The following is a 72,089-nucleotide window of genomic DNA, read 5'->3' on the forward strand; positions in this document are numbered from 1 at the left end:
ATCCCCAGTGCTAGTTTCTAGAACAGCATAAGTTATTTAATAAATGTTGAATGAATAAAAGAATATCAGTATTCCAACATGAAGAGGTTGTGATCTGGCTGCCTGGCCCTACACTGTTAAAAATCTTGTGTTATAGTGATGGCAAACAGATAACATCTGGCTGATTTTTAAATCTTATTTTCAGATCAATTTTCCTCCTAATATAACAATTTTACAAATAATGTATCTTTGGGAGTAATATTGCATGTGAAAGCTCACCTTCTGAGCTACTTCACAGCAGTTTTCATTTTCCCCTTGGCTTACATAAGCCAATATTTGAGGGAATTGTTTCAGTTCATCATATTTTCGCTTTTAGGATCTGAGAATTTTGTTTTTAAAGTCACTGTGGTTTTTTTGTTGTTTTTTTTTTAATGTGCCTTTGTAATTTTGCCAAGGCCAGGGAACTGTTTTTAATATCTTGGTAACAAGGCACATACGGTGCATTAAGACCCCTAGAAGTGAGCCCAGATTGCACCGGGTGTGCTGTGTTCTCCATTTTTTTTTAAACAGTTCCATAATTCTGGCAAAAATACAAAAGCACATTTTAAAACAAACAAAACCAATTTTTATTTCTTGTGTTTGGAGAATTTGGGAATGAAACCAGGGATATTTATTTTGTCATCAGATTCTTGGTTGGAAACACCTTTATATTCTTATAACTTCAAATTTACTAATTTGACTCAACCATAAAAAAGCACAAAAACATTAGTTTGCTTTAAAAATAGTTGCTTTTTTTTTAAATTAGGAATGTAAATAGACATGATAAGGGAAGGATTGCTGGGTTTGGAATCAGCAGACCTAAATTCAAAATCTGCTCTGATATCTGCTGCCCTTGCTATTTATTAAATAGTTCTTTCTATGAGTGTGCTAGGCTAGTGTGCTAAGTACATTACAAACATCTCAGTTCTTCCAACCCTCTGAGGTATGTATTCTTCATCATTCACATTTTAGATTTGAGGAACCTGAGGCAAACATATTCAGTGACTTGTCCAGAATCACACATCTAGTGAGTATCGGAGGCCAAATTTGAACTCTGGTCTTCCTGATTCCAGACCCAGGGCTCTATCCACTGAGCCACACAGCTGCCTGCCTATATGAATAAGTCATGTCATAACCTCTCAGGATCTGTTTCTTCATCAAAATGGCAGAATAATTTAATAGAGTTTTAGACAGAATCAGGAATATGTGTTTTCCAATTCCATCTCAGACATTTACTAGCTGTGTGACTACACTTGCCTTTGGTTTCTTCATCTATAAAATAGGAAGAAGAATTACTACAGCACTCATCTCATGGGTTGTTGTGAAGGGCTAATGAGATATCATGAATAAAGTGCTTTGCAAACCCTACAAGGGCTATATAAACGTCAGGAAAATGAGGAAGCTGGACTAGATAACCTCCAAGCTAACCTTCCACTTCTCAACTTGAGATCTTAATTAGATCTCTATTATTTTACATGCACAAAACAATCAACTGTTTATTAAAGGCTATAATGCTGAAGAGAAACCTAGCAATTTATTTACAGATGAAGAAATAGGAGGCTAGAAAAGAGAAGGTACTAGGTCCAAGGTACCAACACTTAAATCCAGGTTTTCTGATCTCAAGTTCAACACTCACTCTTACTACGTGGAAATTATATATCATTAGACATATTGCTATTGAATCTTAAAATTAAAAGTCATCTTTCTGTCATATGATCCATTCTGAACTATCTCAATGGCCACCCTCATCAACTAATCAACATATGGAAAAGTAGTGGATTTATTCTATGAACTTCTTAGTCATTGTCCACTTTTTTGCTTGGTGGAAATGGAGAGAAATGAGGGAACAGTTTAAAAATTCTTGCATTACAGGATGATGTCCAAATTCTTTGGCTTGGAATTCAAGACCATCTACAATATGGTGTATGTACCCCCTGGCCTAATAGGGGCTGCTGAATAAAAAAGAGGCTTGGTAGACCCTTACCCAAAGTCAGAGCAATGCATCAATGCAAACTAGGGTATTGGTGGGAAGGGGACTTCAACTTACCACAATTAAATGTAAAAGAGAGAGGATGTGATTTTTCCCAATTAGTGTAGTCACACATGATGAGGTTTTGATGGGTTAAAAGTGTTTAGCACCCTATGATCTCTTTATGAGGTATGACCACTGACTGAATGAAGATGAGGACAACTTGATTATCTGATTAAATTAGCCACACCCCAGGGGACTTTAAATAACCAAGCCCTAGACAAATATTAGTGTTTTAAGAATGAAAGAGATTGCAAACCAGAAATTGTCTGTAGTATAGAAGGAAATTTCTTTCTTTATAATATCCTATAACAGCCAGATAGTTTTAAAGGGGATCTATTGAATCAGTCAGTGACACTACACCCAATAGGAAGAAAAGACAAACCAAATAGATATAGTTACAGAGAAACCATGGGGAAAGAGGAAGAAGCTTCAAAGGGGTGTGACCATTAGAACCAAAGAAGAAAACCAGACTACAAAGAGCCCTCTAGATGAATGTCCTGCCCAGCAGAGGCAAGTACAAGTACATCCAAGTGCTCAGTGAGAAAGGACTTCTAGAACCTACAGTACCATGAGTTCTGAGTTGCCTTTGCCCCATTTGTATTCTCTATATAAGCCTTACTACCCCTGTACTCTGAGTTTGAAGACATACTTCCCTATATTTTCATAAGGGAGTGCACCCAGGTTCATGGAGAAATGTTTGCAATTACTTTCTTGCTATTTGAGTAAAAAGTCTTTAATAAGAGTTCCCATTGCTTGACTGATAAGTGGAAACACAGTAGCATAGGCTCATATGCAATGGTCTTAGAATGGGAAAGTCACAGGGTTATCCTTAAAATCTGAAGTAGTAGCAGCCCTCTGAGGACTGAACTCATGAATATGACTTCAAATTAAGGAAATAACCCAGAGGAGGTACAAAATAAAAAACTAAACTTTTGGAAACTTACATCAGATAATATGTTAGGAGCCTGCCTCTTTCTCAACCATTCTTGGCAATAACATAATTATCAACAGATACCTAGCTCCTTTATAGTTTTATCCAACTTTCATAGGTGATGTAAGTTAGGAACTATATGGTATAATGGAAATAATAATGAATTTGGAGTCAAATATCTCCGGACATTTATCCAGATATCTAAATTCTGGAGTCAAATACTAGTATTTCTGATATTAGATATTTTTATGACCTTAGACAAGTTTCTTCCCATCTCGAGAGCTCAGTTTTTCCATCTGCCAAATGTGAGAACTGGGCTCAATTAACTCATTCATTTAATTAACATTTATAAAGTTTCTACTATTTTTCAGGCACTGTCCTACTTATGGGGATACAGAAACAAAATAGTCTTTGCTGTCAAGGAGTTTACATCATATTGTAGAATATATTAGAAAGATTCAGTAGTCAAGCCAAAGTTGGAATATACTAACAGATTGTAATAAAATGGTTCATCCAGGGCAGAGCTGGTGAAGTGACAGTGGACTTTAAAGCATGAATCTGAAATTTGGGGGCTCTGAAGAATAATAACTCCTTCCACATGAATGTAGCATAGATTACCATTCTTGCAGATTCCCTTTTCTCTATTCTGTCTCTCTACTAGGAGTATTCCATTTGTCCTTTTACAGAATATCTCAGAAAGCAGTCATGGATCATTTAAATAAGTCCAACAAGTTTTCCAAGGAGAAACATAAGGAAAAGAGAGACAATTGGAGAGTAGGGATAGTACCCCCTGAGTTTCTAGACCTAACAGGAAATGATAATATATATAAGCAGCGCTGAGACAAACACAAACATCTATCTGTACCCATTTACAGATTTGGTGAAGACTAATTTGTAAGATATAAGTGAAGACAGTTTTTGAATCCTGAAAATTCTCTTGTGTTTGAAGGCTATGACAATTGGAGAACAGTAAATGCTTCAGAAAAATGTAATCACCTTGGTTCAGAGTACATTCTTGAATTATACCCATTCCTCTTCAGATCAGTTTGTAGAGAGCTGCTACTCTAGTTGAAGGGAACTATTGTCATTGGTTTGAGCGTATCAGATAATGAAGTTCACCAATCATTTAGATGGAGGCAATAAGCCAGAGAAATATGAAAAACTTCCAAAATATACTCAGGTCTTTTATATCCTGATGGAACACCACTAACACAAAGGTCTAAAGTTGCAGTCATGGGTACGGATCATGAATACTCATTAAACATCCCTTACACCTATCTAGTGGGAAATAGGCTTTCAAGTGTTCCATTGTTCACTATTTAAAGTTCCTGAGAGTTAACTGTCTGAAAAGAAAAATGGGCAATGAGACCCCTTAAATTCTTTTTTTTTAATTTTATTTATTTAATGCAATGGGATTAAGTGACTTGCCCAAGGTCACTCAGCTAGTCAATTATTAAGTGTCTGAGCCTGGTTTTGAATTCAGTCCTCCTGATTTCAGGGCCAGTGCCCTATCCACTGTGCCGCCTAGCTACCCCCTACCACCTAGTTGGCCCCCCAAATTCTTTTTCAGCATAATACCTTTAACAATTCTGGTAGAGAAGGAAGATAGTAGTTTAAAGTGAATGGTGCTTTTATCAAAATTATTTACTCTGCTACTCCTTGTGTTTTGAGTTTCTGAATCTAATATGGATTCTTCATTCTTTGAATCTCTGTCTAATAATTAAACTTACTGCCTATCTCAGTCTTTAGGTACTCTAAAGAAATGCTGCTATTAACAACTTAACTTTTAAGTTTTTCTCTCTATCCAACCACCTCCTCAGGTCCACGTGGGGATTTCCCTTAGTCCCAGAGGATTGCTTAATCACTGGTACACATCTTTGCCCCTCATAGGTTATGACAGCTGGCACCAAAAGCACCTGAGCAGTCTTATCTCCCATTTCTTCCTCTACCCACATTCTCTGAACTCCAGCCAAATTGAACAATTCACTATCCTCTGAACATGTTCTGCCCTTGCCTCTAGCTCTCCCCTCTGCTTCCAGAGACTTCCCATTCCCACCTGAAATCCAACCTGTTCTCCAGTTCAATTGCTATCTCCTCTGTGTGAAGCCTATACTCAGCCTTCTAGGTGGAAATACTCTTTCTGTCCTTGACATTCTCTTAGAATTTTGAATATAGCTCTCAATGTTCTTAGCATGCTATTTTAGTTTCCATTTTAAGTATTTGTCTATGCCTCTCCTCTCCTTACATTCATGTGATACTTTCATTTTTCCAAATGTTTTTATCACAACAGCTCCATGAGGTAAGTAGTATAGAAGTAGTCTGCTGATCGCACTTAGCAAGTCAGGAACTGGAGGTCCAGAGAATGTAGAGCCTGGTCATTGTCACATAGTGAGGGTCAGAGTCAGGATGGCAAATCGCTTTCACTACAAGTCCAGAATTCTTTACACTGTATTACAAACTTTTATGGAATAACACAATGGAAAGTGAACCCAATGTGGAGTTGAGACCTGGATTTTAACCAAGATATTAACCAATTGTGTAACTTGGACAAGTTTCTGGTCCCCCTAGAGTTCTATGTCCTCATCTGTAGGAATATGGTATTGGCTTAGATGACCTCTAAGGTCCTTTCTTGAATCTAGGATGAATTGTCTTTTTTTTAATCTATTTTCCTTTTTGTATAATACATTATACCAAGTAGGTGCTTAACATTTGTAAAATTGAAATGGATTCTGACACTAAGAAGGTCCAACAGTGTCCTGTTGACTAGGAAATATGAGTAAATCCCAAATGTGTGGAAAAGAATCTAGCTGTAGAGATAAGTAACCATTCACAGAATGCTCAAAAGAAAAAGCATAAATGAGATACTGAGTGAAATAAAGAGAAAATGTAAATAAAAACAATATTAAAGAGAACTGAGTTCTAAGTAATTGTAGTAACTGATTTGAGTCCAAGAGAATAGATAAGGAAACATCAATCCCCTCTTCTTGGAAGATAGGTGGGGAAATACAGGGACAAAAATGTTGAATATATTATCAGATGTGGTATATATATACACATATCTAAAGATAAATACATTATATACCTGGGTTACATAAATAGATATGTGTATATATACTGCATCTGATGATATGTAACATATACATAAATTGCAATACATAGTTATGTGTTCACATTTACATGTTTATATATGTATATATATATATATATATACACACATATACGCTCATACAAATATTCCCATATATGCATATACATACATACATACACATCTAGGCTGGTCCGGGCATACCCAGTTATCCTAACATGTAGGCACCTTGAGTAACTTTTGGACCACGTCCAAATTGGCTAACATGGAGTTCTTTATATCTCCTACAATATGGTGGGGGTAACCTCCTTTGATTGGCTGCCTACATTAAGAATTGCAAGTCAATACTTTCCCTGCAACTCTTTTCCTCTACCCATTTTCTTGTATGCAATTTTTCCTTTTCCTTTATGCAGCTTTTACTGCTGTGTCCAAAGGGCAAGGATCCCAGTACAACTGGAGCATGGGTGCCAAGATCTGAACCTAGGAGAGGGAAAGGAGTTTCCCTCTTTTATCTCAGCTCAGTGATTGGGCCTACGGGTATTTGTTTTTGTTCTGTGTTGTTTGTCCTGTTTCAGGTTCCTGTGGTGATTCTCTAAGGTCTTCCTGAAACCCCAGGGGACTAAGAATTGGAGCCACCGAGACCTTAGAGCTAGGATTTTGAGCAAAGTTAGCCAGCCCACAGGAAAAATCTGTGAAGCCAGAATGTCTGGGAGTCAAGCCCAAGGAAAGTTTTAGCCTTGGATCTCCGATTTTGCTCTCTGGGAACCAAACTAAACTATGAACCTAATCCTTTCCTCTCCCCAGGGACTGACATAGTACAGTTTCAAAAACATGCCTTCTGGGGGATGGGGGATTAAGTTTGTCTATTTGTAGTTTTAGCTTTTGAAGTAAATATTTCTGTGTAAAAACTAATCTATTAGTGGCTAAGTGGAACTTGGATGTAAGGGACCAGTCCCCCTACACTTGAGGTAACAGGGTTTGTGGGGGCTGGAGCCATTCAAAGAACCTAACTCCCCTAAATCCCCAGAAAATCCAAAGGGAAGGGTAGAGTGTTAAAATCTAACCAGCTGACCTTTAGACCATGGGAAACCAAGGTGATTAGTTTTGTCAACTTGTATATTCTTTATGTTTAATTGTTCTTTGTTATAAGGGGTAATGCTTAATTCTAGAGAGTCAGGGAGGGGGTCAGAAATGACTATGATGTTTTAAAAAAAAAGGGGTTTCAATGAATTTTAGTTTTTAAAGAGTGCATCAGAAAATTCTCAAATTATACATATATATATACATATATATATATATATATTTAATATATATTTAAATAACTGGAAAGTAACACTACTGCAAAGACATTTGCTGGTCAAAAATTCCCCACACCTGGAAGGGCCCCACCCCTAGTTTCTTGATTTTGAAATCCTACAAGGCCCACTCAACTGGCACTTGATCTGATTCCCACCGTCAGAAACAGAAATGAGAATTGGAAGAGATCTCAGAAACACCCTCATTTTACAGATAAGGAAGTAGGCCCTGAGAGAGGAAGGGATTTGTCTAAACTTGCACAGGTTGTAATAAATAGAAAAGAAGGAACTTGAACCCAAATTTTCTGTCTCCAGATTCAGCCCTCGTTTTATTGCAATTTGTTGTTTTCTTAATCACAACTCATAATACTTTGCAGCTCTCTCATGCACTTGTTCTATTTTTAGATTAATCTATTTATAGCTCATATTTATGGTTTACAAAGTACCTCACTTCCATTTTTCATTTGGTCTCCACAAGGACACTATTAGGAAGGTGGTGCATCTGTTATTATCCTACCACAAGACACTCCATCTCTTAGCTCCAGGCATTTTCACTGGGTATTTGAAATAATCTCCCTTCTTGCCTCCTCCTCCTAGCTTCCTCTGCTTTCAAGTCTCACCTTAAGTTTCCAGATCCTTCTTTATGCCTTCCCTCTGAGAGTATGCCTATTTAATCATGTGTATCTAATTTGTACATAGTTATTTTCGTGTTTTCTCCCCACCTTAAGATTATGAGCTTCTTGAGAACAGGAAATATCTTCTGCCATTTCATTTTATTCTCAGTGTTTAGTAACTGCATATGGTAGGTGCTTAATAAGACTAGTTAACTGAAGAGGAAACTGAGGTTTACAGGTAAAATGACTCTCCTAGAGTCACATTGTTGAAGGAGAAATGTTACAGAAATATTTGTCTAGCATTTTCTGTAATATTAAGGAACTATTTTTGGAGGTATTTGGGGTTAAGTGACTTGCCCAGGGTCACACAGCTTTGAGTGTCTGAGGCTGGAATCAGTATGTTGAGTGACATGAGGCTCCTCATGACTCCAGGGTGGGAGCTCTATCCACTATGCCATTCAACTCCCACCATGGCTAGAGCACTGACGCTGGAGGATAGGAGTTTGACTCTGGCCTCAGGTACTTGAATCTTACTGGATGTGTGACACTGTGCAAGCCACTTAATAACCCTGACTATCTTGCATCCAGGGCCATCTCCAGTCATCCTGATCTGTATCTGGCCACTGGACCCAAATGGCTTTGGAGGAGAAAGTGAGGCTGGTGACTCAGCATAGACCCCTCACTCAAATCCAATTCATGTGCTTGTCATGGCATTACCTCCCTGATGTGGTCTTCTTCAAGAATGAAGGACAAAAACATTAAGGAACTATTATCTGTGCTTGTCTGGCATTTTCTGTGGGCCTTTGATTTCCTCCCCATTGTTCAGTTTAATCCTGTTCTCAAATGTAAATTAAGCAAACTTTCCCCCAACCCCTCCTTCAGGGAACCTTCCAGGGTATGTGGCTGATTCTAGTCATGTCCACTCCTTGACTACCCCCCACCCCATCTCTTCCCTGCACAGGAGATAGGCTAGGCTCCCTACAAAGAGTTCTGCCCAGCCTCTTCTCCATGCTGCATCTATGATGATCTAATCCCAGCTACCATTTTGTAATTATTTCCCTCCCCCCCCCTTCTTGACCATCTTGCTGTTCTTCTCAGCAGCTTGTAGCTTTTTTAAACTTACTAGCTTCTTAAAAACCCATTTTTCTTTACAATGTTAAAGAACTTACTGGTGAGCAATTTTAATAACTTGTGAACTTTTTTTTGTGGAAACCTCTGAACTTTTGCAGCATTGTGTGAATTAAAATTTAAGCCCTTTCTTACCCTCCCAAGTCAGAAAGGCTGATGATTTTGTCACCCATAAGGAACCCACATTGATCCTTAAGCCCCCTCTCCCAAAGCCAATTTCCCTGTCTTCATAATTGACCACTCAATGTGGGGCTGAAGGAGGCTTCACCTAGGCATCTGGCATCAACATAATAATACACAAGAGAGAATATATCCAAAAGCTTGATACACATATGTGGGAACACAGGCTATTCTAACGGACTGCCACCTGGACAGTCTCAGGAACTGGCATGCTGCCCTGAGAGATAAGGTGCGACAGAGTCCTTGGGAGCTGGTCATTTCACCCCACAGCCCAAGGGCACAAGACACAGCTTTGTTTTACCATCTCCCCCCTTAATGTACCCCCTTATCCTGTAATGTAAGACCCTGCATGTACACCCCTCTTGTTCACCCCCCATTACCTCATTCTCTTTGTTCTACCCTGGAAGACCTAACAGTATATATGTAGAAGCTAAGCAGTAATAAAATTGAGCTGGAGGCATAAGGCAGTGTTGGCTTGACTCCTTATTCTCAGCTCCCCTCCCAGAGGGAGGTCGTCACTGTGGTCCCCAAGGTGAAGCAAGCCACAACACACATACATATACTTACACACATAACTTTAGCTCACAAGTCCCTTTGGGATCACCAGCACTGTTTCTAATGATATCTAGAATTTGATGAACCTAGTCTCCTTGAGCATCCTCAGGTTCTGGGGCAGTGTAAGACAGGAGGAAAGAATTGTGGCAGTTCATATCACCCCTTGACTGGTGGTGATTATCCTTCAAAGACTTTTCAAAAGGTTCAAAAACCATTTAGTCACTAAAATCTGCCCCTTAACAACTCCTACCCTTTGCTCCTACTTCTACCTTCTGGGTCTAATCAAAACAAGTCTTATCTTTCTTGCATCCATTGAGCTTTCTCTGTTCAATTATCTTTTTCTGTAGGCTGCTCATTCCAATTATTTCTTCCTACCTATAGTTGGTTCCAATCAGCTTCTTATTTGGGGATTGATTGTTGGCAACTTTTAAAATGTATAGCATTTTTTTTCTAAATGAACTTCTTTAACAATTATAAAGTATTTAGTTACCTCCTCTTGTCTCCTGCTCTTCTTGACCAGGAAATGTTTAGTCCTGTCTAATATACAGATCCTGTCCTCTCTATAGCAAATATTGCCCAAAGGAGCTGTATTCTCCTCCTTTTCCTTTTTTGTTGATTCTTTCTTTCTCTGCCCTTTGACCTGTGAAATGCTTTACTTATCTATCCTAAGTTGCCATAGAATGCTGTTGGTTGTACACTCTAAGAAGGAGAGAAAAGTACACCAAAAAACATATCTGTACCCTAGGAAGTTACAGTTCTTAACAGTCATCAGTCTCAAATAACTAAATTCATTGCTTTTAGTTTGGCTTCATATCTTTGACCCACAGCCATCAGACCAAAATCGATAGGTGCATTTCCCCCCTCAGGGTTCTACTATTTCTGGCAAAGAAATTCTGGGGCAGCTAGGTGGCAGAGTGGATAGAGCACCAGCCCTGGAATCAGGAGGACCTGAGTTCAAATCTAGCCTCAGACACTATATTTCTCCATGTATAAAAACTGGGAAAGTCTTATACAATGGTTATAGATCTTTTTACTTGCATTTCCCACTTTTTCATGCTTGTTTTTGTGCTCACTGTTTTGAATTTGTTACTGGTATTTTAGATTACTGGTATATTAGGTTACAGATGAGGATGAGTTAATGAATGGGAGTTTTGACAGTGATGAGTTGTATGAATTTTATGATGAATAAAACTCTGGTTCAATAACTTTATGTAATATGTTTTTTTCCCCAAATTTTGGGTCCCAAAATTAAGGCAAATGGGGTTACGTGGCTTGCCCAAGGCCACACAGCTAGGTAATTTTTAAGTGTCTGAGGCTGGATTTGAACTCAGGTCCTCCCGACTTCAGGGCCGGTGCTTTATCCACTGTGCCACCTAGCTGCCCTGAACTAGCATTTTTTTGTAGATAAAAGTACATAATTTTGCATACTTCTATTTAAAAAGAAGAGAGAAATTCAACAATGTTTCAGGAGACTTGGACAGGCCCCCACATAATCCTGACAACCACTCCAGTAGAAATGCATTAAGGCAAAGACTCTCTTCTGATAGATAAATTTCCCTGTTATAGCTACAAACTGTAGCTTGGCAGACTTGTGTCAGTGAGATAACTACTTCCTGCCTGGCAAATGACCATTTGGAATGCAACCATGCTGTCAAAATATCTATATCTATATCTATATCTATATCTATATCTATATCTATATCTATATCTATATCTATATCTATATCTATATCTATATCCATATCCATATCCATATCCATATCCATATCCATATCCATATCCATATCTATATCTATATCTATATCTATCTATATCATCTATATCTATATCCATATCCATCGTCTATCGTCTATTGTTTATCATCTATCGTCTATGTCTATTGTCTATGTCTATGTCTATCTCTATATCTCTATCTATCTCTATCTCTATCTCTATCTCTATCTAATCTATACCTATACCTTTATCTCTATATAAAATTGATCATTTTCTGTTTTCCTTGATCTTTTTGGGATGTAGACATAGTAGTGTTATTTTTGGACCAAAGGGTATGCATAAAGGATTATAAAACTGCTTTTGTTTTCTTTGAGATCATGACTACTACCCCTATCTTTTCTCATTTCGACTGAGCAAAGCATACTAGATTATGCTCCAGTCCTTTATTTTGACTCTGCCCCTGTCTTTCTATTTCAAATTTGTCTCTTCTAAACAATATATTATTGGATTTTGGTTTTTAAACCATTCTATTTTCTGCTTCTGTTTTTATGTGTGAGCTCATGCTATTCACATTTATAGTTATCATTACTAATTGAATATTTTTCTTCATCCTTTTTTCTTCTGTTTATGCTTCTCACTTTTTCCTCCATCCCTCCTTAAAAATCTGTTTTGTTTCTGATATTACTTCCCTTAATCCTCTATCCCTCTTATTACCCTCCTATCCCCCTTCCTTACCCCCTTCCCTTTCTATTTCCCTATTGGGTAATATAGATTTCTATACCCAGCTGAGTGTGTTTAATATATATTCTTCTATCTTTGAATTAATTCCAGTGAGAGTGAGTTTTAGGCATTTTCTGCCTCACCCTCCCCTTCCATTTTCCCTTCTACTATAAAAACTATAAAAACTCTTTCTTGCACAACTCTGTTAAATGAGATACTTTTCCCAATTTTGTCTCTACCTTCCCCTTCTTTCACTGCATCCCTTTTTTTAATCCCTTTATTTTTTTAAATCATTCCAATACTATTGATTCACCCAGCCTTCTATGAGAACTCCTTCTAACTACACTTATAATGATAAAGTTCTTAAGAAATCTATATAGAGATATATAAGTATTTATCTATATCTGTATCTATGTAATCTTTCTCTATAGAAATTTAAATAATATAACTTTATTGAGAGTTTATGATTTCTCTTTCAAGTTTACCTTTTTTTATGCTTCTCTTGAATCTTGTGTTTGAATGCCAGATTTTCTATTCAACTCTTGTCTTTTCATTAGAAATATAGGAAAGTCCTCTACTTAATTAAATATCCTTTCTTACCCCTGTAGGATTATACTCAGTTTTGGTGGGTAGGTGACTTGGTTGTAATCCTAGCTCCTTTGCCTTCTAGAATACTATATGCTGCTCCATGATATCTGAATAATTTATTTTGAGTTTCTTGTCCTATTTTTCCCCTGGCCTGGAAGTTCTGAAATTTGGTTATAATATTCCTGGAAGTTTTCATTTTGGAATCTCTTTTAGGAGATGATGAATGAATTCTTTTAATTTCTATTTTACCCTATGAATCTAAGATATTGGGGTCATTTTCCTTTATGCTTTCTTATAATATATCTAGGCTCCCTTTTTTCATTATGGTTTTAAGATAGTCCAATAATTCTTAAATTATTTCTCTTTAATCTATTCTACAAGTCAGTTATTTTTCTCTGATGAAGTATTTCACATTTTCTTTTGTCTTATTCATTGTTTTAACTATGTTTTATTGTTACTTGATATCTCATGGAATCATTAACTTACACTTGCCCAATTCTAATTTTTAAGGAATTATTCTGTTCAGTGAGATTTTGTACCTATTTTTCCATTTGACCAATTCTACATTTTAAGGAATTTTTTCTTCAGGAAATTTTTGAGCCTCTTTTATATTAGGCCAATTCTATTTTAAGGGACAATTTTCAATACTTTTTTGTGCTTCTTTTACAAAACTGTTAATTCTCTTTTCATAATTTTATTGCATCACTTACATTTATTTCCCTGATTCTTTTTCTACAATTCTTATCTTTCTTTAACTAACTCTTCCAGGAATTCTTGTTGGGTTTGTGTCCTATTAACATTTTTCTTTGAGACTTTGCTTATAGCTGCTTTCGTCTTATTGTTGTCTTCTGAGTTTGTATCTTGGTCTGAGTAGACATGATCAAAGTTTGTTGTTGTTACTGTTGTTTGTTTGATCATTTTTTCAGTCTAATTTTTGACTCACTTCAAGGTGGAGAGGTACTTTTAGTTTTACTCACTTTGGGTGAAGAGGCACTGTCCCAAGCTTCAATCTTGTTTATGTGGCTATTTTCAGAGATAGGTCTTCATGTGTTTGGTGCTACCATGAGGAGATATCTGGGGGAGAGGTGGCATTTAGTCACTGTTCTCTTGCTCTGTGCTCTGGTCTTTACCCAGAAAGGGCCCTTGCTCTCCTGTAGCCACAGGTACTAGCACTAGTACTTTTCTTGGCCCTGGAACTATGACCAGATCACCTACTATACTGCAATCACAAACACTAGACCTCTACTCTGGAAGCACAACTCATTACTACTAATTGACAGACAGTAGAGTTGCCAGTCAGCACCAGTTGCACCCAGTGCCAGATGATGACCTGTAATCTCTTTCTGAGCAGTTATTTGACCCTGTACCATCTCTGGGCTGAGTTTTGGAAGCTGATGCCACTATTGCTGCTGATGTAGGTGCCTTCATGGCTCAGGACAGGTAATTGATGCAGTTCTCTGAGATGGTTCCCTCGCTGTTGTCACAGAGCTTTCCTGCCCACCTCCTATGTTATTTTATACTGGAAAAGTGTTTTATTGTGATCTTTTGTTGACTCTGCCACTCCAAATTTGACTTAAAATGCTTTTTTGTTTTTAAAGTTGTTTGGAGAGAAATAGTCAGAGAGTTCGATTGGCTTGTTGACTATACCCAACTATCTTGGGATTGTCTAAATACTTAATTTTTAACAGATTGGCCCCAGAGAGAAAAACTAGAAAACTTAAGAGGCAAATTAGACTTGATATAAGGGGGGGAAAAAACCTCCTAACAACAAAGTAGAATTGATTACCTTGAGAGTTCGTAGGTTTCCCTTTATTATAAAATTTAAAGTCCCTATGAAACGTGAGCTGTTGGTATTCTTTAGGAAGGAGCAGAGTTGGAGAATTTCCAAGCCCAAGTCAGAGTTCTTTTCATTTTGGACCAGAGAAAAGGTCATATAGGTGCAGTGTATTAGGAGGATCAGACTCAAAAGCATCAACCAGAAGATACAACAGAATTGGAGGGGGAAAAGGACTTGTCAGCAGCAACTGAGGAGACATTCGGGCCACTGCTTTTCTAACTGGCTCCGATATAGGCACAATAGACTTCAGCTGATGCTAACAGCCTCTCAGGAGGGCAGTTCACCCTAAGCATCCTGATAGCTTCTGTTTACCATGTAATGTCCCTTCAATGGCTCCTAGGGGCAGCTGGCCAGGTGGTGGCTTGGTTCCCCTGTAATAAAAACACAGGTGTTACAGGCATCATCTTTAATGTCCTTGCCAATGAAGGGGGGCATTGAGTTGCCCTTCTCTGCTTAGAAACAGACCCTTAGTCCTCTGAACTTTGCTCTGGGGGGCCATGGGCCAACCTCCCTACCCTTCATGCTTTGCTCACACTCCATCCACCACTCCCAGAATACTCATTTAACTACAGCATTTAGGGTAATTAAACCCTGTAAGGCGGCTGGCCAGGTGACATGGGCCAGCTGATCTTTCATTTCATTGTTTAAGGCCTGGCATTCATGCCCTGAAGCACGTGACTGGGCCAGCTGAATGGCAACACCAGGTGTTGAAATTCTATTATTGAGCCTGGTGGCCCAGTACTGACACTGAAGCACCATCATCTCTGTGACTGGTCATCTTTCCTCTTCTGGGGAGGAGCACCAAGTGTTTTAGACTGGGTAGTTTGATGGCTGACTAGGAGAAGGACTAAGAAGAAGCATGATTTTAGGGAGTTAGAGCCAGAAGGGGAAACAGAAAGCTTAAGTTCTGACCATCTGAGGTGTCAGTGAGGTGATATACATAGAAGCCAAAGACTAAGAGAGCTGAGATCCAAGGATGCAGAGAAAGGTAGGACCTCTGGAAAACTCTAAGTAGCGTAGATGATGCCCTCAAGAATTCTAGAGTATTAGAGAGGAGAGAGATCTTAGCAATCATAGGATTTAGAGCTGAAAGGGACCTTAAAAGTCATTCAATCCAGTCTTTAATCCCCTCAATTTGACAGAACAAGAAATTGAGTATCATAATGATTAAACAACCCATCCAATATAGCATAGGTATTAAGTAGAAGACCCCAGTTTTGAATTCTGGTCTATTCCTTTTTTCCCAATGAGCCTTAATTTTATAGAGATGAGCACTGAGGTCCCCAGTGAGGGGGGTTTTATCATAGGACACAATATCCAGAAAGAGCTAGAGTCCTAATTGTATCTCAAGTCTTTTGACCCCAAACCCATTTTCTACATTCCCTTTCCAGATGTTCCTTAGAGTCAGAATTTTATGTACTGACTCTAGGGATATTAGGTTATTTTTGGCTTGTTGGCATTTCAGGAGCCACTATCTGTCATGTTGTGGAATATCTTGGAAGGTCTTCGGTGAGGATGATTTGGTGTCTCCCAGAACCATTTGCACTCATAATCATTTTATACTATGCAGGGAAGGGCAGAGTTGTGTTTTTTTTATACCATTCAGTAAAGTAGAGTCAAGCTGAAGATGTATCAATATCAAAGGCCCCATTCCTCTGCCAGTATGTTTTCTGTGGTGATGGTGACTACTGGTCACCACCAGCATCAGTAGCTTTGACCTTTTTGCTTCATTCTTGTTGATCCCTACGTGGATGGAGTTCTTGGGTGCTAATGATAAAGGACAATCAATAATAGAACATGAGGAAAAGAATCCTCTGGAATGAAAAGGTCTTGGTCCAAGTCATGATCTGAGAGATAAATAGTGGATTGTGAAAGGTAAACTTCGTAGGACAAGCAGATCCATAGGGCTAGGGAAGAAGTAAGAGTAATTGCAAAAAGTCAAATGATAATCAATGTTAGGTTAGGGGAAAAGATACAAAGGCAACAGTTCACAGAATGTCAAGGTGCTCATAGGATGATAGATTTAGAGTTATAAGTTACTTAATCCAGCACCCTCATTTTACAGATGAGGGAACTGAAGCCCAGAGGCCTTAAGAGACCTAACAAATGCTCATCAAAGCCAATAGTATTCATTGAGAACCTACTATGGATCAGACTCTGTCCTGATTGCTGAGTATACAAAGAAAACCCTCAAGTCATGTAGTCTAACCCCACCAATTTACAGATGAGGAAAATGAGACCTGGGTAAGTTAAGTGATTTGCCTAAGGTAACATAGTAACAGATGAAGCAGAATTTGAACACATATCATCTAACTCCAGAGTCAGAACTTATACAATATCCTACTATCTCCCAGGCCTCTCTGACTTTAGATTCAATGTTCTTTCCAGCTCAATACTAGAGTGGCAAGTCTCATCTAAGATCTCTACCTCAGACAATTTTTTTATGACACTGTGCTATGTTAAACTCATTGTAGGCTCAGATAAATTTAAACCTTAATAACCTTTGCCTTCTTTCTATTCTGTCAAGGAAAACAAGAATTCTCAATCAATTGTTTCCATTTTATGAAGCTACCTTAATGAAAGTTGAGGAATCTTCAGAATATGTAATGAAAGGCTGAACATTCCCATATGTATATATCAAGATTAAGAATGGGGGAGGAGGGAGTAGAAGCATCCTAAGGGACATGTGCCAACTATTGGCATGCATATTAATATTCATCTCTGCTTCACCTGGAACTTCACTGTGATGAGCCTTGATCATAGACATACATTGTCTGACAGAACCTTGACCTAGAGAACTTGTCCCCTGCAGACATACAGACAGACATAGATATAGACACTGCACATCATATCCTAGTGCCCATATTCAACTGTATGGAAATCACACATAATACCAGAAGGGTATCCCAAGATTTCCATGGTTAACCAGAATTCCCTAGGTCCATGCTGTCTTAACAGAGGTACATCAACTGCATGGTCAAGGCAAATCATTGGACTCCCAGAATTACTTGGGCAAACAAAGAATGTGTTTTTGCACTGCATCCTTTCCACCAATTTTTTTTAAATTTTATTTATTTAAGGCAATGGGGTTAAGTGACTTGCCCAAGGTCACTCAGCTAGTCAATTATTAAGTAACTGAGGCTGAATTTGAATTCAGTCCTCCTGACTTCAGGGTCGGTGTCCTATCCACTGTGCCACCTAGCTGCCCCTCCACCAATTTCAATGTAATTTTTTTATGGTAACTTGACTCTCACCAACACTTCTAGTCTGATTCTCATATTCAAGATTTTTTTTATGGTTTCTTGCTTCTCACCAACCCTCCTGCTCTGATTCTCATACCCAAGATTCCCTTTCTGTAACTACAAACAATTAATTCCAGCCAATAGCCCTGTCTTGAACTAGATAATGCTCTAATTCTTTTCCTATATCTCACCATCCCTTGCAGCTAACGTCCTATATTTATCCTTCCCTTCTGGACTAAACTAAATTTCTTTGTTCTTTGTTCTTCTGCAATTTAATTTCCAGGCTTATCATTGAACTGAAAAAAGTCTCTACAAAGAAACCAACTAAATAGCTAGGGAGAGAGGAGTCTATGTATGGTCTTAGTCTCCTAGAGCTTTATCTGATTACAGCTCTGGTATACTTAAAGTTTAAGCTAGATCCAGTTTTAACTAGAGCTGTTTGTGAATACATTCAGCTAGTTTGCTGATGCAGCATCACTAGCATTCCACTTTTCTCATTCTGAATAGACTTTCTTGGTTAATTTTAGAAACCACTTCCCTCTCTTTTTTACATCTGATCCATGCTCCTTGACCTTACTTCCCCACTAGCAACTTGATGCCTGCCACAGGATAGCCTTTGTCTGAAAACCCTATGTGAACTCGGATCCCCAAAGGCTATGGACCCTTAATTGGAGAGTGAATCCATGGTTCATCTTCACTATACTCAACATGTTCGCTTTGAGATGGTAGGAGTAAGAAAGCCCACATGCTACTCTCCTTCTTAATGATTCCTGTATACTTTGGGCTGCACTGGTTGGATCATTCTAATCTGTTCCATTCCAAACTCTATTCCAAATTAGCAGGACACCAATTATTTGTTAATTTTCAAATCTATCAGTCTTTTCTCACTCTTTTTTTTCTTGATCTCTGCAACATTTAATACCGTTAACCATCTTCTGCCCCTGGATGGTCTCTCCTCTCTGAGTTTTTGTGACACTTTTTTCTCTTAGTTCTCCTAACCATCTGACCATCCCTTTTCATTCTACTTTGCTGTGAGTGTACCCCAAGTACAAGTGTGCAGAAAATAGCTCATACTAGTTCTAGCAAGAGCAGATTTTAAAATTTTCAGTGGAAATTATTTAACCTAGAAAATTAACAAATCCTACAGATCAGGATTTGATTTGTTTTGTTGATTGTCTGGATTTAATAAAATGATGGAGAAAATGTTTATAATGCTATATTTCTCCATTGCTTCAAGACCTTATCCAACTGTACCTAACTTATTTTTTCTACTCAGTCTCAAGCAATAACATTTAACATATTCTATATTGCAGCTCAAATGTGGCACTCACTCCTCCCTTCCGCTATGACCTCTTCTATTTCTGTAACATTTCTTAAGCTGAATGAAATACTCTCTATTGTTTCCATCTGTTAAAATTCTGTGCCTTTAAGACACAACTCAAATGCTACTTCTTCTTCTAAAAAGTTTTTTACCTGTATCTATCTCCTACCCCCCAAACACCCACTCTCACCCTTTACTCACATTTACACATTATTCTTTACACCTAGATGCTTGAGACTTCCAGGGAGGAGTCAAGATGGTGGTGTGAAGCTAACATGTTCCAGAACCCTTTCCCAACCAAAGATAAATGAAACTTCTACTCTGACATTCACACTATAGATCCCACCAAGAAAAAGAGAAGATTCAAAGAAGTTTTCAACTGTAGACATCGTGGAGGTTCTTCTGTGAAAGTCTTCCTCTTTGGGGGAAAAGTGGAAGTAAAGTCCAGGAGGCAGGAGAGAGGGGAAAGCCAGTGGGAGACATTTAGCCACAGTGCAAGCCAGGTCCCAACAGCTTAATAATAACAGATGTCACAGCAGCTAGATAGCAAGCCAGCAGGGAGGATCCTAATACTAAACAAAATCTGAACCCCGGGTAAAAGACAGGACTGGGTCAGGAACAATCCTCTGTTAAGTCAGAACCTGGATATAAAGGAGAAAAAAAAACAACCTCTGCAAAGGAAAAGCCTGGACTGCATAAGCAATATCTTGGACAACAATGAGCCAAGGATCAGACCCCAGCTCCAGCAAAATAAAAGCTTGGATCTATACTCCATATACCCCAGAGAAGAATTAAAATAGCAAAGATGAACAAAAAGCTAAAAGAGTGCCCACTATAGAAAAGTACTTTACAGACAAAGATGACAGCAATACATTGTCAGAAGAAGAAAGTAGTGAAAAATCACTCAGAGGGGAAGTATCAAAACAGTCTATAAATTGGACTCAAATACAAAAGCTCATCAAAGGAATTAAAAAGAATTTAAAAAAACAAAGAAGAGAGGAAAAAGAAAAATGGAAAAAAGAAATGAAAGTCATGGAGAAAAACTGTGAAAAATTGGGCAAAGAAATCAACTCCATTAAAAGGAAAAATAACCAACTGGAAAATGAAACACAGAACCTAATTGAAGAAAATAAAATCTTGAAAATTAGAACTGAACATTTGAAAAGCAATGAATCCATAAGACTACAAGATTACATAAAACAAAATAAAAAGTCTGAAAAAATTGGAGAAAATGTAAAGTACCTTCTAGGGAAAACAAAAGACCTAGAAAATAGATCCAGAGAGACAATCTATGAATCACTGAACTACCAGAAAGCTTGGACCAACAAAAGAACATCATGTAGGAAATTATAAGGGAAAATGCCCAAATGTACTAGAACAAGATAGCAATATAACCATTGAAAGAATCCCCTCTAGAAAGAGACCCCAAGATAAAAATGTCAAGGGCTGTAAATAGCCAAATTCCAGAACCCTCAAATAAAGGAGAGAGTTTTGTAAACAGCAAAAAGAAAATGATTCAAATATAAAGGGAACACAATCAGACTATCACAGGACCTATCAGCCTCAACACTGAAGGATCAGAAGAACTGGAATAACATATTCTGAAGAGCTAAGGACCTGGGATTACAACCAAGAATATACTACCCTGGAAAATTCAGCATATACTGTCAAGGAAAAAGATGGATCTTCAATAAAATAGAGAGCTTCCAGAATTTCCTGACACAAAGACAAGAAGTGAATAGAGAATTCAATATCCAAATACAAAATTAAAAAGAGTTGCATAAAAAAGGTAAATGAAAACGGGACTGAAAAAACAAAACTTTTAAAAACATGTTGGTCGACTATCAAATTATATACAACCCTAAAAGGGAAGATATAATACTTTTAATTCTTTAGAACTTTACTTCTCTAAGATAATTCAAGGCTAGAATATAATTGAAGAGAAAGAACCTAAAGGATATGGGTATGATTTGGTCTTGTCTGTCAATTGAAGAGGTCCAAGATGACATAACTATGGTTGAGCCAAAAAGCTCTGGAAAAAAAAGCAGGGGTGTTAATTTTAATTTAAATGTCTCATTATATTTTGACTCACTTTAATTACAAGATGCTAAGCACCTTGTCTAATGAAAGCAACATAAATTGAAAGGATCTGAGACAGTATCTCTATTACTTACAATCATTTGCAAAGTTCTTAGGTGAGACCTCCAGAGTCTCCCAGTACTTAGAGATCTTCAAGATTCTTTGTGTGTGTGTGTGTGTGTGTGTGTGTGTGTGTGTGTGAGCAGGTGCCTTCTGGGCAGGTCCCTTCTTGGCCTGGGCCTTCTGGTTAGGTGCTTTAGGGTCCTTCTGCCCCTTCTGGCCTAGAGCTGCCTTCTAGCCCTCCATCTTCTTTGCTGAGATCTTCTTGGCAGAGACCTTAGAGGCAAGTGCCTTCTGGGCAGCTCCCTTCTTGGGAGAGTCCTTCTGGGTGGAGGCCTTCTGAAGCTTCTTCACCTCATGCTTGATAATTCAATTTCTCATTTTCTTGACCTTCATGACTTTGTAACTGTCAAAATCTGTCATCCATCTTAGCTTTCCTTTCTCTGGCTTCAATCTTCTTGACCCATCTTGTATTGATCTTTTCTTTCTTCCAAGCAGGCCAGACATACTTCTGCCTAGCACTGTGTGGGAACTTGAGAATGAAGTTTATAAGTTGCATACATTTACGCCACTGCACGGGTCATTGGCCAAAGTCCTGTTTTGATCAACCATATCAACAATAGCTATCAGCTTGCCTGCATGAGGCCCAAAGGCCCACTTGGCCAATTTCCACAAAGTGCTTGCATACCATCTTGGCCATGCCAAGTGAGAAGGGCCTGAGAGAACTGAGCATGTACAGAACTCCAATCTTCAAGATTCTTACAGTTAATTAGATCAGCATCCAGGTGCTTCACTTAGCAAGGGGTTAAGTACCCTGGTGGAGGTGGGGGGGAGATAAAACTGGGAGACATGATAGGCCTTACTTCACTTAATAAGGTGTTAAATATCTTGGGTGGGGAGGGCAGGAGGTAAAGAGTGAAAGAAGAAAGACCTGGGGGAGGGGCACAAATAGTTCAAGAAGTGATATGGCTTTGGATGATTTTTAGGTTTTTTTATTTTGTTTTTTTTTTAGTTTTTACAAGGCAATGGGGTTAAGCAGCTTGCCCAAGGCCACACAGTGAGGTAATTATGGAGTGTCTGAGTTCGGATTTGAACTCAGGTACTCCTGACTCCAGGGCCAATGCTCTATACACTGTGCCACCTAGCTGCCCCCATGATATTTTGGCTTTTGAAGAGGAATGTATGTACTTGAAAGATGCTTGAAAAAGGAGATAAGGTAAAAAGTGATTGTAATTATAATTTGATGCAATTTGAGTCAATGCTGCTTATCAAGCAATCAAGTAAACAATCTGTGATATTTTGATAACAATAGGAGTTTATCAAGCAATCAAATAATCAAACTGATTGATGATACCTGATTAATAATATTAGAGCAATAAATAACACCAATGGAAGAGGCACAAAGATTTATAATTTTAGAGGGAAAGGAGGGAGAATATAAATGCTGAATAAATTTTAATCACTAGATTTAGCCCAGTGAGGGAATAAAATACATTCTAACTTGGATTTAAAAATCTAACTTAATCTACAGGGAAGGGGGAGACTGGGAAAGGGAAAAATAAGGGAATATGGGACTGATAAAGGGAAAGGGAAGGTATAAGTGAAAATAAACTGAAAGCTAAATTTTTAAAAGAAAAGTCAAAGGGGAAAGATAGTAAAATTTTTGGTGAGGAATGGGAGAAAGATAGCATGGAGGGTAATACAGAATTAGTCATCTTAATGGCAAATGTGAATGGGATGTACTGTCCCATAAAACAGAAGCAGATTAAAAACCAGAATCCTACAATATACTCTTTACAAGAAACACATTTGAAGCAGAGGGATTACACACAGGTAAAAGGTTGGAACAAAATATATTTATTATGCTTCACCTGGAAGAATTTACATGAACTGATGCTGAGTGAGATGAGCAGAACCAGAAAAACATTGGACACCCTAACAGTAAACATAGGTTGATGATCAACCTTGAAGGACTTGCTCATTCCATCAGTGTAACAATCAGGAACAATTTTGGGCTATCTGCAATGGAGAATACCATCTGTATCCAGAGAAAGAATTGTGGAGTTTAAACAAAGACCAAAGACTATTACTTTTAACTTAGGAAAAAAAAAAACCTGTTATCTTATTATGTAATTTTGCTTTCTCTTATACTTTATTTTTCTTCCTTAAGGATATGATTTCTCTCTGGTGGCTAGGTGGCGCAGTGGATAGAGCACTGGCCCTGGAGTCAGGAGTACTTGAATTCAAATCTGGCCTCAGACACTTAATAATTACTTAGCTGTGTAGCCTTGGACAAGTCACTTAACCCATTGCCTTGCAAAAAAAAAACTAGAAAAAAAGGATATGTTTTCTCTCTCATCACATTCAACTGAGATCAATGTATACCATGGAAACAATGCAAAGACTAACAGACTACCTTCTGTGGGAGTAGGGGGAGGGAAGCAAGATTAGGGGAAAGATTGTAAAACTCAAATAAAAACTTTCTAAAAAATATATTATGCTTCAGCAGGAGTAAAAAAATCTGGGGTAGTGATTCTAATCTCAGACAAAGTAAAAGCAAAAATCAATCTCATTAAAAGGGATAAGGAAGGAACTTCTTAAAAGGCATCATTGGTAATGAAGCTATATCATTACTAAACATGTGTGCACCTAGTGGCATAGCATCCAGATTCCTAGAGGAAAAACTGAGTGAATTACAAGGAGAAATAGATAGCAAAACTTAAATAATGGGAGACCTCAATCTCCCTATCTCAGAACTAGATAAATCTAACAACAAAATAAACAGGAAGGAAGTTAAGAGGGTGAATGAAATCTTAGAAACCTTAGCTAAGAAAAACTTAGAGCTCTGGAGAAAACTTAATGGGGATAGAAAAGAATATACCTTTTTCTCGGCAGTACATGGCACCTTCACCAAAATTGACCGTGCACTAGGGCACAAAAACCTTAAAATTAAATGAAATAAGGCAGAAGTAACAAATACACACTTCTCAGACCATGATGCAATAAAAATTACATGTAATAAGGGGTCAGGGGAAGATAAACTAAGAACTAATTGGAAGTTAAATAGCTTTATCTTAAAATAATGAGTGGATCAAACAGCAAATAATTGAAATACTCAATAATTATATCCAAGAAAATGATAATAATGACACATTATATCAAAATTTGTGGGATGCAGCCAAGGGTGTTTTGAAGGGAAACTTTATATATCTCTAAATGCCTATATAAATAAAATAGAGAAAGAGGAGATCAATGAATTGGGTATGTAATTAAAAATCTAGAAAAAGAACAAATTAAACATCCCCAATTAAATACCAAATTATAAATTCTGAAAATCAAGGGAGAGATTAATAAAATGGAGTACAAGAAAACCATCAATATCATAAATAAAATTAGGTTTTTTTCATTGTTTTTTGAATTTTATAATTTTCTTCCAATCTTGCTTTCTTCCCCCCACCCCCTACAGAAGGCAGTCTGATAGTCTACATTGTTTCCATGCTATACATTGATCAAAGTTGAATGTGTTGAGAGAGAAATCATATCTTTAAGGAAAAAATAAGATATAAAAGATAGCAAAATTACATAATAAAAAACCTTTTTTAAAAAAAATAAATGTAAAGGTAATAGTCTTTAGTCTTTGTTTAAATCCCCCAATTCCTTCTTTGGATGCAGATGGTATTCAACTAAGAGTTGATTTAGACATAAAAAGTGATACCATAGATAAATTAATAGACCAAAAAATTATCAATCTGATCTATGGAAAAGGGATAAATTTATGACCAAACAAGAATCAGAGCATGTTATAAACTACAAAATGAATGATTTTGACTATATTAAATTAAAAAAAAAGTTTTGCACTAATACAATCAATGTTGTCAAGATTAGAGAAAAGCAGAAAGATGGGAAAAATCTTCACAACCAGGACTTCTGATAAAGATCTCATTTTTAAAATATACAGAGAATTGCATCAAATTTATAAGACCACAAGTCATTCCCCAATTGATAAATGGTCAAAAAATATGAACAGACAGGTTTCAAATTAAGAAATTAAAACTATATATATTCAAACAAAAAAATGCTCCAAATCACTATTGATTAGAGAAATGTGGATTAAAACAACGAGATAACATTTTACTCTTGTTAGATTAGCCCAGATGACAAAAGGAAAGATGATCAATGTTGGAGAGATTGTAGGAGGATTGGGACATTGATGCATTGCTGGTGGAGTTGTGAATGGATACAACTTTTCTGGAGAGCTATATAGAACCATGCCCAAAGATCAATAAAACTGTTCATACCCTTTGACCCAATAATTCCAATTCTAGGATTATATCCAGAAGAAACTGTAAAAAATGGGAAATGTCCTACATGTTGTAAAGTATTCATAGCAGCTCTTTTTGTAGTCACAAAGATTTGGAAATTGAGGGGATGCCCATCAATTGGGGATTGTTTGAAAGAGTTATGATACATGAATAAGATAGAATATTATTGTTTGATGAGAAACCATAAATGGTCAGACTTTAGAGAAGCATGGAATGACTTGTGAGATCTGATGCTGAGTGAAGTGAATAGAGCCAAGAGAACAATGTAGACATCAACAACATTATGAGATGAACAACCTTGATGGAAACAACTCCTCTTGACAGTCCAGAGAGCTAGGACAACTGAATTTGACTGATTATGGACTATATTATTCCCAACCAAAGCAAGAAAAGCAAAACAAAACAAAACACACAGAAAAAAACCCCAGCCTTTCCGAATCTGATGAACACTTTATAAAAATTATCTCTTATGTATTCCTTTTCCTTAATCCTAATTTCTCATGCCAAAAATTATTAATTTGTAAATGGCTAACCTGATTATTCCCTGATGGGAGGAGGGGGGTGGGAAGGGAGGGTGGAAGGAAATTTTGTAACTTGGAAATAAGCATGTACAAATGGATGAAAAAAATTTAAAAAAGACCTAGATGCTCTTCATCTATCCATCAATTTAAAGCCCAACTCAAATGTCACCTCCAGCAGTAAGCCTTACCTGATCTGCTGGTGTTTATATTATAACCTCAGACCTCTCAAACCTTTATTTTGTAACTCTCTCGTGTACTAACTTATATGAGCATGACTTTAGCTATCTTTGTTGTTAATACTAGACTACACATACCATGAGATAAGGGATCATGGCTTATTTCTTCCCTAGCATCTAATACAGGTTATTTAAACATAGTAGGTGCCTAGTCAATTTTTGTTGAATGGTTTTGAAATTATAAGTCACTACAGGTGGAGCCTCAAAAGAAACATAGATATCTGGCATGTGATCATATGGCTTATACCCTCTATTGTCTATTAAGTTTAGATATTCAAAAAATAAATCTTTATTTGCTTCTCACTTTTTCTTCTCTATTGTCTTTATATATTTTTCCATTTAAAACATTTTCTCCAAAGACTATGTTAATTGTATCTCATAGGTATCGAGTCCTTGTTCACATTCTTCCTTGGCCTTTAGGTCCTTTGTAATTTAAAAAATAAGGATAAACTAATGAATCTTTGATTTTCTTTTTTTTTTAAATTTATATTCTTTTTTTCTTTTTGCAAGGCAATGGGTTAAGTGACTTGAGCAAGATCACACAGCTAGATAATTATTAGGTGTCTGAGGACAGATTTGAACTCAGGTCCTCCTGACTCCAGGGCTGGTGCTCTATCCACTAGCTGCCCAGAATCTTTGAATTTCCATGATTTTTCTTCTTTCCTCCTCACTGTCTTTCTACCTTCCTCCACATCTCTGAATCTAGAGCTATGTTTCAATTATTCTCCAGTTTTTCAGTCCATTCTAAATTAAAAGTTACTATGACTCTCTGTTAACTCAAAATATTCATAAGAAGGTTTATCTACAACACAATAGGGTGTCAATGATAGATAGATGTCTATCAATCTATCACAAACACCATATATATATATATATATATATATATATATGGTGTTGGTGATATATATATATGATATATATTTATATGTATATACATATATATATATATATATATATATATGTATATGTACAAGATCGAAATACACCACATGAACAACAGTACAGTGATCCAGAGTCTGGGAAGAGGTGAGGTGACTATCTATTTGCTCCCCATGTAGGAAATTTGATAGGGGCTTGGAACTAGGGGCAGAAACTCCTTGGGAGTAGATACCACTATATTTGTTGTAGCTATTGTTCTAACATGTAGTTAGCCCCTTTCACATAGCAGGACATTGATAAATGTTTGTTGGATTATATGATTATAAATATGAAGAAAGAGGGAAGGGACTATAGAAATCATCTTACTGCAACCTCCTCATTTTATAGATGAAGAACCTAGAGGCCATAAAAATGAGAGGATTTGCCTCAGGTTACACAGTTTGGAATGGATTGGAAACTTGTTCAATCTTTCCCTCTTCTGTTTATCCTTCCTATACTGCCTAAGAAGATTAACCTTTTTTATTATGAATTTAATTACTATCAGCAAATGTGAATTTTCTTTTCTTTTTTAAATATCCCAGCTCTTTTTTTCTTATTTAATATTCTATTTCCCCCACATTTAAAAACAATTTTAACCTTCCTTTTTTTCCTTAAATTTTAAACTCTTATTTTCTTTTTCCTTTATCTGTCCTCTCCTATTTCCCTTTTTAAATCAACTTTGCCTCCTATACTCTGATATATGGGAGGCAGAACATCAGGCTTGCTTTAATTTGAAATTTTCTAAATATTAGTGAAATTGTTCATTCCCCCCCATCTCTATTTGGAGCTCAGATCTCTTCCTAATACAACTGACTATTCCTAACCTTTAATCATTTTCAACTGGGAAATAATTCGTAGTCTTAGAAATTTAAATCAGTTACTCATATATCTTAGAAAGGAGACCTTGATCAGAGAAACTTGCTTTTTCACAGTTGAATATTCCTTTGTTTGTGCAAAATATTTACATTTTATATAATCAAAATTGTCTATGATCCTCAATGTGAAAGGAATGAATTCATTCATGAAATGGGAAAGGGTAGAAGAAAGCATGTAGTAGAAAGAATCTAACAGTATGCTGTTTATAAGAAAAAAATACTTGAAACATGATATTAAATTATATGATACTAAAATTAACTGATATTAAAATAAATGATATTAAAATAAGGGGCCTACCTCAAAAAAATTAGATTTAGCAATCATGATCTCAGATAAGATGATAGCAAAAAGAAACTTGATTATAAATGATAACCAGAGAAATTCCATTGTGCTAAAAGGTATCCTGAACTATGAATTAATTTCATTTCTTAGATTATATGAACCAAATGGTATAGCATCTAAATACTTAAAGGAAAAGCTAAATTTACATAAAGAAATAGACAGTAAATTAAAACAGTGAAAGACTTCAATGTTTTCTTTTTAGAATTAGAAAAATCTAACAAAATAATAAGAAAGAAGCTATACATCTGAATAGGATTTTAGAAAAGCTAAATATTACACATTTCTGGAAATTGTGGAATGAAAATAGAAAGGAATATTCATGTTTCTTTTTTTTTTAGATTTTTTTTTTTTGCAAGGCAAACGGGGTTAAGTGGCTTGCCCAAGGCCAGACAGCTAGGCAATTATTAGGTGTCTGAGACCAGATTTGAACCCAGGTACTCCTGACTCCAAGGCCAGTGCTTTATCCACTGTGCCACCTAGCCACCCCAAAGAAATGGATTTTTTTTTTTAGGTTTTTGCAAGGAAAATGTGATTAAGTGGCTTGCCCAAGGCCACACAGCTAGGTAATTATCAAGTGTCTGAGACAGATGGATTTGAACCCAGGTACTCCTGACTCCAAGGCTGGTGCTTTATCCACTGTGCCACCTAGCCACCCTCGTGTTTCTTATTTATACTTGGTTGTAAATAGTGTGATCCTGAGAAACTAATTCCTTGATTCATCTTTGAGATGAGAGAAAGAAACAAAGACAGAGAGACACAGAGATAAAGAGATAGAGAATGAGATAAAGAGACAGAGACAGAGAGAGAAAAAAGAGAGACATAAATAGAGACAGAGACAGAGACAGAGACAGAGACAGAGACAGAGACAGAGACAGAGACAGAGACAGAGACAGAGACAGAAGGTTTTTTGATAAATCCACAACTCCACAACACATTCTGGTGGTTAAATCTCCAATCTCTTTCTAGAGTTGAAGTGACTATGCTGATAGTCCATTCCATTTCCTCAGTTTCTGCTTTGGTCACTTGTCTGTGGGCCAAATTTGTAATCTCATTATGGAAAAAATGATCCACTTTGAATATTTCTTCGATTTCCTGATCACTACTCAATCTGACACACAATCTTATATCTTTACAATTTAACTATGAAAGGAGCTGGTTTGTTCTGCTTCCTTCTGCTTTATAATCTTTTTTTAGTAGTTTATCTGAGAATTTATTTTATATCTTGCTACTTGGCTAAAATTATTTTTTAATTAAATTTTTGCTTAAACTCTCCATGGTTTTCTAAGCAAGCCAGGATGTCATCTATGCCTGTGTTTTCTCTCTCAGCTTCTGTTTCTTACCTTATTGCTATAGCCAGCATTTCTAGAACTGAATCAAGCAACAGTGATGACTGATATTTGATTTAAGCAAATGGTCTCTAGTATTTCTCCCTCACAGTTAATATTAGGTTTTAGTTTTATAAAGATTTTGCTTAATAAATTAAATTTCATTTATTCCTATGCTTAATAGTGTCTCTTTTTTAACATGGCCAGTCAATTAATCAATCAATAAGCAATTCTCTATCAGCTAACCACTATGCTAAATGTTGGATATATAAGGGAAAACAAAAGATTGCTATTGCTCCAAATTTATGTTTCAGTTCATTAAAAAAAACTTTTTCGTATTTAAAGACATAATTATACTATTTTTATTTTGTTCTTGTTTTTGTTATTATTAATGTATGCTGTTGTATTTATAGTTTTCCATATATTGAATCAACCCTGAATCAAAGGACATGGTATATAATCATGTTAATGTATTTGTATAGTCTCTTTGCTAATATATTACCCAATATATCATTGACATGATTAGAAATATTGGCCTATAGTTTTATCTATCCCTGACTTATGTATTACAACTGTATTTGTCTTATACAAATGTTAAAAAATAAAGAATTTTTTTAAGATCTAAGAAAGATCTTATGAAAGTTGTGCTTTAGCTCCATTTTGCTCTATCATCTCCATTTTTTGTTATATGTTGCCTCATTATGAACTGCGGGATCCTTTTCTATTAGGTTAGTTTCTTTTTTGTCTCTAATTGCTTTATGACTGCAAAACAGGTCTTTTATAGCCCAAAGAAGTCTGATCCTGTTTATATTTTCTTATCTGTTCCTTCTCAGTATCTTATTTTTATCTTATTTTGGTTAAATTGGAATGACATTAAGAAAAGAAGGACACATTCCTTCTTTATGAACTAGAGCTATGAATTCTGGTTGTAGCTGTTAAACATCTTTTAATATGACATCTTTTAAAAGCATCTTGTTGTTTTCTTTGTAGAATCATAAATGTCAGTAGCCAAATAATGACACACACATGTTTATTGATTTCTGGGGGGTGAATAAAATGCACTTAATCTCTCTCAGCATTGCTAACTGGAAATTGTCAATGGCTAGTCAATGGATCCTAGGATAGTTTTTGTGACAAAAATAATATGGTAAGATGTCTATTTTATGTTTTTATAATCAATTTATGCAATATTGGAGTTTAAATCTATCCAATCTTGGTCTTTTTTATCCATTAATTTCTTTATGATTTATGCAATGTGATTTTCTTATATTAAATTATTTGAATACTATATTTCTTTTCTGTTAATCTAGGTGTTTGTAAATATTCATGCATTTCATCTAACATCCGTATGTGGGAGTAAATAATTGCATAAAACCATTCCTAATGGTTTTATTTATTTTTTCTTCATTTGTTGTGTATTATTCTTTATTGGATGCTGTTTTGATTTTTATTATTCCTTTAAAAATCAAATTAGTAGTTTGTCCATTAAAAAATGTCTAGCTCCTTGTTTTATTTTACCAATTCATTGGGTTTTTGTTTTGTTTTCAGTGTTGTTTGATTTTCAGAGTTTCTATTTTTGTGTTTAGTTAAGAGTTTTTGATTTATTACTATTCTTTTTTTTGTTCCAAACCTGCTCAATTAATGCATTCTTTCTCTTTAGTTTATGAAAGTCTTTTGAAATATATATATTTTTCTTGCAATGATTAGTTGCATCCCTAAAATTTTGGTATATTGTTTCATTCTTGTAGTTTTCTTTAATGAAGTTATTGATCATTTCTATGACTTTTTTTCTTTGATGAACATATACTTTAGGATGACATTATGTTGATTCCATTTAACTGTAATTTTTTTATTCAAAATGTTCTTTGTGGATTATAAATTTTATTACATTGTGGTTAGTAAAAAATATGTAATGCTTTTGCCTTTTTGCATTTATTCATGAAGTTTTTATGACCTAGTCCATGGTTAATTTATTAACTTGAAAATAAGCATATTCCTTTTGATGTTTATTTAATAAGAGATTAATCATGTCTAAATTTTCTAAAATTCTATTTAAGCCTCTTCCTTCTTTCTTGTTGATTTTTTAAAAAAATTATCTAGGTCTGAAAGAGGCACACTGAGGTTCCCAACCATCTTGATTTTACTTCTATTTGTCCTTGTAATTCAATGAATTTTTCCTTTAATTTCTTAAATGTTATGTCATTTGATATTATATCTCATGTGTGTTCCTATATATATGTAGGTTGGTATTTCATTTATGATGCCTTTAAGGTATAGATAATTCCTAGGTACTAGACTCATATCTTTGTTTTAGTTTCTTGATTCTTTCTCTTTTTCTTTAGGCCCAATGTGTAGATGTCAATCCCATTTCTATTCTTCTTAAGCATTCAATTGTCATTCTGTCCCTGAAAACCCTCAACTAGATGTCAGAGATTAACTCACTCCCAATATCCATTTTCTGCTGTGGCTCTGAAAGAAGCATTGGTTTCAGACTTCTTGGAATATACTAATTTGGCTCTGTCTTTTACTGCTGCTCCAACAAGCCAGGCTCTAGATTCTGCTGTATTTAGGACTTTTTCATGGGAACTGACATTGACTTTTACTTTTCTGGAGCTCTTCAAGCTCGTCTAGATTCTTGACATAGTCCTTACATGGTCTTCGATTAGATGGAAGAGTTTACTGAAGTTTCTCTGTGACCTTTTTGATCATTGTTCTATTTGGTGCCCTATTTAAGCATTGCTAGAATATTTGTGAAATAGCTTTTCTAGTATCTTTAACAAAGATCACCTTCCAAGTAATCTATTTTTTTGGTAAGACAATGGGGTTAAGTGACTTGCCCAAGGTCACACAACTAGCTAATTATTAAGTGTCTGAGGTCTGATTTGAACTCAGGTCCTTCTGAGTCCAGGACCAGTGCTCTATTCACTGCACCACCTAGCTGACTCACTGTGCCACCTAGCAGCCTCCCCACTAAGTAATCTTAATGTTATTCTTTGTCACTATATTCAGAACCCTTTAGTGATTTGTCTCTGAGTACTAAATAAGTTATGAATTCCTAAATTGTGACATTGGTGGTCCTTTGCAAAAACTCCAACATACTCACCCTGCCTTCTTAAGTTACTTTTCTCCATATCCTCTGTTCCAACCCAAATGGATTATTTTTTATTTTTTGTCCTTAAACTTATCCTGCCCTATTCCAACTGCTGGTATAAATGGGAGAACCCTCTTTCATCATACTACAAATAACTTTTGAAGTTCCTTCCTTTCTTAAGCCCTAATTCAGGGACTACTTTCTCCAAGAAAACTTCTCTTTTCAAGTAAAAGTTATCTCTCCTGCCTAAAATTTCTCCTAGTTCTCTTCCTGGGTCTCCTTGATATGCTAACTCAAATTATCATAGTTATTTGATTCATAGCTTTCACAGCTTTTAGTTTATTATTTCCTTAAAAGTAGAGTCTATGTAGTATCTGTATATTCCAGAGTCAAGCATAAGGCTTTGCACTTAGGAGGCACTTAATATATATTTGTTGAAATGAATTCAAGTGAAATAAGAGGTAATTAGCAAATTATATCCAGGTTTAAATTAAGGGACAAGAGTTTATTCACTATGAGGAACTTAGCAACAAGTGCACGGTGTCTTGCTTTTGTTGAAGATCCATAGTCAGATATTGGATATGTTCTAGGTCTTTCCTTGCATCTCACAACAGCTACATTGCTGAACCATTCTCCAGCTGTATCCTTGACACTAGTTGGTTTGGTATTTGATAGTCACTATGAGATCCTCTATTAAACCCACCCTTTCTTTTTTAAACCCTTCAGAAATGAGACTTCATCTCTGTGGACTTTCCTATGAAGTTAGTTAAGAAGTACCCAGAAAGGGGACAGCTAGGTGGTGTAGGGGATAGAGCACCGACCCTGGAGTCAGGAGTATCTGAGTTCAAATCCAACCTCAGATACTTAATAATTACCTAGCTGTGCGGCCTTGGGCAAGCCACTTAATCCCATTTACCTTGCAAAAATAAAAACCTTAAAAAAAAAAAAAAGAAGTGCCCAGAGGTTGTGTCTAGGAGGAGATGACAAAATAAACCAACCTCACCTTTGGTTCTTCCTCCAAGAATGGATTTAGGGGACAATTCTGAGGGGAAGGAGGTTGGGAAAGAGAACTCAGGCTTTGAGAAGCCAAAGAATAAAACAGGCATTATAGAGTAGAATTATTGGAATTCCTGATATAGGAGGTTTTTAAAAAAATTGAACATTATATTTATATAGTATTTTGCTATTGTTTTAATTGTTTCAGTCATGTCCTGATCTGATCCCATTTGGGATTTTCTTGACAAAGCTACTGGGGTACTGGGGTGTTTTGCAATTTCCTTCTCTAGCTCATTTTACAGATGAGGAAACTGAAGCAAACAGGGTTAAGACAATAGTAGGTGTCTGAGACAAATTTGAACTCAGGTCTTCCTGATTTCAGACCTGAACTCTGTCCTTCCAAATACCCTCTAATTGTCCAAGCAAACCCCTGCATTGCTTTACTTCTCCCAGTTTTGACTCTTTTAACAAAATTTTGTCTTTATTTCCATGTTATTTTGTGAGAAGTAAGAGCCTAGTTTTTGGTTAAATTTAGCCTTTGCTAAATTCAGGAAGACTCTGAAGGAGGGTGGGTGGGAATTAACTAGGCCAGTGAAAGGTTTTTGGAGGATATCTTTGAGCATAGAAAATGGGAAAGGTTTGGATGCACCCAGAGTAAGTGTAAGACAGTAATAAACAATGATACCTTACCATTTTCCCAATCTGTAAAATGGGGCTAATGGTACTTGTATTCCTTTTGTCAGAGGGTTAGCCTGAGGGTCAAATGTCCAAGGACACCATGATGATACCAAGAACCTCTGGGTTCTTGAAAATCATATAACTTGATCTCAAGTTCTGGCCAGTCCTCCCAATTTAGATAGATTTTGGGACCTATCTGCTAATAAATTATATCTTTCATCAGATGGCTAGCTTTACAAAGGCAGAGAGATCCATCCCCAGAGGGCTGGCCACCAAATAATGAATTTTTTGACAAAGTATTTCAAGATATACAGCAGCAAGGAGCATTGGTAGTCATAGCATAAACACTTATGAATCTATAGATCCTTGAAGCATTATTATTTTTATTTTTATTTATTTAAGGCAATGGGGTTTGAATGACTTGCCCAAGGTCACACAGCTAGGCAATTAAGTGTCTGAGGTCAAATTTGAACTCAGGTACTCCTGACTCCAGGGTCAGTGCTCTATCCACTGCACCACCTAGCTGACCCTGAAGTATTATTGAAATATAGTGTTTTACAGTTTATAGATCTCTTCCCTTACAACAACCCTGTGAAGGAGATACAAACAACATGGCATATGATTAGACAGTTGAGGCTGGAATTAGGAAGACCTTGGTTCCTATCCTTGCGTCTATAGGTAACATTTGTATAGCATTTTGTCTTGTATTTTTTATATGTAGCTAGTCTTTTTGTACATGCCCAGATCACCTAAAACAGAGTGTCCATGTAGGAGATGGGCAGAATCACCTTCTGAGAAAAGATACTCCATATTCCTCTACAACAATGATTCCATTGACTTCATGGCCAGAAACTGTGTCTTAAGAATGATAAGAATGGTCTCCCTGTCTTTCCAACTGCCCAGAATGAGAAGATTATGTCTACTTGCAGCATGTGTAAGTAGAGGGAGCTCTACTCCCCCAATCTTCCAGCCCTAGGTTCTATGGGTCTGAGAAATGAGCTCAGGGTTTTAATTTATTTTATTTGTCCTTTTCTGTTCTAGGCATAAATAGTGGAGTATCCAGGAACTTAAGCCCTGGTGACCTTGGAACCAGTATCCCAAGCCTGATAGAGCTGCCAAGTCAGCAGGGAAGCCTTGACTAGAATTTAAGTCCAGAAAGTCTAGAAGTTGGAACTTTGTTTTATAGGAACTGAGTTAAGTTGTGAACCTAATTTCTCTTCCCTTTCACAGAGGCTAAAGTGATAGAAGGGGCAGCTTATAACCTCCTGAGTGATGGAGGAGGAGGATATTTGTATGCCTGCTCTAATAATTTGAAGTAAATATTCTTTTTAAAATCTACTCTGTTAAATGATTGAATGGAATGGGTTACACTTAAAATTAAGGCAACACAATTAGGAGAGACTTCAGTCAATGGCAGAGAAACCAGATACCTCCAAACTCTTTTTATTTTTATTTTTTTTAGGTTTTTGCAAGGCAAATATGGTTAAGTGGCTTGCCCAAGGCCACATAGCTAAGTAATTATTAAGTGTATGAGACCAGATCTGAACTCAGGTACTCCTGATTCCAGGGCCAGAGTCCACTGCACCACTTAGCCACCCCTCCAAACTCTTTTAAAGAGATTGAAAAACTCTGTGGGAGGGAGAAAATGTAACAAACCCAACTTTCAGGCAATGGGGGCCAAGGTGGTCACTATTATATAAATATTGCATTAGCTCATTAATCCCTCATAAAATTTATTATATAGGTACTATTATTCACCCCATTTTACAGATTATGAAATTGAGGTTAAGAGAAGTTAAGTGTCTTTTCCAGGGGCACAGAGTAGTAAGTTTCTGAGGCAAGAGTTGAACTCAGGACTTCCTCACTTAAAGGTTAGTGCTCTCCCTACTATTTCATTTCTAGTTCAATACTCTCATTTGATAGGGGAGTTCAAAGGAACTTAACAAATGACCCAAAGTGACACGGATTCTGTGGAAAGCTAAAGTTTTCACTTCTCCAGACCTGACAAACTCATATACTCCATTATCAGCTGACTTTGACTGTGGGTTGGAATGACAAGCACTTATTTCCTAACAGTTCCCTCCTCTGTTCTATTTAATCTTATGTTCAAGAGACAAAAGTCTCCTCTTTCTTTGGGGGACAGGAGGATGACTCATGGGTTAAAACAAAGAAGAGCCAAAAAAATAAAAAAAAAGATTTCTAGCAAGTACATGGATGCCATTTATCCCCAATTGAAAATGGATACATCCACAATTCACCCTGTTTATTATAAACAAGATATATGCTTGACTTCAACATTTTCTACACTACAGTGAGCTTAAAACCCAGCTGTGAGGAAGGTAAATTGTGGTGACTGCCCACAGATTAATAACCAGAGAGTCCAGGCTTCTCCTGCCCAGGAGCCTGGGGATGCTTTCGTGGTTCTTAACAAAACTGCAGTCAATCCCCAAGTGACAAACAGTCCCTTAGCCATGATGCTAAGATAACAACTACCACAACATCCATAACTCACTTTTATTTAAGGCTTTAAGGTTTGCAGAGTATTTTGCATTCATTATCTCATTTGAGTCTCATAGGAACACTGTGAGTTCAGTCCTATAAGTCTTAGGAATCCCATTTTACAGATGAGGAAAGTTTAAGTGATTTACTAAAGATTCAAATCCCTACTTTCCTGATTTCAGGTCTAGCCCTTTGTCTATGTCTTAGTGGATAAAGGGCTAGACTTGAAGTCAGGAAAGTAGGGATTTGAATCTTTGATCAGATCACAAATTCAATCTATACGGGAGAAGGAATTCCTTGAAAGACTTTGTCAACAAGCATAGATGCAATTAGCATGGAGGTAAACAGGGATTTGGTACAGGATACTGACATTTGGAAGTCCCGGGCAGGGTGCCCAGCTTTCTACCAGTAATGACCACAGTTCCTATATTTAATCCAAAGTCTTACTGTGCAGCTTCCCCTGCCATTCCTATGGATCTCTTTATTCCCTTGTTTTTTTTCTCCTGAGGTCACATTTCTCCCATATCTAGAGATGGGAAGTCAGTGTCAGATCTCATGAAGACTGCATTTACACTGAAACTCTGCCACACATCCCTATTGTTACTGCCTTGATTGAATTTGCCCCAGTTGTATTTTTGACTAGTTAGATTTTTACTGAGCAGACATCCACATACCTCATGAAGATCCCCAGTAATGGGAAATCCTTTGTAGTTTTTTGGTCAGCTTTTTAGGGAAATTATCCTTATGTTGAGTCTATGTCTTCCTCTCTGTGATTCCTCTCTCACCTACAATTGCTCGTATATTGTATTCTGTGGACAGTTAGATGGTTCAGTAAGTAGACTACTAGACCCTAAACCAGGAAAACTGATCTTCCTGAGTTTAAATCTGGTCCCAGAGACTTACTAGATGTGTGACCTTAGACAAGTCACTTAACCTTGTTTTCCTCAGTTTCTTTATCTATAAAATGAACTGGAGAAGGAAATGGCAAACCACTCTCATATCTTTGCCAAGAAAATTCCAAATGTTGACATAAAGAGTCAGGTAATGAAAATGACTGAACTGAAATGTATTATGTGGCAAAAGACATCAACATGGATCCCTTTTACCACCCCCATACCCCACTTTGTCTCTTCCCCAGGCTAAACACTTCCAAGTTCTTCAACCAATTTTCTTTTCTTTTTTTTTTTTTTAGGTTTTTGAAAAGGCAATGGGATTAAGTGACTTGCCCAAGGCCACACAACTAGGTAATTATTAAATGTCTGAGGCCAAATTTGAACTCAGGTCCTCCTGACTCCAGGGCCGGTGCTCTATCCACTGCTCCACCCAGCCGCCCCCTTCAACCAATTTTCCTACAGCATAAAAGTACCAAGGTTCAGCCTTTGGAGATTATATGACAATTCAAAAGAAAGGGAAGAAAAAGGAAGCAAAACAAAAAAGATATTGTTCCAAGCAATAGAAGAGTAAATGATACATTGTATCTAAATGATGCTAGTAAAAATGAGAGTCCATATTATTCTGCTCTTAGACTCATTTTCCCACACCAGAAAACTCTACTCCAGAGCTGCAGCTCAGACTTATTTCCCCCCCCTGCTTTGAAGTCTGAATTTGTGTCTGTTTCAGAAAAGTCAACATCCCACACTCTTTCAAGTTGGAACTGGTACAGCCTTAGCCTCAGCCTCAGCTGGTTCCCGCCTCTTTAAATTGTCTTCAACAGATGCTTAACCTGCTGTTCTCTCTCTTTCTGCAAACAAAGTGTCTCCTTTCAAATCTCAAAGTCATTTGATCCTCACTCCCACCCCTCCCCAATGATTGTCTGAGCTCTGTTCCTTTCTTGGGCAAAGAGCTACCTCCTCAGTTTATGAGTGGGAGAAAGGAGTCCTGAATTTGCAAACAGGAGATTACCAGGTTCAAATGGCAGCACTGATTCTTATTACTTGAGTCAATCATTGAACATAATTGAGACTCAGTTTCCTCATCTGCAAAACAGGGAAAACATTCTTTTCACAACCTACACCCACCTGCTCCCAAGGTTGTTGTGAATTCTTTTTGTCTTAAAGTACTCTAAAAATATGAGCTCTGAATATTTTTTCAGCATTGCTTATGACGTCAAGCTCTGACCGAGATAGACAGAGTAGGTATTACATTTCTTGAACAATATACCAGAATGGGAAAGGGGCCCCGACTAAAGCAGGAAAGAGAAAGAGGAAGTGTCTCACTTTGTGTCTCTTCCTCTCTGGAATAGGAAGTCTGACCACAGTGAGAAAGTTACCAGAGGTTCCTGCTTACTCTCCAAGGAATGGAAGGGTTGGGTTCACCAAAGATTGTAATAGCTGACAAGAAATCAGTTATTCTTTGCTCTGGCTAGATCTCAGTTTAAATACTGTGTTTAATTTAGGGAGCACATTGAAAAACCCTGCCAGAGGAAGTGAACAAGACGGTGAGAGTACTCAAAGCCCTACTGCGGAGATCGAGGAACTGGAGGCATGGTATAGTGGGAAAGGTAATGGATTTAGAGTCAAAGAAGCTGGATTAAGATACTGTTTTAATCATTTTTTTGGTATGTACCCTGGAGAAATATATATTTCCCATATTGGGCCTCAATTTCCTTATTTGCAAAATCATGGGTTTGGAGACGATGTTTTTAAAGATCCCTTCCATCTTTATCATCAGATCATCCTATGTTCATCTAAAGCAGTAGACTCCAAAGTGGGGACCCTGTTTTCTTAATAGGGCCATAACAGGACCCCAAATGATAACCAATGAGAGGTTAGGGAGTTGGATTTCAGTCTATGCTCCCTGCAATAGCCTCTTGTAAGTCCTCTCTCAAACACATTTACTCCCTTACATTATCACCCAGTACTTCCACCGCACTGATGATTGTGGAAACTTCTATATTATATTATATTCTTCTTATATTATATCTGCACAAGTAAAATTCCTTTAGTCTTCAGAATGCTCATATTTTATTCCCCTAGATTGCCTTGGGAAGAAGTCTTTGTCAGTCCCTGTATTTCTATGCAATAACTGGAAGGAAAATAGAAGCCACCCTTCAACTCCTTTTCTTTGGGTGGCATAGAGAGTCACACAGGATGAGCAGACGTGGATGGATCAGGATTTTCAGATTTCATTACATTATCTTTCCCACAAAAACTACTCCTCCTATGATATTACCTATTAAAAAATTCAATTTTATATCATTTCCACATCCATCTTCTCTTATTTCCTCCTCTTTCCTCACTTAGAAAGCAAGGAAAACAAAACCCCCAGTTATAAACATGGCAAACAAAATGAATTCCCACTTTGCTGTTGGGGTGCATTCTGAGTATATCAACTATCAAGTGGTGGGTATTATATTTCTTGAGGAGTCTTCTAGAATCATGGTTGATTGTTCTGTTTGATCAGGGTTCCTAAGTCCTTCAAAATTTCTTCTTTTTCTGTGAAGATCTCTAATATCTTTCAAGTTAGAAATTTCAATATTAGCCTTGACTCTGTACTCTCTCACACTCATATCCAATCGATTGTTAAGACATGTAAATTTTACCTCATACCTCTTTCCTATCTACCCCTTTATCTCCACTCACATCTCTACCTTCCTTCAGACCACCAGATATGGCAAGGAGTCCTTTTAGATAACGTGTGAAGATTCTGCTTGGTGGAACAATTTGTTCTCATGGACAAAAAGGCAACTGAAGGTGTCACTATGGAGTGTTTGGACTTAGAGCTTGGTCAGACCTCAAAGAGGTCAAGCTCATGCACTGCATCCCAGGACATAGTTAGTCAACCCGAGTTTTGTCTTGCCACCGGACTTCAATGACTCTAAAAGAAAAAGTGAGGCTCATGACCTTGTACATTTCTTCTTCACTTAAATCCAATTCATGAGCAAGTCAAGATATCACCTATGATATCACTGGTGCTTTTCAAATATGAAGGACAAAGGACAGCAAAGAATCTTACTAAGGAAAGAACTGAGAGGCTGAACTGCATAATGTATTGGATATAACCAAGTTTACAAGGTATCAAAATTCCAATCAGACAAAAGGAATGAGTAGCCTAAAGCCAGAAAAGTCTTCATAGAGTCAATGCAACATACTTGGTGGGAGCCATTGGCTTTGAAGGGAAGACTTTTTTTTAATTTGAGCTCATTATCTGCTCTCTAGGCATGGCTCTTCCCAATGTTGGTTCCTTTCTTTTGTTACAGTGCATGATAGATTTGAAGATCTCTGCTCTGTTTATTTAATTCCTTCTTAAATGGGCTCAAATTCTGACAGTGTCGTAGCAGACTCCAGAAGTCAGTGCACAGATATTTGCTAGTATGCTGGGCAGGGACAATCAGTCTGCCTGATTCAGCTTTCTACTTCCAGAAAGAATGACAAGTAAAAGGAAGAAAAATAGTTTTAGAGAATAAAGAGCTAAGTTTGGTTTCAGGAAGACCTGAGTTCTATTTTGATCTCAGACATTTACTCGGGGGCAATATAGAAGTCTCTGAACATCTCTGGATTTTCAGCTTCTCCATTTTTTTTAAAATAAGGACTTAGAACTCAATCATTCTAGGTCTCTTTCAAGTCTAAATCTATAATCTAATTCAGTGGTGTCAAAATCAAATAGAAACAGTTGCCTATGGGCTGCATATTGACTTGGGAAACTAAAATTTAACATGCTATGTTGTATTGTATCTATATTCATTTTGTTAAACATTTATCAATTACATTTTAATTTGGTTCATGTCAACAACCCCTTGTTCCTACCAGCCAGGAGGTATGATCTATAATTTTAGGGCAGCTAGTTGGCACAGTGGATAGAACATGGGCCCTGGAGTCAGGAGGATCTAAATTCAAATCTGGTCTCAGATGCTAACTAGTTGGTGACCTAGACAAGTCATATAACTTTATTTGCTTTAGTTTCCTAATCTGTAAACTGATCTGGAGAAGGAAGTAGTAAACTGTGTCAGCCACTTTGCCAAGAAAACCCCAAATAGTCATAAAGAGATGGACATGACTGAACAACATTTGAGATTTTATGAAAAGATCTTAAATTTTTTATCTTGGAGCTTCCTGATCCTTAGTTCAAAGTCTTTGAGACAGCATCATCTCCCTATACTCTTTTTTTTTTAGCAAGACAATGGTGTTAAGTGGCTTGCCCGAGGCCACACATCTAGGTAATTATTAAGTGTCTGAGGTCAAATTTGAACTCAAGTACTCCTGACTCCAGGGCCAGTGCTCCTGGCCACCTCTCTTAAAAATTTCTTGCCAACTACAAATGTGCATTGCCCTGAAACTCAGTGAAATATAACAATCTCTTTGTTTTCCAAGTTATCATCACCCCAGGCCCAGAGTAAATACTCATTTGAAAATAAGAGAGCACAGCATAGGCAGCAATTGCATAAAAACAGATAAAATATAATCTCTGTCCTCAAGAATTTATAATCTAATAAAAGAGAAAGTCATGTATACATATGACTATGCTCCAACAGGGAGTATGATAAGTGTAATGGAAAGGTTCAGAAACATTTTTTTAGGAAAGGAGACATCAATTGTACCTGGAATCCTGATTGTATTTCACAAAAGGTCAAAAGGACAGGAATATTCCATTGAAGGTATTGGGGGGCACTATGAACAAAGGAATAGGGACAGATAGAGCAGTATGAGACTGGAGGATTGAGAGAAGTCCACTTTGGCAGGAATGGGGAATTTGTGTGAAGGATGATCATATGATCTAAGGTTGAAAAGTGAAGTTGGAACCAGATTATGGAGTAACTTGAATGTGGATCAGAAGTTTTTACTTTATTCAGTGGACCCTGGAGAACCACTGAAAGATTTTGTATTCCAGACAGTTTGGAGACAAGGACTGGGGCAATCTTGCCAACTCGAGGCTTTTGGGAAGAATTGGATGGATGGCTGTATATGGCTCTCCTGGCTGTTGGACATTGCTTGGCATGGTTATTTTCTGCCACTCTCTGCTGCTCTTGGGGTGAGAAAGGAAGCTGCAGAAATGAGTGGCACACTTTTTATATATGGGGGGGTCATAATATTTGAGTACTGCAGCTGTAAGCTGGTGACTGGGTCTCTCTGACATCCGAGCTTTGCTCAGCACACATTTATGAATCTTTCATAAATTTCCCAGCTGTTGCAAACACAGGGCTTAGGGAGAGGGGTCTTTAGGAGTGGGGGAGGTGAGGTAGTCCAAGGCCTTTGGGTTTTCCTTGCTCTTCCATAGTTTTGTGCCTGTGTTTGTGTGTGTGTGTGTGTGTGTGTGTGTGTGTGTGTGTGTGTGTGTGTGTGTGTATGTGTGTCTGTGTGTGTATGTGTGTTAAGAGTAATATGGAAACATTACACACACACACACACACACACTCCCTCCAGTTCCAGCTGATATTTTTGTTTGTTTTTGTTTTGCCCTAAATTTTTTTATTGAAGGTGATACTGCCTTGGGTCCCCGTGGAGGTTGGTCTGTCCAACTCAGTACAGACTCAGGCACTTTCAAGATTGCAGCAAAAGGCACATTAAATCAGGATTAAGTGTCATGATAGTGATTTGAACTGACACAGTTTTCACCTTGTCCATTTACTGAGAAATATATAACAGGAATGGATGGAGCCTGTCATATTTTACCTGAAAAATACGGCTCTTAGAGAAGCAGCTCTGGTGAACACCAGACAGAAGGTCCCGGTGGACAGGTGCAAACAGTGAGCAGGCCTCCATACCAGAGACCCCAGGGATAATTGGGTGACAGCATGTTAGCACATCCTAGAAGGAGCATATTCATTCTCCAGACTGGCTGCAGTTCAGCCAGCATGTAAGGGTAAGCAGCCTATGTTGACAGCAGGGAGGACTCCTGTTTCTATAGTGCTTTCTAAGGTTTACAAAGAACTAACTCTGTGAGCTGGGGAGTGAGAGTATTATCCTTAATTGTATAAGTGAGGAAAGAGATAAGTGGGAGCTTCCATGGCTAATATGTAGCAAGATCAGAATTTGAACCCAGCTTCCCTGACTCATTCCTCTTTCCACAGCCCCACAATAATTCTTTTCTATGTCATCATCCATCTGTTCTGAGGTTTTCATGCTTGGTAGTAGATTAACTGGTGATTGTATCTTCCTCCCAGTCAGAAGACCCCCACCCCCACTGCCATCATCTTAGCATAGAGCAGCAGCTGCCTGTAGAGAGTGGTCATGCCCTGCCCGTATATCTCCTGACAATGGCTCTTGCTGTAGCCTGAAGAGAGGTTGGGGCAGAGTGGAGAGGGAGAGAGGAAGTAAAACCTTCATGGGAAACAGATATATTTTTTAAAGTCAGAATGAAGTCGCCACAGTTTCCACATAAATATTTGAACTTGGAATGATGTCCTATGACTGTCTGGCTGGGACATTTTATTAGCAGTGTCTGTCATGGAACAGAATGGAGTGGTGGGGTCTAGGCGGGGTCTGTAGACAGTCATCATTCTGTCCTCCCTACTGTCCCACTAATCCCAGAGTCTTATCTCATAACAAGAACTCCCATTGGTACAAATGTTTTTAGTTTCACAAAGCATTTTCTTCACAAACCACCCTGTGAGACAAGTAGTACAAGGGGCACTTATTCCCACTCTGCAGATTGGGAAATTGAAGTTCAAAGAGCTTGAGGGGTTTGCTTTTGATCACTTGAAACAGTCAGTATCCAAGCTAGGACTTGAACCTAGATCTCTTAATTCTCTGTTTGAAGCATTTTCTCTCCTGGGTCCTGTACCTTCTGAAATGTGGGATGGATTAGTTAGTCCTTTAACTTTGAAACGCCTTCATCCAAAGATGTCTTCTCAAGTTGGTGAGTGAGTCTTTACTAGACCAGGAAGGAAAAATTCAGTGCTGAGGGAACCAGCTGTCTATGAGAGAGACAGCTCCCAATATTTGGCATCTTGTGGTGACTTGGTTTTACCTTCAGTGAAAGGGCATGTCAACATGTCTGAGCCCATTAGGTTGAAAAGGAAATATATGGTATCAGATGATTTAGAATTAGAAGGAATTTCTAAATTCATTTAATCCAGAACCTTTATTTTATAAAGGGAGAGAGAGGAAATGTTTGCTTGAGATTCCACAGTTATCAGGATTCAAACCAGGCCCTTTGACTCCAAAATTGATGCTCTTGCTTGCACATCATTCTGTCAACTCATTTTTCATTTTCCTTTGAGAATGTATCTTTATACTGAATGAATAGCAAGTAGAAGAATAGGAGAAGGGGTTGGGGTGACACGTCAAACTCTCCTCAGAGAAGACCATGCTAGAGAATTGTGTTAGGTTTCGGCACCATATTTTAGGCAGGACATAGACAAGATGGAGTAGTATAAATGGTAAGGAACTCATAACTGGGGTCTTGTTGGAACCAGATAGAACAGATTCCCAAGGCTCAACTTTAAAATTTTTAGTGTGAGCATTTATACCTTGGAAATTGACAAATGCTATAAATTAAGACAATTATTTGGTTGATTGTCTAGATTTAAGAAGGGATGGAGGGGATGGCTGTGATGTAGATAAAACTTAAAAGGGTGTGATGGGTGCATTTTCCCCTTCCTCCCCCCTCCCCCCAGGACTAGTTAAACATTTACCAGTGCCAAGTCTGCTAGTAGTTATTGTTTATAGGGTGGAACATTTAGCCTGGGGGAGAAAAAAATAAGGTGACTCAATAGCTGTTTCCAAATATTTGAAGAGATGGTATAGGGAAGAGGAATGAAATCTATTCTGGCCCAGAAGGCAGTACCAGGAAGTTTCAGAGATGCTTATTTCAATTTTATATAAGGAAAACTTAATGAATTACAGAGTACTTGGTGGGTGGTTAGTACCTCTATGTTGGAGGTCTTCAAGTGGTAGAATGGCCATTTGTTAGAGATATAAAGAGGATTCATGCTTCAGGGAGGTCGGAGACTTGAAGCCCCCTCTAGTTCTGGCATACAGTTATTTGAGGTAGAGAAATGGGGAAACTTCTTGACTTGGTTGGTGTAAATAGCAAGAGGGATATGATGTTCTGAGGTGAAAAATGGGAATGAACCAAGAAGAAAAGTAAGAAGAGATCTTCACTGAAGGTAAGAAAGATCAGACCAGAGGACAGGAGACCACAAAGATTGGACCTGTGCATCTTGATCTCCTTGCTCTTTCAAGTGTGTAGCTTAATTTGAGAGAGATTGTCATGCATCTTACTCTTGGGACTAGAGTAAAGTAGTTATTGGTATTCTAGGACAGTTAGCCTGAAGGTGTGATACTGTAGAGAGTGTTTGTTAGGAAAGTAGGTAGAGAGAAGGTCAAAAGGACCTTGGAACTCATGCAGTTAAAAAGGGGGGATGAAGAGATAAACAGCCAGGCCTCTGGGCAAATAAGATTTGGTTATTAGAAAGTAGGAATATTAGCTTCCATTTCACAAGATCTCATCAGAGGTATAAAATCATGACGGAGATGGAATCCCTCTACAATATCTCTGACAAGTTATTGTTTCTGCCTCCCTCCACATAGCTCTAAAACATTCTACATTTTTGTTTGTGTCTTTTTATAAGGCATTTAACTGCTCCAGATCTTATTTCCCTTTTTTATAAACTGGAAGTAAGGGTGGGGTGGTGGTGGTGGAGTGGGATCTGGATAGCTGACTTCTTTTACCCCTTCCTGCTCTAAATCTGTTCTTGATCCCCCAGTTGAGAATTATTTTTCCCTTTGTTATGGGTTATTTCATATCACTTTGTTTGTATCCTTCTGATGTACTTGTCCTGAATTTATCTGTTTTGTCTTGTCTTCCTATCAGAAGTGAGTTTCCTGAAGGGAGGAGACCTTATCTTATCTAAACTTGCTTTCTTTCCCAAGCTGGAGCCAAAGACTGTACACAGTAAGGGGACAATAAATGTTTGTTGAAATGAATCAAAAAGCACAGAATGTGGGGTAAGAAGGACTGATTTGGAGTCATTCCATTCTACTTTTGTGACTTTCAGCAAATTCAATCCCTTTCTCTGAGCCTTCGCTTTAAGATGAGAGCATTGAAATGCATTATCTCTTGCTCTATTTCAGATTCTTATATCTTGCCTTTTAAGGTGCTTCCTACTTTTGTGATTCCAAGATTTGCCCTCTGAGTCCTTACCTCCCTTGTCCTGGAGGAAAAGGTCACTTGTCCACTTAAGATTCATGTTTGGTCAAAGTGAATCTTACCTGGGTAGCTCCCAAATTTTATTCTCAGCAAGGTGCTGAGCCAAGAGTGGAAACCAACTTGCTTATTCCAGAAGAATGGAACAAATTGTTCCCTCAATATAAATCATTTAGTTAGGTGGTATAATTTAGAAGTATCTAATGCATACAGAGTCATACTCCAACAGTGTGGGCCAAATTAGATTAAAATGTAATTGGAGGGCAGCTAGGTGACACAGTGGATAGAACATCCATCCTGGAGTCAGAAGGACCTGATTTCAAATCTTATCTCTGATACTAGCTGAGTGGCAAGTTATTTAACCTATCTCAGTCTTGGTTTCTGCATCTGTAAAATTGGGATAATGATATCTCACTTCTCACCTACTTCTTGGGGTTGATGTGAGGATTAAATGAAATAACATAGAAAGTGCTTTGCACCAGCCTTAAAGACCTCTATAAATGCTACTATTTATCACAAACCAGAGTGTCTTCATACCTATATTTGCTAAGCATATATACCTACAAGGGGAATTCCCATCACATATTAGAGATTGAATGGATCCCACACAATAAATAGGGGTTCCTGGAGGGATGTTTTGAGGAAGTTCTTCACAGCAGCCATCATCATAAACTCCCCTTCACTCCCATCTCTGACCTCCTCATTTAATGACAGGGTCTCTTGATATAATTGGACATTACAGCAGCATCTGGCTCTGTGTTTGTCTCTCTCTTTTGGTATGCATGCCTCTCTCTTGGAAAGATTAACCTTAAGAGGCTAGGTTGGCAGGAGCAGAGGGTAACCTGGATGCAAGGGTGTTTTATGATATTGCCCAGACAGCTAATGGCCCCAGTGACATTGGTGGTTTTTATGTAGCTCAATGTAATTGTCATAAATTAGGACACTCCAGCCTTTGTCATGTTTCTCTCCCTCCCTAGGAAGATGGGTCCCAGGGGATCGTAGACCCTTCTGCCTCCTGGCCCTAGAAGAAATGAATAGCCCTTGCCCTTCTCAGTCTGGATTATAGTGAAGCAGCAACAGATCTTGGCTAGACTTGATGCAGAGAGACCTGTGTCTCTCTTCCTGCTGGTAGTTTGGGCACACGGGCCTTTGCAGGCCAACCTGGGCATCATCCATGGCTTTGCTATAAGGTATGTGGTAGCTCTTCACTTCTGCATCTATAACTGAGAAAATAGTCAGAAAGGAGGTTTCTAGTATTTTTCTTCTTCTCCTATATCTCCAAGGGACTCCAAAGACATGTTGGGTCTCAACTAGACAACAAATCATGTGAATATAGCCAGGAACCTTTCCTTGGAGAGGTGTGTGGGGGGGGTAACAGGTATGGAATGTTGCATACAATACCAGAAGGTATTCTTTCTTCCTTCCTTCCCTTCCTTCCTTCCCTCTCTCTCTCTCCCTCCTTCCTGCCCTCCTTCCCTCCCTCTCTCCCTCCTTTCCTCCCTCCCTCCCTCCCTCCCTCCCTCCCTCCCTTCCTTCCTTCCTTCCTTCCTTCCTTCCTTCCTTCCTTCCTTCCTTCCTTCCTTCCTTCCTTCCTTCCTTCTTTCCTTCCTTCTTTCCTTCCTTCCTTCCTTCTTTCCTTCCTTCCTTCCCTACCTCCCCCTTCTCTCTTTTCTATTGTTGTAAGAGATGACTTTCTAGTTGGGAAAGAGGAGTGATCTATTTAGAAAAAAAAGTATAGGTGAAACAAAAACAAAAATGTAAATCTTAAAAGAAATTAAAGAGAAAAAAGAAAACAGGAAGGTTTTAGTGGATTATAGGCACCTGCATGTTAACTATATGATCAAAAAACCCTAAAAAAAAACAAAGACAAACTTAGGTCAAAGGAATACAAACATTGTTGAGAGTAAAGGCAGTGTAGTTTTATCATCTAGTTTCTTCAGGCCAAATTTAGAGTATTGCCTATTGCCTTCTGGATACTGTACTTAGGCAATCTAGAGAATGTTAACAAGGATTGAAAGCAGACTGGAGACCATGACAAATGGGGATTTGTTGAAGGTCCTGGACATAATTAGCCTGGAAAAGGGAAGACATCTATGGGGCAGAATCACTATCCATAAGTTATGAATTAAGAAGCACAAGAGATGGAGGCAGAAAACTTGCTTTTCATTTTCCTTTCTCTCTGTGTGACCTTGAGTAAATCATTTAACCTTTATGAACCCTAGATTCTTTGAACTAAAAGGACTGCCTGATGATAATGTTTATTTCTTTTTGCCCTTCTTTCTGGAAGAAGACCATGTTATCAAGGAGGTGATGCCATGATATGTACATGAATTGGGTTGCCCAGATGAACTCTAATATACATTCCCACTTTTCTTATGATAATCCCAAGTATTTCAAGGGATCTTAGAACATGGAAAAGTAGAGTTAGAAGAAGATTTGGTATTTGAAGGGATGCTACATAGAAGAGGGGTGAAAAAATGAATGAAAAGGCATGAAATGTTTCCTCTATGTAAAGCATTATGTTGAGCACGGAGACACACTCAAAATGCAAGAGACAGTCTCTGCTCTCAAGGTGCTCATATTCTTAGTGGGGAGAGAATACACAGAGCAGGTTTCAATTTTAAGCTAGATGCAAAGGTCTTGTGGTTTTTTAGGAAGGGATGGTAAAAATGTCATTTTCATTGATGAAACTATATCTGTGTCTGACTGAAGTATTTTATATATTGCTGTATTTTTGACTTTGATTGTGAATGCTGGATAGCTGAGGAATGCAGCACCAATGGAAATAATTGATGGGTCTCTTCTTAACAAGGGGTCCTCCTCTGGATGATGCCTATGGGGTCAGACTAGAGGAAGACTGGCAATGTAGGGACCTTCTATTTGTGGGACTCTTAGTCTTACCTGCCCATCCTTTCTTCATAATGGTTTCCTCCCTCAATGGTGGTATGGAGATAGAGCTAGTGGTCTAGGGTAGGGTACTATTTTCCATGGGGTTCTTATGTTCAAGGTCTTGGGTTATCTCCATCAGGGTCTGAGGGGGAGTAGTGCTCAAGATGTTGGCACAAGCAGCCTCCCTGTGTCTCTCTGTTGCTATTTCCTCTAAGAGTGTTAGCTTGTTGGTGGCATTAGGATTATATTTAACCAATCAACTTTATTAAGCTTTATCTGTGTATCTGTGTAATCTGTATTATGCTATGTATTGGACTAGGGTAATGTTCAATGAATCTGGAAACAAATTGGGTGTGCCCTAGCTATGAAAGGATTTAAAAGTCAAACAGAAATTTGAATTTATCTTAGAGGCAGTAGGAATCCATCAGAATTGACTGGGTAATGAAGTAGTCATTCAATCAGTCAGCAATATCATGTGCTTCTTTTGTGTTTAGAGTTGGAGATACAGGGATGGCTAGGTGGTGCAGTGGATAAGCACCAGCCCTGGAGTCAGGAGTACCTGGGTTCAAATCGGGTCTCAGGCACTTAATAATTACCTAGCTGTGTGGCCTTGGGCAAGCCACTTAACCCCATTTGCCTTACAAAAACCTAAAAAAAAAAAAGAGTTGGAGATACAAGGAAAAGGCAAGGACATGGTCCTTATCCTAAAAAAAGCTCACACTCTAATTTTTTAAAAATAAATGTTAATTATTCAAGGCAGTAGGGTTAAGTGACTTGCCCAAGGTCACACAGTTAGGTGATTATTACATATCTGAGATTGGATTTGAACTCAGGTCCTCTTGACTCCAGGGTCAGTGCTCCCTCCACTGTGCTACTTAGTGCCCCGCTCACACTCTAATTTAAAAAAAAATTATATACACAAAATAAACATAGTGTAAATGGAAGATAGTCTAGAGTGTGTGTGCAAAGGGTGCAGGAAACCTCCTGGAGGAAGGTAAGATTTGAGAGTCCTAAAGGAAATCAGGGGAGTCAGTCACATGATCAGATCTGCATTTAAGGAAAATTCTTTTGGCAACAATATTAAGAAGGACTGATAGGGAGAGATTAAGTCAGGGAGAGCAATAAGGAGACTGCTGTATTTATCTAGGTGATGGATGAGGAGGGTCTAAGCTAAGATGACTGCTCCGTGGGTAGTGAGAAGGACCAGTGGGTGGAAGCTATAGGAAGAAGAATTCTGACTCAACAGAAAATCTCTAACAATCTGATCATCCAGATGAGGAATGCTGTCTAAGGGGGAGTTTGTTTCTCCTCTCTAGAAGTCTTTTAGGTAGAATCTGGATGACCGCTTGTGTAGGAGGTTGTTGAAGATAGTCATGTTTAGGCCCAGTTGGACTTTGTGCCCTCTGTGATCCCTTCCAGCTCAAAGATTCTACCCCTTTATGATTCAGATACCCTTGGGTAAGTCATTTAACCTCTATGTGTCCTGTTTTCTTCATTTTTAAATTGAGGGGCTTGTCTAGACGATGTCTTTTTCTTTTTTTTTGCAAGGCAAATGGGGTTAAGTGGCTTGCCCAAGGGCACACAGCTAGGTAATTATTAAGTGTCTGAAACCAGATCTGAACCCAGGTACTCCTGACTCCAGGGCTGGTGCTTTATCCACTGCACCACCTAGCCGCCCCTGTGTCTAGATGATTTCTAATATATTTTCCTACTTTTCTATGTAGAGTCCTAAGAACATAGATATTTCTCATGTCAGAGCCTAGGACCAGAGTTCTTGGCTTGAGTCTAGTGACCCAGTCTGTTAAATAGTGCTGGAGAGCCCTCCAGGGGTCTTCTGAGCATAGTCCACAATTCTAAACCAATGGGGAATATCCCAAGCTTAGACTTCTGCTGCTTCTCTCCTGGGCAAGAATTCATAAAGCAAGATCTGTTTTTGCTTTCCAGGATGCACCTTTGATCAGAGAGTAAGGGTGGATGATGTGACAGCCTAAAGGGAGAACTAATGTATCAATTTCCCCATCTTCTTGGGACTGAGTTCAAATTGTGGGTGAAAAACAAAACACATGGAGTCAAGGAAATGATTCACTTGTCTCTGCCCAGGGAACCTCTATAGATAGGAACCAAAATAAGCAGGAAGCTTAGTAGATTCTGGTTAGTAGGGTACCAGTTCCTCAGGTGGGGAAAATGGATTGTAGCTTCCATGTTCATGGTGCTTTCAAGTAGGGTGAAGAGATCAATTATTATTAACTCCAAATTACAGATGAGAGGCCAAGTGACTTGTCTAAAATCACACCAATAGTACCTGATAGAGCCAGAATTTGGATCCAGATCTACTGATTCCAAGATCAGGGAACATTCCATACTACCACACTGAATCCATGAGGGGAAGGATTCAGGAATGTATTGGAGCCAGTCCTACTGACCAGAGCTGATTGTTAAATTTTCAATATTTGCAAATTGACAAATGCTAAAAATTAGGGCTTGTTTTGCTGATTGTTTAGACTTAAGAATGTAGTGAAGAAAAAAAATTGATATTGCAGATTAAATTTTTGTGACACCTGTTTTTAGAGGGGAAGGACATTTATTATCACATCTGGGAAAGATTTCATAAGGAAATCAAGCAGAGTTACATGTAATCATAGGACCTCCAAAGGGACAGCATAATTCACTGAAAAAATATTCACAGGATCATAAGATTTAACCTGGAGAGTAGACCAAAGAGATCCTTTAATGAAACTCTCTCATTTTACAAATAAGGGAACTAAAACCCAGAGAGGGCAAATAGCAAGGAGCAGAGATGGCATTCAAAGCTAGGACTTCTAGTTCAAATTTCAGTTCTTTTTCTGCTACTGATGCTCCTAAGTACGAAGTAAAACCTTAGAGTTTTTCATTTGCATTTCTTCTTTTACACTTCTTCTTTGACCCTCCTAGGATGTGAAAGATGAACTATACTTCAGATGTTAAAAGAGATGGGAGTGGAGAGACTAGGAAGACTAGGAAGAGACCATCTAAGGGAGGGGGATGAAGAGTGAATGACTGCATCACACAACTATATTAATGGGTTTAAACTTTTTCTTCTTGAACCTGTCAAATAGTACTGGGAGCAATGGGTTGAAGATACAGAGAGGGCAGTTTGTTTAATGGAATAAATATAATAATAAGAACTGTCCCAAAATGGATGGAACATTTGAAAACTATTCATTTATTTGAAAACTATATCATTTATTGATTCCAGTGATCCAGTCTGGTAAACAGTCCTTCCTTCCTTCCTTCCTTCCTTCCTTCCTTCCTTCCTTCCTTCCTTCCTTCCTTCCTTCCATTATTTATCAATTGGGAAATGATTCTTATTCTGATAAATCTGAATCAGTGTCTTAGAGAAACATTGCAAAGTTTTTTTTTTCTTCAAGTTATTTCCCCTTTTAATCTTAACTACACACTGATTGTGGTAGGTAGTAAGATACTCAATGATATATTTGTAAGAGTAGTTAGCACACTATCACATAGTTGATTGGTTGGTTCTTGTCCTTCATTATTGAAGAAGGCCAAAAATGATATCACTTTATTAGAGATGAGTTACAATATGTCCAAGTATGGCTGATCAGACCAACATGAGCTTGGAATGCTCTACAAGAGGTTGGGCACAAATAGTCCATGTGAACACCTGGGATGTTTATTCTACACTTAGGTATCTAATGTTTCCTTTGAGCTACTTCAATTCTCTCTTGCTCATAAAGCACAGCACCCTCTCTGAAAAGGGCACACCATGCTGGGTAGTCCTGTGCCAGTGTCTCCCATGTTGCCCAATCAATTTCAGAATTCTTAAGAGAGACCTTTAGGATGACCCTGTGTGAGTTCTCCATAAAATAGGGGTTTTTTTGGCAAGTAAAGCTTTGGTATTCAAACACTGTGGCAAGCACATCAGAGTTGTGCTCTCTGTAGCAATGTTTGAATGCTTGGCAGTTAGATGGGCTTCAGATTGTTTCTATGACAATTCAAATGTAAGCGATTCAATTTTTTCGCTTTTTTCTTCCTTTCCCTTCCCTTCCTTCCTTCCTGCCTTCCTCCCTCTCTCCCTTCCTCACTCCTTCCCTTCCTCCCTCCCTCCTTCCCTCCCTCTCTCCCTTCCTTCCTTCCTTCCTTCCTTCCTTCCTTCCTTCCTTCCTTCCTTCCTTCCTTCCTTCCTTCCTTCCTTCCTCCCTCCCTCCCTTCCTTCCTTCCCACTTGACATGATTGTCATGGAGAGCACTGACTAAGGTCGAGGTAAGACAAGATGACCTTTGAAGTTATATTCCACTCAGTGATGCGTTTGTGTGTGTGTGTGTGTGTGTGTGTGTGTGTGTGTGTGTGTGTGTGTGTGACTTGGGATGGTCCTGCTCTACAGCAGGATTACTGGAAAACAAAATCAGGGCTCAATTAGGACTCAGTGGGCATCAAAGTATTGCTCTTACTGGAGTTTGTTTCTGGATGCATCCCCTCTCTGTCAGTATGTCTCATATTGCTCACTCCCTCTCCTTCCACTGAGGTCATTAGGCAAAGGCCAAATGGTCACCTAGCAAAGAAGCAATGGGAGAGATGTATGTCTTGGTCAGCATGATGGCAGCTTTATGTAGTAGAACCCTTGATTTGTCATTCAGGAAACCTGAGTCAAGATTCCAGCTATGTCTTATGGAAAAATCACTTCACTTGTCATAACCTCAATTTTCTCATCTGTAAAATGGAGATAGTACTGCTTTTGCTACCTGAGTTGTAAAGAAAGCATCAGTAGTGACAAGGAGAACACCTAAAGCTTAGATATCAGGCATTGTCAAAGTCATTGAAACCAAGACATGAACTGAGTAATTAGAGAGTGACAAAGAAGCTTAAAAATAAGAACACTGGTTTGGGAGTCAGAGGACCTCTAGGTTCTAGTCTTACCTTTGAGAATATCTAATTGTGTGACCTGGGGCAAATTACTTCTAAGTCCCTGCTTCTTCCTTTGTAAAATGAGAGGCTAGACATGAAATTTAAAATGTCTATCTGCTCTAATAGCCTTTGTTCTAAAAGTTCATGCCCTTTTATATCATACTTATATCAGGGATATAGGTAAAAAGTGAAGTAAGGATTTAACTGAACTCATGTTGTCAATAGCTATGAGACCTGGTTTGAAAATTAGAGGAAAATAAATGGAGCCACCTTTCATATCTATGACTAAGGAAGGATTTATAATTAAACAAAGGATAGATAGAATCACAAAATATAAAACAGATACTTTTAATAATAAGAAATTGAAAAGCTTTTTTTCATAAACAAAATTAATGCAGCTAATATAAGAATTGAAGTTATCAGTTGGGAAAAATCTTTGCATCAATACCTCTGATATGAAGAGAATTAATATATGAAACCTAAAGTCATTACCTAATAGATAAGTGGTCAATCAAAAGAACAGACAGTTTTCAAAAGAACTGCAATTACTAATCATAGGAAAGACTGCTCCACTAAGAACAAAAGAAATGCAAATGAAAAACTCTAAGGTTTTACTTCGTACTTAGCAAATTGGAAAAACCGGAAAAGATGGAAAGTAATTAATGTTGAAGGGTTTGTGCAAAAACAGGCATATTAACACACCATTGAGGGAGCTATAAATTGACCAAAAATTTTGGAAAACAATTTCAAATTATGCCTCCCACCCATCAATTTAAATGCTCATACCCTTCGACCCAGAAATACCACTGCTCTCTCAAGGAGATCAAAATCCAAAAAGAAACTCCCAGATACATGAAAATATCCATAGCAACCATTTCTGTAGAGCAAAGAATGGAAATAAAGTAGGAAGTAGATGTTTATTCATTGGAGAATGGCTATTAGGAATTCAGAGAAACATCAGAAGATATAAATTGTTTAAAAATGAAGTAAGCAGAACAAAATAATAGATGATATAACTTTACAATTATATAAAGAGAAAGAACAATAAGACAAAACTGAAATTTGTATAGTTGTAATGATGAAACTTATCCCCAAAGAAAATCTTACTCTCTCCTTTTCTTCAAAGAGGCAAGGGACTTAACAGGTATGAAATATAGCAGTTAGAAAAGATTGCTGATGTCTGTGTATCAAGGGAAAGTTTGCTGGGTTGGGGTGGGAAGAAAATTTTTGAAAATGAATGATTTAAAAGCAAAAATCATTAATAAAATTTTGTAATATAGTTTAGTGGAAAGTCTGCTGAACTTGGGTTTGAATCTTGTCTTTGATATGTATAAATTGTTTAGCCACAGGCAAGTCATTCACAGCCTCAGCTCCTAGTACCAAGAAGGTAATAATGCTTCATTACTTATCTCATGTCAAATATTTGGGAGACTTCCTGTTTCTCAGAGTAAAGGCCCAGAAAGTAGTCTGTGTGCTGAGTTTAGCATAATAACAATCCTTTGTGCTCTGGATGATCTTACTCTCTGGTTAAGTATATTACTTTGACCAGACTAGGTTTTCATTGGCAGATTTATGATTTTAGCTTCTCCCTATTTCCCAGAGTCCTGAAAGCCAGCTTCCATTACGTCTTTTGACACACTCACAATCTCTGTTACTTGTAACTATTAAGTGAATTGGATTGGCTTCTGCACTTCTGTGCCCACTGGTTCTGTACCTCCTTGTGAGGAAATCAACTTGGAGACTATTTCCACAGGACTTGGGAATGCCTGTATTGTCCATGTATGAGCCTGCCATGGAAACATCAACTCAAGACCTAAAAATGATTATGTCATGGTCTAGTTCACTTGTGATTTGTATGTATATAAACTTTGCCTAACTCCAAGAAGAAAGGAAGATTTCCACTTATATGTCATTTTCCTCACTCTGAAATTAATTAAATTTCTGTTTGATCCCTTACTTTTTTGTTTCTATCCTGTTCTATTTGGCTCTAGCTATTCATAGTTTAGAGGGAGGCTGGTTCTGGTTCAGTTGACACTTGTAAGTTCTAAGATACTAAAGAAATGGGGAGTTATTATTCTTTTCCCCAAATTTCCACAATTGTATTACTTGACAATGTTCCTGTGTTTTACATGAATCTCTCTCTCTCTTCCAGTTCTCAGCTGTCTCCCTACATATTTGCAGCATCCTAAGTGATTCTGGGAGTTTGGTGGTTTAGTTATTTTTCATCCTCCTTTTATAAGTAAGGTAAAGGAGGTCCAGTGAACAGTTCATAGTCACATACTTGAAGGCAGAGTCATGTTCCAAATGTACTAGTGAATGGCTACAATGCTTCTCCCACTGAAGCACCCTAGTTGCTAGCTCTCTCCTTGTGGATTTTCTCAACCTACCTACATCCTTTTTGCTTCAGAAATGTTGCTATATGATTCTCCTTGTTTAGTGAAGTGTTATCATACTGTTTTCCTCCAAAGTAATGATGCTCTAGTGTTAGAATATTGGGATTTGAGGATATGAAGGTATAGAATGGGGAGAGATTTGAGGGCCAAGAGACTTTTTTGGCTTCTCTCTAATCATATCACAGAAATGACTCTTCATCCAGTGTTGCCTCAAGGAAATCTTCAGAAATATTGAAATTCTGCTGCTTCGCGTACTCAGCCAGCCCCCTCCACTGTGCTCAGAAGGGCTAAACGTTAATTATTGACAAGCCACTCCGACCTAGACATTTGTTGCTAAACCTGGGTGACAGGAAGCCTCTGAAATGTCAAATTTGTTCAAATATTCATGGGTCTAATCTATAAAGCATGAAACCACAGTGAGGGTCCCACATGGCCCGTGTACTCTGTGTCACTGTGGCCAGAGGAAGCACATTCTTCAGAAGCTGTTTTATTACTTGTAGTAGAGGGAGGAGGAAGAATAATATTTCAATTTACTCAGGTTACTGGCCTCTCTACACATTCATTATGATTCATAGCCACAAACAGAATCAAAGACCCTCAGTACAAGCAGGGGTCTTAGAGTATAGAGGACCTATGTAGAGAGATTCTAGCTTCATCCAGGAAAAAGAACTGAAAAATAGATGTGTATCTATGTATTGTATATATATATATTACAAGTATATATATTCTATATACATATATGCACATATATATTTATATATATACATATTGTGTCTAATGGTAGTCATTTCTAGGGCAAGGGGAGGGAAGGAAAAAAGAGGAAATAAATTTACATAATAACTATATTTAAAAGGTATAGCAAGTTGTACATAATAGATTTGCAGTTTCATGTGTAATCATTTTTATTATGGAAATTATTGGAATTTCACTTTGGAAATTTAGTATGAAATTATTGTTATAGAAATGCTTGTTTTATTCCACAAATTAAAAAGAAATACTTTTTTAAAAAGATGACAGAGAGAGGTCATATTGCAAAATGGAAAAAACACTGAACTGGAAGATAAGAGACCAGGGTTCAAATGTCAACTTTGTCCTTTCTAGAACACATTTGGAATGTTGTGTCCAGTACTGAGTACTACAATTTAGGAAGAACATTGGCAAACTGATAACCACTACCGACCACCATGCTTTAAGAAAAGAGATATTTAACTAGGATAAGAGAAGACTCAGGAAGACATGACTATTATGTGTGCAGGATTCCTAGTTTCTTTGTAGATACTGTTAGTGTCATTTACTCTAAGGGTCTTTATTCCATCTATTCTATATGTATCTTCTATGTGCCTATTTATGTACATGTTGTTTTCCCCATTAGAATATAAGCTCCTTGAGACCAGGTACAATCTTTGCTTTTTCTTTGTATGTCTAGCAACTAGCACAGTGTGGGCACATCGTAAGGACATAATTAATTCTTTTTTTTCCCTTTTCTTTTTTTAAATTTTAGTTAAAACTTTTATCCCAGCTACATACAACAGAAAATTTCAACATTTATTTACAAAACCTTGAGTTTCAAATTCTCTCCCTATCTCCCATCCATTCCCTCCATTGAGAAAGCAAGTTATCTGGTGTAGGGTAAAAATGTTATTTTAAAAATGTCATGTTGTAAAAGTAAACATAATCCTCCCCAGTAAAGAAAGAGAAACCTCAAGAAAAATAAAGTGAGAAAAAAGTGTGCTTCAGTATGTATTCAGACACCATCCATCAATTGTTTCTTATTAGATTTGTAATATTTATTAATTATTTAATAATTAATAATTATTATTGTCATAAATCCATCAGAGAAATTGCTTCAATATTTTTCCCACAGCTGCTATTGTTTGCTGTATTCCTTCCATCCTATTACCCCACCCTATTTATTCTATTCTCTCTCTTCTTTCATCCTTATCCCTCCTCAAAAATATGATGTATCTGACTACCCTCTCCCACAATCCCTCCCTCTTCTATTAGTTACAACTCCTTCCCCTCCTTCTGATTCCCCTCTCCATCCCTTTTCTCTCCTATTTTTCTCTAGAGCAAGCTAGATTGCTATACCCAATTGGCTGTATATATTATTTCCTTTCTGAATCACTTCTGATAAAGAGTAAAGGCTCATTCATCCCCCCTTACCTTCCTCTCTTCCATTCCATTGCAAAAGTTTTTCCTTGCCTCTTTTATGTGAAATAATTTATCCCATTCTATCTCTCCTTTCCCTATCTTCCAGTACATGCCTTTCTTTCCCATTAACTCCATCTTTTTAATATATTATGCTTTCAGCCTCCTCCTGTGCCTAGTCTATATATGCTTCATCTAACTGCCCTAATAAATGAGAAGGTTCATATGAATTATCAGGATCATCTTCCCTTGCATAAATACAAGCAATTCAACATCATTAAGTCCCTCATAATTTACCCTTCCCATCTGCCATCTCTATTGTTCACCTCAGTCCTGTACTTGAAAATCAAACTTTCTGTTCAGGTCTGGGAATTTCATCAGGAAAATTTGAGAGCCCCCTAATTCATTGAATGTTCATCTTTCTCCCAGAAAAAGTATGTTCAGTTTTGCTGGGTAGTTGATTCTTGGTTGTAATCCAAGTTCTTTTGTCTTCCAGCATATCATATAATATTCCAAGTCCCACAAGACCTTCATGTAGAAGCTGTTAAATCATGAATCATCCTGACTATAGCTCCATGATATTTGAATTGTTTCTTTTTGGTTGCTTGTGATATTTTCTCCTTTACTTGGGAGTTCTGAAATTTAGCTATAATGTTCTTAGCAGTTTTTCTTTTGGAATCTTGAAAGAGATTGATGAGGTGATTGGTGGATTCCTTCAATTTCTATTTTACCTTCTACTTCTAGGATATTAAGGCAATTTTCCTGGAGAATTTCTTGAAAAATGAAGTCTAGTATATTTTTTTCATCATGACTTTTAGGTAGTACAATAATTTTTTACATTATTTCTTCTGGATCTGTTTTCCAAGTCAGTTGTTTTTCCAGTGAGTTACTACACATTTTCTTCTAATGTTTAATTCTTTTGATTTTTTTTATTGTTTCTTGATTTCTCACAAAGTCATCAGCTTCCCCTAGCTCCACTCTACATTTGAAGGAATTATTTTCTTCAGAGTTTTGTATCTTCTTTTCCATCTGGCCAGTTCTACTTTTTAAGGCATTCTTCTCCTCATTGACTTTTTAGGATTGTTTTTTCTATTTGACCCAAACTGGTTTTTAAGATGTTATTTTCTTCTTAAGATGGTATTTTTTGTAATTCCTTCACAAAACTGCTGACTTGGGTTTTATGAATTTCTCACATCACTCTCATTTTTGTTCACAATTTTTCCTCCACCTCCCTCACTTGATTTTTCAAAATCTTTTTTTGAACTCTTCCATAGCCTGAGACCAATTTGCAGAAGTTTTGAGTTTGTAATCTTCTGAGTATATATTTTGATCCTCTACAGGGCCAAAGTAATTGTTTGTGGTTGGATTTTTTTCTTCTGTTGTTTATTCATTTCACCAGCTTATGGCTTGATTTTAACTTTTTTGTTAAGGTGGGTTCTGCTTCCAGGGTGGAGAACACACTATCCCAAGTTTTTGAGGGTTTTTGCTGCTGTTTGTAAGAATGCCCCCCCCCCCCCCAGGGACCTCAATTCCTCCAAGGTTTTATGAAAGGCTATAACTTTTCTCCTGACTTGTGCTCTGGTCTATGGATGACAAGCATTACATTCTACCCTGAAACCATGAGGAGAGTCCCTGCTCTGCTATGTCAACTGGATCTGAGTATGGGCAAAGTTACAGAGTCCTGCCTCAGGGATAGATAGCTAAGAGACATCTGCAGTCTTCCCCTATGCCCTTAGCATCCATGGGCTGAGTGCTCTAGAAGCAGCTGCTGGGGGGCTCCCTACTGGGTGATTCCCCAGGACAGCTTCTGGTTCCCAGGCCAGGGTTGTGTTGAATTGGACAGGGCTCTGCACCTACTCGGAAGCAGTAGAATTTTCCTGTTGCTCTTCCCAATTGTCTTTGACAGTATTGGGCTGAGAAATCTGGAAACTGCCACTGCTGCCATGGACCCAGGTACCCCTAGGGATCCAGACATCCTGTGGACCATTCCTAGATACCTGGAACAAGTTTGCTCCCATGCTGCCAGACTGAACTGTAGGTTCTTTCTCACCCCAGTGGAACAGACCCTTCCTGAGGATCTTCTAAGTTATCTTGGGCTGGAAAATTGTTTCACCCAGTTTATTGTGAGTTCTGCCACTCTAGAATTTGGTAATAGTCATTATTTAAAGGTATTTGCAATGGTCTAGGGGAGAACACTTGTGAGAATTCCTGCCTTGGCTCTGCCCCCCAAGACTTAATAAATTCTTATTGATTGTTGACTGATAAGGGAATAATAATGCTTCACTTGGGGACAGAATCAGAACCAAGAATAGAAACTATGGAGGAAAAGATTTTGGTTCAGTATTAGAAAATCTTCCATAAATGGAATGGAGTGCATTGGTATTTTACTGAGTTTAAAAATAGGTTTGATCATTTCTTATTAGGGACACTCATAACTGAAGTAAGGATTCAACTAGGTGATGTCCTTTGCAACTCTAAGATTCTATGATTCTATAAAGGAAGAACAAATAAAGGGTTTAGGGCATTGGAGAATGTGATAGAGGAGCAAGAATCTGAGGTGCTCTTTGAAAAATACAAAAGATTTTGAGGGCAAGTGTTCCCTCCCCCAATGGGGAAGAACCTGTGGGAAAGAAAACCAAAAAAAAAAAAAAAGAAAAAAATGAATGCACAAAATATACACTGGAAATTGACTGGAGCATACTATAACCAGGGAATAGTGGTTGATAGGTAAGTTAGAATCAGATTATGATCAGCCTGAGGGTTACTGTTGTAGGATAGAATTTAAACTTTATTCAGCAAAGTGTCTATAATTTTTCATCTCTCTCTCTCTCTCTCTCTCTCTCTCTCTCTCTCTCTCTCTCTCTCTCCTTTTCTTCCTTCTCTCTCTGTCTTTGTCTTTGTCTCTCTCTGTTTCTCTCTGTCTCATCCCTCCACCTCTTTTATCTTACTTTTCTCATTTCATCTTCTTTTCCCCTTTCTCTTCCTCTCTCTTCTTTCTTCTTTCTCCCTCTTCCTGCTTCTATGCCTTCTCTTTTTCTTTTTCTTCTTTCTTTACTCCATTTCCTTTCTCTTTCTCCTCTTCCTTTGTCCTCCTCAAATTTTTCTTTCTGTTCTCTTTTCATTTTCTCCCTACCCCCTCCCTCTTTTTCTCCTCCTGATTTCTGTCCCCTTCTTTTCTCATTCTCTCCTCCTCTTGCTCCCTGTCCTCCTCTCTTCTGGTACCCCCTCCCTCTCCTTCCCATATGACTAGGGCATAAAACCTTTCCTCATTTCCAAGTGGATGGAGGAGATTGAAGCTCTCCAGCTGCTGTTGCTTTGCTGCCCTTGTGCAGTTGTCTGCCAGTTGTGCAGGCGGATTGCTCTGAATGCCACCATCTGGTATGCCACGTGGACATCATAATCTTTTCTTAATTACATTAGCAGCGCAATCAGTTACTGCATTACAAGGCCGGCGATGAGCTTTTAAATCTTGGTGGAAATCATAAATAATTGCACTAAGTACCAGGCGCCAGATGTGTGTGCCAACTTCGGTTGCACTAGATAAATAGTAACCTTACAACAGTGTTAGATGGAAGATACTCAGTCCAGCCACCCCCACCCCACCCCTCAACTACCACCACCTAAGGTTTCATGTGGATCCCTGTTCTAGCCTCCTCCCAGTTACCCTTGGCCCCAGAGGGAGTCAGGGAAAAGAAAAGTGTTCCTGGGGCTTCCTCAAAGGCTAGGCACATACCCAGAGAGATGGGAGAGATTGCAGGAGGGAAACATGCCCAGAGCTGGTAGTGTTAAAGAGTGTCCAAGAAAATGAGAGAAAAACAAAGAGGAAGGTGTGCAGACTTGATTGCCCTCAGTGCTGGCTGTTGAAAGAGGCCTTGATTGGTAGTTGAAGCCAAGACTGAGAGGAGGACAGAAGGGTCTAGCACAGGGATAGTCCACTGTTTACTTTACAGTCAAGGAAAGGGGTCAACATAAGGGAAAGATAGGATTAATTTGGGATCAGGAGACCTGGATTCTAACTCTGGACTTGTCATCACAGGAACAATGTGATCTTGGACAAATTACTTTATGTCTCTGGGTCTCATTTTCTTCTTCTGTAAAACAAAGGAGTTAAATTAGATGATCTCTAAAGTCCTATCCAGTACCAAGTCTCATGATATTTTCTATAAGGAGATGATAGGAGAGGAAACAAGCTAGATTAAAGCTCATCATAGGTATAAAAGAGTGATAACCGGGCTATGAGACTTTAGCCTTGTGTCTAATCTTCACCAGCAGGGAGACCCTGGTCAAATCACTTCTTCTTTTTGAGCTTTAGATGATTTATCAATGAAATGGAGTTAGCAACACCTACCCTACCTACCTCAAAGGGCTGTTGTGAACCTTGTAAATCTTAAAATGTGTTTTTATCACTACCATCATTCTATCTGGTTCATGACAATACAAATAATCCCCTAAGACCAGTGATTTAGGAATCTGAGGACTTGGATTCAAATTCCAACTCTATGATTACCTCACCTTCCTTGGCCTCAGTTTCCTTATCTATAAAAAGAGGGAGCTGACCTCCAGTTCTAGAGCTATAATATTCTAGAATAGGGAGACCCAAGGATCCATGGGGGGATTTCAGAGACCTGTATAATTTTTTGGGGGAGGGGATTTTTCAAGGCAATGGGGTTAAGTGGCTTGCCCAAGGCCACTCAGCTAGGTAATTATTAAGTGTCTGAGACCAGATTTGAACCCAGGTACTCCTGACTCCAGGGCCGGTGCTTTATCCACTATGCCACCTAGCCGCCCCAACAACCTGTACAATTTTTAAAAAATATTTTGATAATTGTATTTTAATATAATTCACTTTGATAATAATCCCATGCATTTAAAAACATTATCCTAAAAGAAGTCAATTGTTTTCACCAAACTGACAAAGGGGTCTATGACAGAAAAAAAGGTTAAGAACCTCTCTTCTAAGAGAGACAGTCCAATTGTCTATTGATGCATCTCTTCCTACTTTTGCTAGGCTTGCCTTTAACAATAATAATGAAAACAACTTCCTCCCTCATCATACTTGGTAAAAACTTTCTCACAACAATCATGTGAGATAGGTGGTACAGGATATTTATTACTAATAAATACTAGAACATAATTCAAACCTGAGTCTTTCTTGACTGTAGGTCCAATACCTATCTTCTTATGGCATATGCTGGCAATTGAAACCTTTCTGCCTAGACTGATCCTGTGAGAGACCTTTCTGAGAGCATAGCCGTTGAACACCCAGTGTCTCCAAGAGACCCCCATGAGTCTTCAGGATAGCTTTGCTATTGTTATTACTTCATGCCAGTAACTATTTGCAGGGACCCGCTTGTGGGTAGACCAGATGGCTCTGAGTTTACAAAACAAAATTATTATTAATTAATTATTGCAAATTATATATGCAAATTATTAACAGGTCTGGCAACCACCAGGGCACAGAACAGATCCAGAGGCCAGTTTTGGAGATAGATCTCAGTGGTTTCCATTCTTGAAGCCAGGTGTCTGGGCAGCTGGGAATGAGTACAAAGGTTAGAGAAATCAGAGACTTAATTCAGAAAAATGTTTGGAAAAGAACATACTTATAGAATAACTGAGGGAGTGAGTACTGACTAATTGACTGAGGAAAAACAGAGAGAACTGACAGGAAGTTAGGCAAAAAAATACTGGAGCATGTATATCCAGATTGAGAAAGATATCTCTTGAGACTTGAGATCCACTTTGGTTACTAGTAGCTCCACAGGTTAATTTCTTGTTGCTCTGGTTTGAGTGCAAAATTTCATTGGTGGAGACTTGGATTCAGTGATACAGTTTGGTTCTAGATTCTATCACTGATGCATACTAGCCTAGCCATATGACCTTGGAAAAGCCATATCTCCAAGCCTCATTTTCCTCATCTGTGCAATGAGGGAGTTAAGCTAGATGACTTCCATCATTTCTTTCAAGTATCAATGTTATGATCCTTTGAAGCTCTACAGCACAAGATGAAATGTATTGTATTTTTAGGAAAGACTTTAACAAGTTGCAACACATCCAGAAGAGAGTGATCAGTGATCATGGTGAGAAAATTCATAGTAATTCAATTCAGTCTAACAAACATTTTTAAGTATTTACTGTGATCAAATGTAAGCTCCTTGGAAGTGGGGATTTAAACCCAAAGATTCAAGCTTGGGGGTAAGGACTCACTTTTAGACAAAAACTGCTGGGAAAACTGGAAAACAGTAGGCATAAACCAACATCTCACACTGTATATCAAGATAAAGTCAAAATGAATACATGCTTTAGACATAAAAGGAAGATATCATAAGAAAAATAGGGGAGTGGGGAAAAATATTACCTGTCAGATCTCTGGATAAGGGAATAATTTATAAACAAACAAGAGATACAAAGGATCACAGAACATAATGGATGATGTTGATTAAATTTAAACATTTTTACCCAAACAAAACCAATGCAGCCCAAAATTATAAGGAAAGCAGAAAGGGAAAAATTCATAACAAGTTTTCTATTAAAAGATTTATTTCTCAAATATGTAGGGAACTGAGTCAAATTTATAAAAATAAAAGCCATTTTCTGACTGGTGAATGGTAAAGAATAGGAATAGATAGGCTTTAGAAGAAGAAAACAAAGTTATCATCTTATGAAAAACACTCAAAATCACTAATAGCTAGAGAATATAAATTAAAAAATATTTCTTCATACATATTATATTGACTAACTTGATTTTAAAGGAAAATGACAAATACTAAAAGGAATGTTGGAAAAAGGCATACTAATAATTTTGGTGGAGTTGTGAACTGATCCACCCTTTTTTGAGAATAATTTGGTACTATGCCCAAATGACTAAACAATTGCTCATATCTTTTGACCTCATAATCTCACTACCAGTTTTGTGCCCTAAAGATATCTATATCTATCTATCTATCTATCTATCTATCTATCTATCTATCTATCTATTCATATATATAAAACTATTTATACTTCTGGTGGTGGTAAAGAATTAGAAATTGAAGGGATGTCCAGCAACTGGAGAATGGCTGAACAAATTGAGGTATATGATTGTGATGAATACTATTGCTTTAAGAAATGACAAAGGGGATAGTTTCAGAAAAAACGGGAAGTCTTATATGGACTAATGCAAAGTGAGCAGAACTAGAATTTCATTGAACACAGTAATAACAATATTATAACAATATTCAATTGTGAAAGACTTAACCACTGTGATCAATACAATGATCCATGACAATTCTAAAGGACTCATAACGAAAAATATTATCTCCCTCCAGAGAGAGAAATTGATGAACTCTGAGTACAGATTGAAGCATTTTCCCATTTTCTTTGTTTTTCTTGATTTTTTTGGCAACATGGTTAAGTATGGAAATAAGTTTTGCACATGTAAATGGGTATCATATGTTTATCTTCTTAATGTGTGAGGGAGGGACTAGAGGGAGAGAAATAATTTGTAACTGAAAATAAAAATAAAAAAGAGGGAATGGTGATTGTTTCATTTTTGTCTTTGTATTTCTAGTATTGAGCATAAGGGTGTCTGGCAGAGATGTTTATCTGGAGTGTGCCAGATGTCCCCAGTCATACCTCAATGTACCAGTAAGTTTCTTGCCTCAGTGGGACTGCCCAGGAGCTATAATCCCCTAGGACTCAGGAGGCATGCTTTCCTAGTCTCTAGGGACTTTTGGCAGTCACAAGAAGCAGACACCAATCTTGTTTCCTTCCTCCACTTTCCACTTTTTTCTTCTCTATAGATTTTATGAAGCTATGATATTAGAGGAAAAAGAAGCCTAGCCTAGTGATTTGGTTCCCCAAGATCTCTCTCTGACTCTGAGTCTGTAGGTGAAATATTACCTTCACTGATAAAACCTGTGCTTGGCAGAGTCCAGATCCTACTGGAGACAGACAGACAAGCTGTCTGTCTGTTTTTCCTCCTCCTTCCTTTCCCTAGGAAGACCAGATTTTGCTTAGAGACTAATCAGCTTTAATCAGGTCAGGAAAAATCAACCAGATACTTTTGATATTATTTTTTCTTCTCTAATCACTTTGTTTTCTGTATCCTTTGAAATGGGCTCTGAAAACAGAACTGGGGGTTCTGTTTTGAAATGGGTCTGAAAACAGAACAAGGTAACAAGGCTTTCTTTAGCATGGAGAAAACTGGATTGAGGGGATAAAAATGGGATTGGGTCAGTTCAGCCCTAGTTCACTAGGGCTGGAAAAAGGATCAATGATCGACTCCCTGAGAGCCGAGCCCATGCCCCTTCAATGTGGCTGAATGTCCTTGGCCCGTAAACCATAAGAAAAGGATACCCTAAGAGAAGGCTAGGATATCATATTGTGTGTGGGAAGGATAATGAATGGTGGTGTGCCACAGAAGAAGGGTACTGCAGTATTTGGGTCCCTGAATGTAGTGTCAGATAATGGATCCTGAACATTTCTGATACCCATGGAGAAGAAATGTGCTTTCTCCAACCCCCAACATCTTAGCACTCAAAGAAATGAAATCAATCAATTCATTTTTTTTGGAAAGATTTTATTTATTTTGAGTTTTACAATTTTTCCCCTATTCTTGCTTCCCTCCCCCCTCCCCTCACAGAAGGCATTCTGTTAGTCTTTACATTGTTTCCATTTATTAAGGGCCTAATTAATTTACAAAAAAAGTGTTTTTTAAACCAAGAAATCTTATTTAAATGTCTTCCTTTTCCCTCAACTTCTATATCCAATTCCTTCAGCTTCTAATTCTTGTTGATCCTTTTTCAAAATTTCTTAAGTGCACTCCCCTCCTTATTTGTGTATACTTTGCTCTGCTGTTTTCTTCCCTTGTTTTAGCTTTTATAAGTGTTTTAAATAGTTTGTGTTTCTCTCCTAAGACTATCTCACAAGCCTTCAGGGTGTCAGATATCCCTGTGAAGAATACTAGAATTAATGTTAAGAAACTTTAGTTCCTATCTTGACTCTGCTATTTGTCATCTGTGCAAACTTGGACATTTCTTTTTCTCTTTCTTGACCTTAGATTCTTCATCTGTAAAATAAAAGGATTACTTTAGCTGTATATCTAAGATTATTTACCCCTCTTACTGTACAATTCTATGTTCCTGATAGATTTTCTACTCTCAAAGACTCTTGAGACTAAAAGAAAGATTTGTCCTATACATAAAAACAAACATTAGATAAGGTTATTTGTGACAAAGGTGAGGAAGAGATCTAGACAAAACAGTCTAGGAAAATGAAAGAAGGAGAAAGGAATCCCATACAAGACCAAGGATTTCATTATGGAGGCAACCTAAGAGGTAATCTAGTTCAAAATCTTCATTACCCAGGTGAGAAAATTGAAGCCATGGGAGTGTAAGTGACTTATTCCAAGTCACACAGTTAGAAGGGTTAGAGCTGGGATTCACTTGGAGGTACTTAGATTCCAATTCACTGTACTAATGATATCTCTCTTGGTGAAAGCTTCCTCAAATGAGGGAAGGGTGGACCTGAGCTGAACCTTGAAAGAATTCATCAGGTAGTGATGAGAATGGAGTAGTTCTCAGACCTGGTGAAGGCATGGGGATTGACTTAAGCACACAGTATATGGAAGAAATGGACCAGGGAAATACCTAGTGGAATTGTTTATCTAGAACATGGTGAGTATTAAGAGTGGTAGAGTAAAAGGAAACTGAGATGGTCCACTGGAGCTGAGGAAGTTGTATTTTATCCTTCAAGTAATAAGGGACCAGGGTGGCTAGGTGGTGCAGTGGATAGAGCACTGGCCCTGGAGTCAGGAGTACTGAGTTCAAATCCGACCTCAGACACTTAATAATTACCTAGCTGTGTGGCCTTGGGCAAGCCACTTAACCCCATTTGCCTTGCAAAAACCTAAAAAAAAAGTAATAAGGGACCAAGAGAGTTTTTGAAGAGGTGAGAAACAATGCAATTCTCATAATTATAAGAATAAGAACAATTTCCATTTCTATATCATTTTAAAGTTTACAAAAGCTCTTTCCTTGTAAAATGAATATCTCAGGTATTACTATCTCTATTTTACAAATGGGAAAACAGAGACCTGAAGAAGATAAGGGATATGGTTTCATAAGAACAGTATCAAGAGCATGAAATCTTAGAATGCATTTATACTGGCACTTAATTCTAAGAATGAAAACAAAAGACTTTTAAAAAAGTAATGTTGGCTTCAACTGGGGAATGGCTTAACAAACTGTGGTATACGTATGTCATGGAACACTATTGTTCCATTAGAAACCAGGAGAGAAGGGAATTCAGGGAAGCCTGGAAGGATTTGCATGAACTGATGCTGAGTGAGATGAGCAGAGCCAGAAAAACATTGTAGACCCTAATAGCAACATGAGGGTGATGATCAACCTTGATGGACCGGCTCATTCCATCAGTGCAACAACCAGGGACACTTTTGGGCTATCTGCAATGGAGAATACCATCTGTATCCAGAGAAAGAATTGTGGATGTTGAACAAAGACCAAAGACTATTACCTTCAAATAGAACAAAAAAAACCCTGTTATCTTATTGTGTAATTTTGCTATCTCATACTTTATTTTTCTTCCTTAAGGATATGATTTCTCTCTCATCACATTCAACTGAGATCAATGTATACCATGGAAACAATGTAAAGACTTATAGAATGCCATCTATGGGGGTGGGAGGAGGGAAGCAAGAATGGGGGAAAATTGTAAAACTCAAAATAAGTAAAATCTTTCTTAAAAAAAGTTTTGTTGGGGAGAAAAGGGAGATCAAAAAAATATGAAAAGATTAATAATGAATGATGGAGAGAAGGAAACAACCATTCTTTGGCTTGTCTTCTCTAATAAGAAAACAAAAACAGTTAATGTGGAGTTCAACACAATAATATTTTATTGATTGCCTACCATGTGTACTACACTATACTAAATGCTATTAATATTAATCTGCTTATGCAGCAGTCCTTTTCCTGAAGTAACTAACGTTCTATTGGAAGTAAGTAGGGAGATGGTAAAACAATATCTGGTTGCTCTCATTAAGTTCAAGTCATGAGGCCTAATTAAACCATATGAAAGAATTAGTGGGTGTGATTGGGAGGTGTGAAAATGATGTTTCAAAGATGGTAGAGTATGTGAGTGAGGCTTCAAGACTACCAAATGGCACATGTCCTGGGAAAGGGAAGAGGGTGGAATATGAAAACTAAAGATAGGTCAGTGAAGTTGATTTTAGTTCCTGGAAAAATTTTATGACTCTATTAAATAAATAGTTTGTGACTATTTTAAAAGGGAAGCTGAGATCAGATAGAGTCAGCATGACTTCATGAAAGAGTACATTCAGGTAATACCATAGACATAGGTGCTTTATCCACTGCACCACCTAGCCACCCCATGTAACCTTTACTTTTGATAAATTATAGCCTCACCACTCCTTTTTCTGATCTTCTGATTATGAGACTTTGTTGGTAATTTGCTGCCATTTATTTACGCCCACCTCTTCCCATACTGTCCTGGGTCATTTGCAGTTCTGATTCTTTGGTGATCATGGCATTCTGTAATTTCCAATAATGTAACATCACCAGGAAGATATAGGTGTTAAAGAGGGAGATTTTATTTCAGGGAGCAGTGTAGGGTCATGAAAATGTTATATCAGATCCCCAAAGCAATGCAGTCTGTTCTCTTCTTCCCATTCAATCCCTGTCTTCATTGTTCATCCTCATTGTTCATTGTTGATTGTTTCTGTTAAAAGTGTACATACTGATAAATTATCTCAATGCCCTTCCACCACATGCCATAGTCTGGTCAATAGACATTCTTAATCAATTTAGTTTTTCCCATGTGGATTGTTAGGGAAATCTCTTTTAAGTTGCCTTAGAGTATTCTTGAATTTCAACATAATATCATTCAGAAACAAGAAGACTTCATCACTTACAGAAAAATCTCTTTCCCATTTGGACTCTATTCAGGATGTTTTCCACAACAAATGACAAATGCCATTGTTGTTTCTGCCTTGTTTCCAAATGGTAATCACAGAATCATTGACCACAATTACTTCTGTGATTATATCTATCAAGAAATCTTATAAGATCTTAACATAATATTACATTTTCATCATCAATGACATGGGAATTACCACATTGGGAATACAATTGTCTTAATCTGATGTGCTTTGTAAGCAAGTGGATATGAAATACAAAAGTATAAAGTCAGGGGGTATGACTTGACTAAACCAAACACGCATAGGTAAAAGAAGAAGAAGAAAAAAAGGAAAAAACACATAGAAACCATCTGTGGTGTCACTGAGGCATTGTTTTTCAAGATGTCTTAAAGTGAAGATAGCAAAAAATTGGGAAAAAAATCACAGATTATATTATCCCCTTCCCAAAAGCAACTAACAGGACTTCAGCATCTTCTTGTTATTACTAATCATATATTTATCTTCTTATCTTGATAGAATCTTTCTAATAATGAGGTA

The 72,089-nt window shown here is 37.7% G+C and overlaps 1 long non-coding RNA gene and 1 pseudogene across 16 annotated transcripts in view; one reads left to right on the top strand and one right to left on the bottom strand.

Annotated features, from left to right (window-relative positions):
• Nucleotides 1-15,254: 15,254 nt before the first annotated feature.
• On the bottom strand, nt 15,255-22,089 carry LOC141496747 (large ribosomal subunit protein eL14-like; annotated as a pseudogene).
• A 26,090-nt stretch (nt 22,090-48,179) lies between these two features.
• The window catches only part of LOC141505604 (uncharacterized), a 419,909-nt gene continuing 395,999 nt past the window's right edge, over nt 48,180-72,089 (top strand). For 3 of the 16 annotated variants that reach the window (XR_012473643.1, XR_012473640.1, XR_012473641.1), the window contains exon 1: nt 48,181-48,478. This is a non-coding gene — a long non-coding RNA (uncharacterized LOC141505604). Of the gene's footprint in view, nt 48,479-72,089 lie in introns of all 16 variants that reach the window. The other 13 variants (XR_012473645.1, XR_012473639.1, XR_012473646.1 and 10 more) reach the window with 10 other exon arrangements.

The sequence above is a fragment of the Macrotis lagotis genome, chromosome 1 (assembly GCF_037893015.1).
Source record: "Macrotis lagotis isolate mMagLag1 chromosome 1, bilby.v1.9.chrom.fasta, whole genome shotgun sequence".
Lineage (NCBI taxonomy): Eukaryota > Metazoa > Chordata > Mammalia > Peramelemorphia > Peramelidae > Macrotis > Macrotis lagotis.